At 55.8% G+C, this 69,945-nt stretch overlaps 1 protein-coding gene across 1 annotated transcript; it reads left to right on the top strand.

Annotated features, from left to right (window-relative positions):
* The first annotated feature begins 34,708 nt into the window (after positions 1–34,708).
* Positions 34,709–61,928, top strand: ccdc22 (CCC complex scaffolding subunit CCDC22). Its single transcript, XM_072488990.1, has 8 exons — positions 34,709–34,838; positions 37,528–37,705; positions 38,375–38,507; positions 46,833–46,939; positions 51,091–51,172; positions 54,881–55,050; positions 61,287–61,493; positions 61,818–61,928. The coding sequence occupies exons 1-8, from the start codon at positions 34,789–34,791 to the stop codon at positions 61,926–61,928; spliced, it is 1,038 nt and encodes a 345-aa protein (XP_072345091.1). The 5' UTR covers positions 34,709–34,788.
* The last annotated feature ends 8,017 nt before the right edge of the window (positions 61,929–69,945 follow it).

Genomic DNA, 69,945 nt, shown 5'->3' with positions numbered 1-69,945 from the left:
TCTCCCGGAGGCAGAGAGTGTGCAGGCACTCTCCCACGAGGCAGAGAGTGTGCAGGCCGTCTCCCACGAGGCAGAGAGTGTGCAGGCCCTCTCCCGGAGGCAGAGAGTGTGCAGGCCGTCTCCCACGAGGCAGAGAGTGTGCACGCCGTCTCCCGGAGGCAGAGAGTGTGCAGGCCGTCTGCCGGAGGCAGAGAGTGTGCAGGCCGTCTCCCACGAGGCAGAGAGTGTGCAGGCCCTCTCCCGGAGGCAGAGAGTGTGCAGGCCGTCTCCCACGAGGCAGAGAGTGTGCACGCCGTCTCCCGGAGGCAGAGAGTGTGCAGGCCGTCTCCCGGAGGCAGAGAGTGTACAGGCCGTCTCCCGGAGGCAGAGAGTGTGCAGGCCATCTCCCACGAGGCAGAGAGTGTACAGGCCGTCTCCCGGAGGCAGAGAGTGTACAGGCCATCTCCCGGAGGCAGAGAGTGTGCAGGCCATCTCCCACGAGGCAGAGAGTGTGCAGGCCGTCTCCCGGAGGCAGAGAGTGTGCAGGCCGTCTCCCGGAGGCAGAGAGTGTACAGGCCCTCTCCCGGATGCAGAGAGTGTGCAGGCCCTCTCCCATGAGGCAGAGGGTGTGCAGGCCGTCTCCCGGAGGCAGAGAGTGTGCAGGCCGTCTCCCGGAGGCAGAGAGTGTGCAGGCCGTCTCCCGGAGGCAGAGAGTGTGCAGGCCCTCTCCCGGAGGCAGAGAGTGTGCAGGCCGTCTCCCGGAGGCAGAGAGTGTGCAGGCCGTCTCCCGGAGGCAGAGAGTGTGCAGGCCGTCTCCCGGAGGCAGAGAGTGTACAGGCCGTCTCCCACGAGGCAGAGAGTGTGCAGGCCGTCTCCCACGAGGCAGAGAGTGTGCAGGCCGTCTCCCACGAGGCAGAGAGTGTACAGGCCCTCTCCCGGAGGCAGAGAGTGTGCAGGCCCTCTCCCGGAGGCAGAGAGTGTGCAGGCCCTCTCCCACGAGGCAGAGAGTGTACAGGCCGTCTCCCGGAGGCAGAGAGTGTGCAGGCCCTCTCCCGGATGCAGAGAGTGTGCAGGCCCTCTCCCGGAGGCAGAGAGTGTGCACGCCGTCTCCCGGAGGCAGAGAGTGTGCAGGCCGTCTCCCGGATGCAGAGAGTGTGCAGGCCCTCTCCCACGAGGCAGAGAGTGTGCAGGCCGTCTCCCACGAGGCAGAGAGTGTGCACGCCGTCTCCCGGAGGCAGAGAGTGTGCAGGCCGTCTCCCGGATGCAGAGAGTGTACAGGCCATCTCCCATGAGGCAGACAGTGTGCAGGCCGTCTCCCGGAGGCAGAGAGTGTACAGGCCGTCTCCCATGAGGCAGAGAGTGTGCAGGCCATCTCCCACGAGGCAGAGAGTGTGCAGGCCGTCTCCCGGAGGCAGAGAGTGTGCAGGCCGTCTCCCGGATGCAGAGAGTGTGCAGGCCGTCTCCCACGAGGCAGAGAGTGTGCAGGCCGTCTCCCGGAGGCAGAGAGTGTGCAGGCCGTCTCCCGGATGCAGAGAGTGTGCAGGCCGTCTCCCATGAGGCAGAGAGTGTGCAGGCCCTCTCCCATGAGGCAGAGAGTGTGCAGGCCGTCTCCCGGAGGCAGAGAGTGTGCAGGCCGTCTCCCAGAGGCAGAGAGTGTGCAGGCCGTCTCCCGGAGACAGAGAGTGTGCAGGCCATCTCCCGGAGGCAGAGAGTGTACAGGCCGTCTCCCACGATGCAGAGAGTGTGCAGGCCCTCTCGCGGAGGCAGAGAGTGTGCAGGCCCTCTCCCATGAAGCAGAGAGTGTGCAGGCCGTCTCCCGGAGGCAGAGAGTGTGCAGGCCGTCTCCCGGAGGCAGAGAGTGTACAGGCCGTCTCCTGGAGGCAGAGAGTGTGCAGGCCGTCTCCCACGAGGCAGAGAGTGTGCAGGCCCTCTCCCACGAGGCAGAGAGTGTGCAGGCCGTCTCCCGGAGGCAGAGAGTGTACAGGCCCTCTCCCGGAGGCAGCGAGTGTACAGGACCTCTCCCGGAGGCAGAGAGTGTGCAGGCCCTCTCCCATGAGGCAGAGAGTGTGCAGGCCGTCTCCCGGATGCAGAGAGTGTGCAGGCCCTCTCCCGGAGGCAGAGAGTGTGCAGGCCGTCTCCCGGATGCAGAGAGTGTGCAGGCCGTCTCCCGGAGGCAGAGAGCGTGCTGGCCCTCTCCCACAAGGCAGAGAGTGTGCAGGCCGTCTCCCGGAGGCAGAGAGTGTGCAGGCCGTCTCCCGGAGGCAGAGAGTGTACAGGCCGTCTCCTGGAGGAAGAGAGTGTACAGGCCCTCTCCCACGAGGCAGAGAGTGTGCAGGCCGTCTCCCATGAGGCAGAGAGTGTGCAGGCCCTCTCCCATGAGTCAGAGAGTGTGCAGGCCGTCTCCCGGAGGCAGAGAGTGTGCAGGCCCTCTCCCACGAGGCAGAGAGTGTGCAGGCCATCTCCCATGAGGCAGAGAGTGTGCAGGCCGTCTCCCATGAGGCAGAGAGTGTGCAGGCCCTCTCCCATGAGGCAGAGAGTGTGCAGGCCGTCTCCCGGAGGCAGACAGTGTGCAGGCCCTCTCCCATGAGGCAGAGAGTGTGCAGGCCATCTCCCGGATGCAGAGAGTGTGCAGGCCCTCTCCCACGAGGCAGAGAGTGTGCAGGCCGTCTCCCGGAGGCAGAGAGTGTACAGGCCGTCTCCCGGAGGCAGAGAGTGTGCAGGCCGTCTCCCGGATGCAGAGAGTGTGCAGGCCGTCTCCCACGAGGCAGAGAGTGTGCAGGCCCTCTCCCGGAGGCAGAGAGTGTGCAGGCCGTCTCCCGGATGCAGAGAGTGTGCAGGCCGTCTCCCGGAGGCAGAGAGTGTGCAGGCCGTCTCCCGGATGCAGAGATTGTGCAGGCGGTCTCCCACGAGGCAGAGAGTGTGCAGGCCCTCTCCCGGAGTCAGAGAGTGTGCAGGCCGTCTCCCGGATGCAGAGAGTGTGCAGGCCCTCTCCCGGAGGCAGAGAGTGTGCAGGCCGTCTCCCGGATGCAGAGAGTGTGCAGGCCGTCTCCCGGAGGCAAAGAGCGTGCTGGCCCTCTCCCACAAGGCAGAGAGTGTGCAGGCCGTCTCCCGGAGGCAGAGAGTGTGCAGGCCGTCTCCCATGAGGCAGAGAGTGTGCAGGCCGTCTCCCATGAGGCAGAGAGTGTGCAGGCCGTCTCCCATGAGGCAGAGAGTGTGCAGGCCGTCTCCCGGAGGCAGAGAGTGTGCAGGCCGCCTCCCACAAGGCAGAGAGTGTGCAGGCCGTCTCCCGGAGGCAGAGAGTGTGCAGGCCGTCTCCCGGATGCAGAGAGTGTGCAGGCCCTCTCCCACGAGGCAGAGAGTGTGCAGGCCGTCTCCCATGAGGCAGAGAGTGTGCAGGCCGTCTCCCGGAGGCAGAGCGTGAGCAGGCCATCTCCCGGATGCAGAGAGTGTGCAGGCCCTCTCCCACGAGGCAGAGAGTGTGCAGGCCGTCTCCCATGAGGCAGAGAGTGTGCAGGCCGTCTCCCATGAGGCAGAGAGTGTGCAGGCCGTCTCCCACGTGGCAGAGAGTGTGCAGGCCGTCTCCCGGATGCAGAGAGTGTGCAGGCCGTCTCCCACGAGGCAGAGAGTGTGCAGGCCGTCTCCCGGAGGCAGAGAGTGTACAGGCCCTCTACCATGAGGCAGAGAGTGTGCAGGCCGTCTCCCGGAGGCAGAGAGTGTGCAGGCCGTCTCCCGGATGCAGAGAGTGTGCAGGCCGTCTCCCATGAGGCAGAGAGTGTGCAGGCCCTCTCCCATGAGGCAGATAGTGTGCAGGCCGTCTCCCGGAGGCAGAGAGTGTGCAGGCCGTCTCCCAGAGGCAGAGAGTGTGCAGGCCGTCTCCCGGATGCAGAGAGTGTACAGGCCATCTCCCATGAGGCAGACAGTGTGCAGGCCGTCTCCCGGAGGCAGAGAGTGTACAGGCCGTCTCCCATGAGGCAGAGAGTGTGCAGGCCATCTCCCACGAGGCAGAGAGTGTGCAGGCCGTCTCCCGGAGGCAGAGAGTGTGCAGGCCGTCTCCCGGATGCAGAGAGTGTGCAGGCCGTCTCCCACGAGGCAGAGAGTGTGCAGGCCGTCTCCCGGAGGCAGAGAGTGTGCAGGCCGTCTCCCGGATGCAGAGAGTGTGCAGGCCGTCTCCCATGAGGCAGAGAGTGTGCAGGCCCTCTCCCATGAGGCAGAGAGTGTGCAGGCCGTCTCCCGGAGGCAGAGAGTGTGCAGGCCGTCTCCCAGAGGCAGAGAGTGTGCAGGCCGTCTCCCGGAGACAGAGAGTGTGCAGGCCATCTCCCGGAGGCAGAGAGTGTACAGGCCGTCTCCCACGATGCAGAGAGTGTGCAGGCCCTCTCGCGGAGGCAGAGAGTGTGCAGGCCCTCTCCCATGAAGCAGAGAGTGTGCAGGCCGTCTCCCGGAGGCAGAGAGTGTGCAGGCCGTCTCCCGGAGGCAGAGAGTGTACAGGCCGTCTCCTGGAGGCAGAGAGTGTGCAGGCCGTCTCCCACGAGGCAGAGAGTGTGCAGGCCCTCTCCCACGAGGCAGAGAGTGTGCAGGCCGTCTCCCGGAGGCAGAGAGTGTACAGGCCCTCTCCCGGAGGCAGCGAGTGTACAGGACCTCTCCCGGAGGCAGAGTGTGTGCAGGCCCTCTCCCATGAGGCAGAGAGTGTGCAGGCCGTCTCCCGGATGCAGAGAGTGTGCAGGCCCTCTCCCGGAGGCAGAGAGTGTGCAGGCCGTCTCCCGGATGCAGAGAGTGTGCAGGCCGTCTCCCGGAGGCAGAGAGCGTGCTGGCCCTCTCCCACAAGGCAGAGAGTGTGCAGGCCGTCTCCCGGAGGCAGAGAGTGTGCAGGCCGTCTCCCGGATGCAGAGAGTGTGCAGGCCCTCTCCCACGAGGCAGAGAGTGTGCAGGCCGTCTCCCGGAGGCAGAGAGTGTACAGGCCGTCTCCCGGAGGCAGAGAGTGTGCAGGCCCTCTCCAACGAGGCAGAGAGTGTGCAGGCCGTCTCCCACGAGGCAGAGAGTGTGCACGCCGTCTCCCGGAGGCAGAGAGTGTACAGGCCCTCTCCCGGAGGCAGAGAGTGTACAGGCCGTCTCCTGGAGGAAGAGAGTGTACAGGCCCTCTCCCACGAGGCAGAGAGTGTGCAGGCCGTCTCCCATGAGGCAGAGAGTGTGCAGGCCCTCTCCCATGAGTCAGAGAGTGTGCAGGCCGTCTCCCGGAGGCAGAGAGTGTGCAGGCCATCTCCCATGAGGCAGAGAGTGTGCAGGCCCTCTCCCATGAGGCAGAGAGTGTGCAGGCCGTCTCCCGGAGGCAGACAGTGTGCAGGCCCTCTCCCATGAGGCAGAGAGTGTGCAGGCCATCTCCCGGATGCAGAGAGTGTGCAGGCCCTCTCCCACGAGGCAGAGAGTGTGCAGGCCGTCTCCCGGAGGCAGAGAGTGTACAGGCCGTCTCCCGGAGGCAGAGAGTGTGCAGGCCGTCTCCCGGATGCAGAGAGTGTGCAGGCCGTCTCCCACGAGGCAGAGAGTGTGCAGGCCCTCTCCCGGAGGCAGAGAGTGTGCAGGCCGTCTCCCGGATGCAGAGAGTGTGCAGGCCGTCTCCCGGAGGCAGAGAGTGTGCAGGCCGTCTCCCGGATGCAGAGATTGTGCAGGCCGTCTCCCACGAGGCAGAGAGTGTGCAGGCCCTCTCCCGGAGTCAGAGAGTGTGCAGGCCGTCTCCCGGATGCAGAGAGTGTGCAGGCCCTCTCCCGGAGGCAGAGAGTGTGCAGGCCGTCTCCCGGATGCAGAGAGTGTGCAGGCCGTCTCCCGGAGGCAAAGAGCGTGCTGGCCCTCTCCCACAAGGCAGAGAGTGTGCAGGCCGTCTCCCGGAGGCAGAGAGTGTGCAGGCCGTCTCCCATGAGGCAGAGAGTGTGCAGGCCGTCTCCCATGAGGCAGAGAGTGTGCAGGCCGTCTCCCATGAGGCAGAGAGTGTGCAGGCCGTCTCCCGGAGGCAGAGAGTGTGCAGGCCGTCTCCCACAAGGCAGAGAGTGTGCAGGCCGTCTCCCGGAGGCAGAGAGTGTGCAGGCCGTCTCCCGGATGCAGAGAGTGTGCAGGCCCTCTCCCACGAGGCAGAGAGTGTGCAGGCCGTCTCCCATGAGGCAGAGAGTGTGCAGGCCGTCTCCCGGAGGCAGAGCGTGAGCAGGCCATCTCCCGGATGCAGAGAGTGTGCAGGCCCTCTCCCACGAGGCAGAGAGTGTGCAGGCCGTCTCCCATGAGGCAGAGAGTGTGCAGGCCGTCTCCCATGAGGCAGAGAGTGTGCAGGCCGTCTCCCACGTGGCAGAGAGTGTGCAGGCCGTCTCCCGGATGCAGAGAGTGTGCAGGCCGTCTCCCACGAGGCAGAGAGTGTGCAGGCCGTCTCCCGGAGGCAGAGAGTGTACAGGCCCTCTACCATGAGGCAGAGAGTGTGCAGGCCGTCTCCCGGAGGCAGAGAGTGTGCAGGCCGTCTCCCGGATGCAGAGAGTGTGCAGGCCGTCTCCCATGAGGCAGAGAGTGTGCAGGCCCTCTCCCATGAGGCAGATAGTGTGCAGGCCGTCTCCCGGAGGCAGAGAGTGTGCAGGCCGTCTCCCAGAGGCAGAGAGTGTGCAGGCCGTCTCCCGGAGGCAGAGAGTGTACAGGCCGTCTCCCGGAGGCAGAGAGTGTGCAGGCCGTCTCCCACGAGGCAGAGTGTGCAGGCCGTCTCCCGGAGGCAGAGAGTGTGCAGGCCGTCTCCCGGAGGCAGAGAGTGTACAGGCCGTCTCCCGGAGGCAGAGAGTCTGCAGGCCGTCTCCCGGATGCAGAGAGTGTGCAGGCCGTCTCCCATGAGGCAGAGAGTGTGCAGGCCGTCTCCCGGAGGCAGAGAGTGTGCAGGCCGTCTCCCGGAGGCAGAGAGTGTGCAGGCCGTCTCCCGGAGGCAGAGAGTGTGCAGGCCCTCTCCCGGAGGCAGAGAGTGTGCAGGCCGTCTCCCGGAGGCAGAGAGTGTGCAGGCCGTCTCCCGGAGGCAGAGAGTGTGCAGGCCGTCTCCCACGAGGCAGAGAGTGTGCAGGCCGTCTCCCACGAGGCAGAGAGTGTACAGGCCCTCTCCCGGAGGCAGAGAGTGTGCAGGCCCTCTCCCGGAGGCAGAGAGTGTGCAGGCCCTCTCCCACGAGCCAGAGAGTGTACAGGCCGTCTCCCGGAGGCAGAGAGTGTGCAGGCCCTCTCCCGTATGCAGAGAGTGTGTAGGCCCTCTCCCGGAGGCAGAGAGTGTGCACGCCGTCTCCCGGAGGCAGAGAGTGTGCAGGCCGTCTCCCACGAGGCAGAGAGTGTGCAGGCCGTCTCCCACGAGGCAGAGAGTGTGCAGGCCGTCTCATGGAGGCAGAGAGTGTGCTGGCCGTCTCCCGGAGGCAGAGAGTGTGCAGGCCGTCTCCCGGATGCAGAGAGTGTGCAGGCCGTCTCCCACGAGGCAGAGAGTGTGCAGGCCCTCTCCCGGAGGCAGAGAGTGTGCAGGCCGTCTCCCGGATGCAGAGAGTGTGCAGGCCCTCTCCCACGAGGCAGAGAGTGTGCAGGCCGTATCCCGGAGGAAGAGAGTGTGCAGGCCGTCTCCCGGATGCAGAGAGTGTGCAGGCCGTCTCCCATGAGGCAGAGAGTGTGCAGGCCGTCTCCCACGTGGCAGAGAGTGTGCAGGCCGTCTCCCGGATGCAGAGAGTGTGCAGGCCGTCTCTTACGAGGCAGAGAGTGTGCAGGCCGTCTCCCGGAGGCAGAGAGTGTACAGGCCCTCTACCATGAGGCAGAGAGTGTGCAGGCCGTCTCCCGGAGGCAGAGAGTGTGCAGGCCGTCTCCCGGATGCAGAGAGTGTGCAGGCCGTCTCCCACGAGGCAGAGAGTGTGCACGCCGTCTCCCGGAGGCAGAGAGTGTACAGGCCCTCTCCCGGAGGCAGAGAGTGTACAGGCCGTCTCCTGGAGGAAGAGAGTGTACAGGCCCTCTCCCACGAGGCAGAGAGTGTGCAGGCCGTCTCCCATGAGGCAGAGAGTGTGCAGGCCCTCTCCCATGAGGCAGAGAGTGTGCAGGCCGTCTCCCGGAGGCAGAGAGTGTGCAGGCCCTCTCCCACGAGGCAGAGAGTGTGCAGGCCATCTCCCATGAGGCAGAGAGTGTGCAGGCCGTCTCCCATGAGGCAGAGAGTGTGCAGGCCCTCTCCCATGAGGCAGAGAGTGTGCAGGCCGTCTCCCGGAGGCAGAGAGTGTGCAGGCCCTCTCCCATGAGGCAGAGAGTGTGCAGGCCATCTCCCGGATGCAGAGAGTGTGCAGGCCCTCTCCCACGAGGCAGAGAGTGTGCAGGCCGTCTCCCGGAGGCAGAGAGTGTACAGGCCGTCTCCCGGAGGCAGAGAGTGTGCAGGCCCTCTCCAACGAGGCAGAGAGTGTGCAGGCCGTCTCCCGGAGGCAGAGAGTGTGCAGGCAGTCTCCCGGATGCAGAGAGTGTGCAGGCCGTCTCCCACGAGGCAGAGAGTGTGCAGGCCCTCTCCCGGAGGCAGAGAGTGTGCAGGCCGTCTCCCGGATGCAGAGAGTGTGCAGGCCGTCTCCCGGAGGCAGAGAGTGTGCAGGCCGTCTCCCGGATGCAGAGATTGTGCAGGCCGTCTCCCACGAGGCAGAGAGTGTGCAGGCCCTCTCCCATGAGGCAGAGAGTGTGCAGGCCGTCTCCCGGATGCAGAGAGTGTGCAGGCCGTCTCCCGGAGGCAAAGAGCGTGCTGGCCCTCTCCCACAAGGCAGAGAGTGTGCAGGCCGTCTCCCGGAGGCAGAGAGTGTGCAGGCCGTCTCCCATGAGGCAGAGAGTGTGCAGGCCGTCTCCCATGAGGCAGAGAGTGTGCAGGCCGTCTCCCATGAGGCAGAGAGTGTGCAGGCCGTCTCCCGGAGGCAGAGAGTGTGCAGGCCGTCTACCGGATGCAGAGAGTGTGCAGGCCGTCTCCCACGAGGCAGAGAGTGTGCAGGCCGTCTCCCATGAGGCAGAGAGTGTGCAGGCCGTCTCCCATGAGGCAGAGAGTGTGCAGGCCGTCTCCCGGAGGCAGAGAGTGTGCAGGCCCTCTCCCACGAGGCAGAGAGTGTGCAGGCCCTCTCCCATGAGGCAGAGAGTGTGCAGGCCGTCTCCCATGAGGCAGAGAGTGTGCAGGCCGTCTCCCATGAGGCAGAGAGTGTGCAGGCCGTCTCCCGGAGGCAGAGAGTGTGCAGGCCGTCTCCCGGATGCAGAGAGTGTGCAGGCCGTCTCCCACGAGGCAGAGAGTGTGCAGGCCGTCTCCCGGAGGCAGAGAGTGTACAGGCCCTCTACCATGAGGCAGAGAGTGTGCAGGCCGTCTCCCGGAGGCAGAGAGTGTGCAGGCCGTCTCCCGGATGCAGAGAGTGTGCAGGCCGTCTCCCATGAGGCAGAGAGTGTGCAGGCCCTCTCCCATGAGGCAGATAGTGTGCAGGCCGTCTCCCGGAGGCAGAGAGTGTGCAGGCCGTCTCCCAGAGGCAGAGAGTGTGCAGGCCGTCTCCCGGAGGCAGAGAGTGTACAGGCCCTCTCCCGGATGCAGAGAGTGTGCAGGCCGTCTCCCATGAGGCAGAGAGTGTGCAGGCCGTCTCCCGGAGGCAGAGAGTGTGCAGGCCGTCTCCCGGAGGCAGAGAGTGTGCAGGCCGTCTCCCGGAGGCAGAGAGTGTGCAGGCCCTCTCCCGGAGGCAGAGAGTGTGCAGGCCGTCTCCCGGAGGCAGAGAGTGTGCAGGCCGTCTCCCGGAGGCAGAGAGTGTGCAGGCCGTCTCCCACGAGGCAGAGAGTGTGCAGGCCGTCTCCCACGAGGCAGAGAGTGTACAGGCCCTCTCCCGGAGGCAGAGAGTGTGCAGGCCCTCTCCCGGAGGCAGAGAGTGTGCAGGCCCTCTCCCACGAGGCAGAGAGTGTACAGGCCGTCTCCCGGAGGCAGAGAGTGTGCAGGCCGTCTCCCGGAGGCAGAGAGTGTGCACGCCGTCTCCCGGAGGCAGAGAGTGTGCAGGCCGTCTCCCACGAGGCAGAGAGTGTGCAGGCCGTCTCCCACGAGGCAGAGAGTGTGCAGGCCGTCTCCCGGAGGCAGAGAGTGTGCTGGCCGTCTCCCGGAGGCAGAGAGTGTACAGGCCCTCTACCATGAGGCAGAGAGTGTGCAGGCCGTCTTCCGGAGGCAGAGAGTGTGCAGGCCGTCTCCCGGATGCAGAGAGTGTGCAGGCCGTCTCCCATGAGGCAGAGAGTGTGCAGGCCCTCTCCCATGAGGCAGATAGTGTGCAGGCCGTCTCCCGGAGGCAGAGAGTGTGCAGGCCGTCTCCCAGAGGCAGAGAGTGTGCAGGCCGTCTCCCGGAGGCAGAGAGTGTACAGGCCCTCTCCCGGATGCAGAGAGTGTGCAGGCCGTCTCCCATGAGGCAGAGAGTGTGCAGGCCGTCTCCCGGAGGCAGAGAGTGTGCAGGCCGTCTCCCGGAGGCAGAGAGTGTGCAGGCCGTCTCCCGGATGCAGAGAGTGTGCACGCCGTCTCCCGGAGGCAGAGAGTGTGCACGCCGTCTCCCGGAGGCAGAGAGTGTGCAGGCCGTCTCCCACGAGGCAGAGAGTGTGCAGGCCGTCTCCCACGAGGCAGAGAGTGTGCAGGCCGTCTCCCGGAGGCAGAGAGTGTGCTGGCCGTCTCCCGGAGGCAGAGAGTGTACAGGCCCTCTACCATGAGGCAGAGAGTGTGCAGGCCGTCTCCCGGAGGCAGAGAGTGTGCAGGCCGTCTCCCGGATGCAGAGAGTGTGCAGGCCGTCTCCCATGAGGCAGAGAGTGTGCAGGCCCTCTCCCATGAGGCAGATAGTGTGCAGGCCGTCTCCCGGAGGCAGAGAGTGTGCAGGCCGTCTCCCAGAGGCAGAGAGTGTGCAGGCCGTCTCCCGGAGGCAGAGAGTGTACAGGCCCTCTCCCGGATGCAGAGAGTGTGCAGGCCGTCTCCCATGAGGCAGAGAGTGTGCAGGCCGTCTCCCGGAGGCAGAGAGTGTGCAGGCCGTCTCCCGGAGGCAGAGAGTGTGCAGGCCGTCTACCGGATGCAGAGAGTGTGCAGGCCGTCTCCCACGAGGCAGAGAGTGTGCAGGCCGTCTCCCATGAGGCAGAGAGTGTGCAGGCCGTCTCCCATGAGGCAGAGAGTGTGCAGGCCGTCTCCCGGAGGCAGAGAGTGTGCAGGCCCTCTCCCACGAGGCAGAGAGTGTGCAGGCCCTCTCCCATGAGGCAGAGAGTGTGCAGGCCGTCTCCCATGAGGCAGAGAGTGTGCAGGCCGTCTCCCATGAGGCAGAGAGTGTGCAGGCCGTCTCCCGGAGGCAGAGAGTGTGCAGGCCGTCTCCCGGATGCAGAGAGTGTGCAGGCCGTCTCCCACGAGGCAGAGAGTGTGCAGGCCGTCTCCCGGAGGCAGAGAGTGTACAGGCCCTCTACCATGAGGCAGAGAGTGTGCAGGCCGTCTCCCGGAGGCAGAGAGTGTGCAGGCCGTCTCCCGGATGCAGAGAGTGTGCAGGCCGTCTCCCATGAGGCAGAGAGTGTGCAGGCCCTCTCCCATGAGGCAGATAGTGTGCAGGCCGTCTCCCGGAGGCAGAGAGTGTGCAGGCCGTCTCCCAGAGGCAGAGAGTGTGCAGGCCGTCTCCCGGAGGCAGAGAGTGTACAGGCCCTCTCCCGGATGCAGAGAGTGTGCAGGCCGTCTCCCATGAGGCAGAGAGTGTGCAGGCCGTCTCCCGGAGGCAGAGAGTGTGCAGGCCGTCTCCCGGAGGCAGAGAGTGTGCAGGCCGTCTCCCGGAGGCAGAGAGTGTGCAGGCCCTCTCCCGGAGGCAGAGAGTGTGCAGGCCGTCTCCCGGAGGCAGAGAGTGTGCAGGCCGTCTCCCGGAGGCAGAGAGTGTGCAGGCCGTCTCCCACGAGGCAGAGAGTGTGCAGGCCGTCTCCCACGAGGCAGAGAGTGTACAGGCCCTCTCCCGGAGGCAGAGAGTGTGCAGGCCCTCTCCCGGAGGCAGAGAGTGTGCAGGCCCTCTCCCACGAGGCAGAGAGTGTACAGGCCGTCTCCCGGAGGCAGAGAGTGTGCAGGCCGTCTCCCGGAGGCAGAGAGTGTGCACGCCGTCTCCCGGAGGCAGAGAGTGTGCAGGCCGTCTCCCACGAGGCAGAGAGTGTGCAGGCCGTCTCCCACGAGGCAGAGAGTGTGCAGGCCGTCTCCCGGAGGCAGAGAGTGTGCTGGCCGTCTCCCGGAGGCAGAGAGTGTACAGGCCCTCTACCATGAGGCAGAGAGTGTGCAGGCCGTCTCCCGGAGGCAGAGAGTGTGCAGGCCGTCTCCCGGATGCAGAGAGTGTGCAGGCCGTCTCCCATGAGGCAGAGAGTGTGCAGGCCCTCTCCCATGAGGCAGATAGTGTGCAGGCCGTCTCCCGGAGGCAGAGAGTGTGCAGGCCGTCTCCCAGAGGCAGAGAGTGTGCAGGCCGTCTCCCGGAGGCAGAGAGTGTACAGGCCCTCTCCCGGATGCAGAGAGTGTGCAGGCCGTCTCCCATGAGGCAGAGAGTGTGCAGGCCGTCTCCCGGAGGCAGAGAGTGTGCAGGCCGTCTCCCGGAGGCAGAGAGTGTGCAGGCCGTCTCCCGGAGGCAGAGAGTGTGCAGGCCCTCTCCCGGAGGCAGAGAGTGTGCAGGCCGTCTCCCGGAGGCAGAGAGTGTGCAGGCCGTCTCCCGGAGGCAGAGAGTGTGCAGGCCGTCTCCCACGAGGCAGAGAGTGTGCAGGCCGTCTCCCACGAGGCAGAGAGTGTACAGGCCCTCTCCCGGAGGCAGAGAGTGTGCAGGCCCTCTCCCGGAGGCAGAGAGTGTGCAGGCCCTCTCCCACGAGGCAGAGAGTGTACAGGCCGTCTCCCGGAGGCAGAGAGTGTGCAGGCCCTCTCCCGGATGCAGAGAGTGTGTAGGCCCTCTCCCGGAGGCAGAGAGTGTGCACGCCGTCTCCCGGAGGCAGAGAGTGTGCAGGCCGTCTCCCACGAGGCAGAGAGTGTGCAGGCCGTCTCCCACGAGGCAGAGAGTGTGCAGGCCGTCTCCCGGAGGCAGAGAGTGTGCTGGCCGTCTCCCGGAGGCAGAGAGTGTGCAGGCCGTCTCCCGGATGCAGAGAGTGTGCAGGCCGTCTCCCACGAGGCAGAGAGTGTGCAGGCCCTCTCCCGGAGGCAGAGAGTGTGCAGGCCGTCTCCCGGATGCAGAGAGTGTGCAGGCCCTCTCCCACGAGGCAGAGAGTGTGCAGGCCGTATCCCGGAGGAAGAGAGTGTGCAGGCCGTCTCCCGGATGCAGAGAGTGTGCAGGCCGTCTCCCACGAGGCAGAGAGTGTGCAGGCCCTCTCCCGGAGGCAGAGAGTGTGCTGGCCGTCTCCCGGAGGCAGAGAGTGTGCAGGCCGTCTCCCGGAGGCAGAGAGTGTGCAGGCCCTCTCCCACGAGGCAGAGAGTGTGCAGGCCGTCTCCCATGAGGCAGAGAGTGTGCAGGCCGTCTCCCGGAGGCAGAGAGTGTACAGGCCGTCTCCTGGTGGCAGAGAGTGTGCAGGCCGTCTCCCACGAGGCAGAGAGTGTACAGGCCCTCTCCCACGAGGCAGAGAGTGTTCAGGCCGTCTCCCGGAGGCAGAGAGTGTACAGGCCCTCTCCCGGAGGCCGAGAGTGTACAGGACCTCTCCCGGAGGCAGAGAGTGTGCAGGCCCTCTCCCATGAGGCAGAGAGTGTGCAGGCCGTCTCCCGGATGCAGAGAGTGTGCAGGCCCTCTCCCGGAGGCACAGAGTGTGCAGGCCGTCTCCCGGATGCAGAGAGTGTGCAGGCCGTCTCCCGGATGCAGAGAGTGTGCAGGCCCTCTCCCGGAGGCAGAGAGTGTACAGGCCGTCTCCCGGAGGCAGAGAGTGTGCAGGCCCTCTCCAACGAGGCAGAGAGTGTGCAGGCCGTCTCCCACGAGGCAGAGAGTGTTCACGCCGTCTCCCGGAGGCAGAGAGTGTACAGGCCCTCTCCCGGAGGCAGAGAGTGTACAGGCCGTCTCCCGGAGGCAGAGAGTGTACAGGCCCTCTCCCACGAGGCAGAGAGTGTGCAGGCCGTCTCCCGGAGGCAGAGAGTGTGCAGGCCGTCTCCCACGAGGCAGAGAGTGTGCAGGCCGTCTCCCACGAGGCAGAGAGTGTGCAGGCCGTCTCCCGGAGGCAGAGAGTGTGCAGGCCGTCTCCCGGAGGCAGAGAGTGTACAGGCCCTCTCCCACGAGGCAGAGAGTGTGCAGGCCGTCTCCCGGAGACAGAGAGTGTACAGGCCGTCTCCCGGAGGCAGAGAGTGTACAGGCCCTCTCCCACGAGGCAGAGAGTGTGCAGGCCGTCTCCCGGAGACAGAGAGTGTGCAGGCCGTCTCCCACGAGGCAGAGAGTGTGCAGGCCGTCTCCCACAAGGCAGAGAGTGTGCAGGCCGTCTCCCGGAGGCAGAGAGTGTGCAGGCCCTCTCCAACGAGGCAGAGAGTGTGCAGGCCGTCTCCCACGAGGCAGAGAGTGTGCAGGCCGTCTCCCGGAGGCAGAGAGTGTGCTGGCCGTCTCCCGGAGGCAGAGAGTGTGCAGGCCGTCTCCCGGATGCAGAGAGTGTGCAGGCCGTCTCCCACGAGGCAGAGAGTGTGCAGGCCCTCTCCCGGAGGCAGAGAGTGTGCAGGCCGTCTCCCGGATGCAGAGAGTGTGCAGGCCGTCTCCCGGAGGCAGAGAGTGTGCAGGCCGTCTCCCGGATGCAGAGAGTGTGCAGGCCGTCTCCCACGAGGCAGAGAGTGTGCAGGCCGTCTCCCGGATGCAGAGAGTGTGCAGGCCGTCTCCCACGAGGCAGAGAGTGCGCAGGCCGTCTCCCATGAGGCAGAGAGTGTGCAGGCCGTCTCCGGGAGGCAGAGAGTGTACAGGCCGTCTCCCGGAGGCAGAGAGTGTGCAGGCCCTCTCCAACGAGGCAGAGAGTGTGCAGGCCGTCTCCCGGAGGCAGAGAGTTTGCTGGCCGTCTCCCGGAGGCAGAGAGTGTGCTGGCCGTCTCCCGGAGGCAGAGAGTGTGCAGGCCGTCTCCCGGATGCAGAGAGTGTGCAGGCCGTCTCCCACGAGGCAGAGAGTGTGCAGGCCCTCTCCCGGAGGCAGAGAGTGTGCCGGCCGTCTCCCGGATGCAGAGAGTGTGCAGGCCGTCTCCCGGAGGCAGAGAGTGTGCAGGCCCTCTCCCGGATGCAGAGAGTGTGCAGGCCGTCTCCCACGAGGCAGAGAGTGTGCAGGCCCTCTCCCGGAGTCAGAGAGTGTGCTGGCCGTCTCCCGGAGGCAGAGAGTGTGCAGGCCGTCTCCCGGATGCAGAGAGTGTGCAGGCCGTCTCCCATGAGGCAGAGAGTGTGCAGGCCGTCTCCCATGAGGCAGAGAGTGTGCAGGCCGTCTCCCGGATGCAGAGAGTGTGCAGGCCGTCTCCCACGTGGCAGAGAGTGTGCAGGCCGTCTCCCGGATGCAGAGAGTGTGCAGGCCGTCTCCCACGAGGCAGAGAGTGTGCAGGCCGTCTCCCGGAGGCAGAGAGTGTACAGGCCCTCTACCATGAGGCAGAGAGTGTGCAGGCCGTCTCCCGGAGGCAGAGAGTGTGCAGGCCGTCTCCCGGGTGCAGAGAGTGTGCAGGCCGTCTCCCATGAGGCAGAGAGTGTGCAGGCCCTCTCCCATGAGGCAGAGAGTGTGCAGGCCGTCTCCCATGAGGCAGAGAGTGTGCAGGCCGTCTCCCGGAGGCAGAGAGTGTACAGGCCGTCTCCTGGAGGCAGAGAGTGTGCAGGCCATCTCCCGGATGCAGAGAGTGTGCAGGCCGTCTCCCACGAGGCAGAGAGTGTGCAGGCCGTCTCCAGGAGGCAGAGAGTGTACAGGCCCTCTACCATGAGGCAGAGAGTGTGCAGGCCGTCTCCCGGAGGCAGAGAGTGTGCAGGCCGTCTCCCGGGTGCAGAGAGTGTGCAGGCCGTCTCCCATGAGGCAGAGAGTGTGCAGGCCCTCTCCCACGAGGCAGAGAGTGTGCAGGCCGTCTCCCGGAGACAGAGAGTGTACAGGCCCTCTCCCGGAGGCAGAGAGTGTACAGGACCTCTCCCGGAGGCAGAGAGTGTGCAGGCCGTCTCCCGGAGGCAGAGAGTGTGCAGGCCCTCTCCCGGAGGCAGAGAGTGTGCAGGCCCTCTCCCATGAAGCAGAGAGTGTGCAGGCCGTCTCCCGGATGCAGAGAGTGTGCAGGCCGTCTCCCACGAGGCAGAGAGTGTGCAGGCCCTCTCCCGGAGTCAGAGAGTGTGCTGGCCGTCTCCCGGAGGCAGAGAGTGTGCAGGCCGTCTCCCGGATGCAGAGAGTGTGCAGGCCGTCTCCCATGAGGCAGAGAGTGTGCAGGCCGTCTCCCATGAGGCAGAGAGTGTGCAGGCCGTCTCCCACGTGGCAGAGAGTGTGCAGGCCGTCTCCCGGATGCAGAGAGTGTGCAGGCCGTCTCCCACGAGGCAGAGAGTGTGCAGGCCGTCTCCCGGAGGCAGAGAGTGTACAGGCCCTCTACCATGAGGCAGAGAGTGTGCAGGCCGTCTCCCGGAGGCAGAGAGTGTGCAGGCCGTCTCCCGGGTGCAGAGAGTGTGCAGGCCGTCTCCCATGAGGCAGAGAGTGTGCAGGCCCTCTCCCATGAGGCAGAGAGTGTGCAGGCCGTCTCCCACGAGGCAGAGAGTGTGCAGGCCCTCTCCCACGAGGCAGAGAGTGTGCAGGCCGTCTCCCGGAGGCAGAGAGTGTACAGGCCCTCTCCCGGAGGCAGAGAGTGTACAGGACCTCTCCCGGAGGCAGAGAGTGTGCAGGCCGTCTCCCGGAGGCAGAGAGTGTGCAGGCCGTCTCCCGGATGCAGAGAGTGTGCAGGCCCTCTCCCACGAGGCAGAGAGTGTGCAGGCCGTCTCCCGGAGGCAGAGAGTGTGCAGGCCGTCTCCCGGAGGCAGAGAGTGTGCAGGCCCTCTCCCATGAGGCAGAGAGTGTGCAGGCCCTCTCCCATGAGGCAGAGAGTGTGCAGGCCCTCTCCCACGAGGCAGAGAGTGTGCACGCCGTCTCCCGGAGGCAGAGAGTGTGCAGGCCGTCTCCCGGAGGCAGTGGGTGTGCAGGCCCTCTCCCATGAGGCAGAGAGTGTGCAGGCCCTCTCCCACGAGGCAGAGAGTGTGCACGCCGTCTCCCGGAGGCAGAGAGTGTACAGGCCCTCTCCCAGAGGCAGAGAGTGTACAGGCCATCTCCCGGAGGAAGAGAGTGTACACGCCCTCTCCAACGAGGCAGAGAGTGTGCAGGCCGTCTCCCATGAGGCAGAGAGTGTGCAGGCCCTCTCCCATGAGGCAGAGAGTGTGCAGGCCCTCTCCCATGAGGCAGAGAGTGTGCAGGCCGTCTCCCATGAGGCAGAGAGTGTGCACGCCGTCTCCCGGAGGCAGAGAGTGTACAGGCCCTCTCCCAGAGGCAGAGAGTGTACAGGCCATCTCCCGGAGGAAGAGAGTGTACACGCCCTCTCCAACGAGGCAGAGAGTGTGCAGGCCGTCTCCCATGAGGCAGAGAGTGTGCAGGCCCTCTCCCATGAGGCAGAGAGTGTGCAGGCCCTCTCCCATGAGGCAGAGAGTGTGCAGGCCGTCTCCCACGAGGCAGAGAGTGTGCACGCCGTCTCCCGGAGGCAGAGAGTGTGCAGGCCGTCTCCCGGAGGAAGAGATTGTACAGGCCGTCTCCCAGAGGCAGAGAGTGTACAGGCCGTCTCCCGGAGGAAGAGAGTGTACAGGCCCTCTCCCACGAGGCAGAGAGTGTGCAGGCCGTCTCCCGGAGGCAGAGAGTGTGCAGGCCGTCTCCCATGAGGCAGAGAGTGTGCAGGCCCTCTCCCATGAGGCAGAGAGTGTGCAGGCCGTCTCCCGGAGGCAGAGAGTGTGCAGGCCGTCTCCCGGATGCAGAGAGTGTGCAGGCCGTCTCCCGGATGCAGAGAGTGTGCAGGCCGTCTCCCGGATGCAGAGAGTGTGCAGGCCGTCTCCCACGAGGCAGAGAGTGTGCAGGCCGTCTCCCGGAGGCAGAGAGTGTACAGGCCGTCTCCCGGAGGCAGAGAGTGTACAGGCCGTCTCCCGGAGGAAGAGAGTGTACAGGCCCTCTCCCAGAGGCAGAGAGTGTACAGGCCGTCTCCCGGAGGAAGAGAGTGTACAGGCCCTCTCCCACGAGGCAGAGAGTGTGCAGGCCGTCTCCCATGAGGCAGAGAGTGTGCAGGCCCTCTCCCATGAGGCAGAGAGTGTGCAGGCCGTCTCCCGGAGGCAGAGAGTGTGCAGGCCGTCTCCCGGAGGCAGAGAGTGTGCATGCCGTCTCCCGGATGCAGAGTGTGTGCAGGCCCTCTCCCACGAGGCAGAGAGTGTGCAGGCCGTCTCCCGGAGGCAGAGAGTGTACAGGCCGTCTCCCGGAGGCAGAGAGTGTGCAGGCCCTCTCCAACGAGGCAGAGAGTGTGCAGGCCGTCTCCCACGAGGCAGAGAGTGTGCAGGCCGTCTCCCGGAGGCAGAGAGTGTACAGGCCCTCTCCCAGAGGCAGAGAGTGTACAGGCCGTCTCCCGGAGGAAGAGAGTGTACAGGCCCTCTCCCACGAGGCAGAGAGTGTGCAGGCCGTCTCCCATGAGGCAGAGAGTGTGCAGGCCGTCTCCCATGAGGCAGAGAGTGTGCAGGCCGTCTCCCGGAGGCAGAGAGTGTACCGGCCCTCTCCCATGAGGCAGAGAGTGTGCAGGCCCTCTCCCACGAGGCAGAGAGTGTGCAGGCCGTCTCCAACGAGGCAGAGAGTGTGCAGGCCGTCTCCCGGAGGCAGAGAGTGTACAGGCCGTCTCCCGGATGCAGAGAGTGTGCAGGCCCTCTCCCGGAGGCAGAGAGTGTGCAGGCCGTCTCCCATGGGGCAGAGAGTGTGCAGGGCCTCTCCCATGAGGCAGAGAGTGTGCAGGCCGTCTCCCGGAGGCAGAGAGTGTGCAGGCCGTCTCCCGGAGGCAGAGAGTGTGCAGGCCGTCTCCCGGAAGCAGAGAGTGTGCAAGCCGTCTCCCGGAGGCAGAGAGTGTGCAGGCCGTCTCCCGGAGGCAGAGAGTGTGCGGGCCGTCTCCCGGAGGCAGAGAGTGTGCAGGCCCTCTCCCACGAGGCAGAGAGTGTGCAGGCCGTCTCCCGGAGGCAGAGAGTGTGCAGCTCGATCGTATGTGTTAGAAAGCCTTCGGGAGACCTGCGCATTGGCATTGAACCCAAGGATCGCAATAAGAATATAATGCGTGAACACTACCTCATCCCGAAGCGGGAGGAACTCACCAGTGAGATGACACACGCACGTTTTTTCACCAAGTTAGATGCGTCACATGGATTTTGGCAAATCCAGCTGGATGAGTCCAGCAGAAGGCTCTGCATTTCATCCTGGGCACCGGTAGCCTCCGCATCGAGGGCCATGACGCCCACTGAAACAAGGTGAGGAGGAATGCCTGGGTCTTCTCACTGGAATTCCCAAGTTTCACGACTATGTCTACGGCCTGCCGACATTCACTGTCGGGACGGATCACAGGCCCCTGGTCCACATTATCCACAAGGACCTGAACGACATGACGCATCCTCCTCAAACTCAGAAGGTACGACTTTGGCTTCGTGTACACGCCTGGCGAGGAGCTCATTACGCTGATGCATTGTCAGCTCCATCACCTTGCCTAGAGAACCGCTGGAAATCATCCAGCAGATTGAGTCACAGGTGCAGCTGTGTGCTGGCCCCCTCCCGGCGTCTGATGAGAAGGTGGTTCGTAACCGCGAGGAGACAGCCAAAGACCCCTCTTGCAGCGTGCCATGCACCACCTCGCCAATGGCTGGCAGAAAGGGCAGTGCCCTCAATTTTACAATGTAAAGGACGACCTGACGGTGATTGATGGTATCCTCCTCAAGCTGGACCGGATTGTCATTCCACTCAGTCTCCAGAGCTTGGTGCTCCCCCAAATCCATGAGGGACACCTGGGCGTCGAGAAGTGCAGACGCAGAGCCAGGAAGGCTGTCTACTGGCCCGGGATTAGCCAGGACATCTCGAACATGGTCCTCAACTGTGCGACCTGTCAACGCTTCCAGCCAGCGCAGAGCAAGGAGACGCTCCAGCAGCATGAAATCGAGACCTCCCCGTGGTCCAAGGTTGGCATCGACCTCTTTCGTGCGAATGGTCGTGACTACGTGTTGATTATTGACTATTTCTCCAATTACCCTGAAGACGTGAAGCTCTCAGACCTCACAGACCTCACATCTCGGACCGTCATCAAGGCCTGTCAGGAGACGTTCTCCAGGCATGGTATCCCACTCACTGTCATGAGTGACAATGGCCCGTGCATCAGCAGCCACGAGTGGTCTGTTTGCCAAGTCATACCATTTTAAACACGTCATTTCCAGCCCACACTATCCGCAGTCCAATGGGAAGGTTGAAAAAGGGGTGAACATTGTGAAGCAGCTCATCTGCAAGGCCGCGGATTCTGCTTCTGACATCTACCTCGCGCTGCTCGCGTACAGGGCGGCCCCACTGTCCACTGGCATGTCGCCGGCTCAACTCCTGATGAACAGGGACCTGCGGGCGACACTTCCAGCCATACACTTGCCCAACCTGGATCACCTCCCGGTGCTGCAGAAGGTGCAGCAGCTCCGAAGCCAGCAAAAGCAGGGCTATGATACTCATGCCACCGATTTGCCCGTGTTATCCCCGGCAGACACTGTCAGGATCAAGATACCGGATGGTGGCTGGTCTGCTCCAGCTGTCGTTGTTCGACAGGCTGCGCCCCGCTCGTATGTTGTACGTATCGCTGATGGTTCTGTTGTGCGACGAAACAGACGGGCACTGTGCAAAGTTGCCTGCCCGCAACTGCTTTCTTCTCCGTTTCCCTCCGCTGTTTTGCCACCTCCTGATACCTCGAACTACGAGGCCACCAGTCAGGCTTCCGTCCCGCCTGTCAAGGCGCCATCGTCCCCACCACCACCTCTCTGGCGGTCGACAAGGATCAGACGCAAACCCCAGAGACTGGACTTGGGAACATTTGTTTTGTTTGCTATGTTCTGTTTTCTCACATTAGACAGCTGTCTTCACATGTAAATACGTTCACATACGCCACCACTAGTAAATATGTTAATATATGCCACCACATGTAAGTATGTTCCCATGTGCCAAAAAAACATTAAAAAACATGGGAGATGTCATGATATGCAGACATGCAGATAATGATATCCAGACAGGCACAGACAGGCAGCTAATGAACACAGAGAACAGGACATGACCAATGAGTAGGTAGAACACTGAGGGGTGGTATCTCACTATAAAAGGCACGAGGCACTCACACTCTGCCTCTTCCCACTGATGAACATCTACAGAGTGAGTCAGGGTGTATGTACAGTATCACACCTCCAGCATGTGGCTAAGAGCTAATTTGGTTCAGTCAGACAGAGTAACCACACTTAGGTTAGCAGAGAGTCAAACTCATAGAGAACTGCGCTAACTGTGCTACTGGTTCAATAAATCAGATTGAACTAACTTCAAGGTCTGGAGTATCTTTTGGTTAAAGCTGCATCCAGTTGCAGCCTGCGTTATCCCAGAGTACATAACACGACACGTGTGACCATTTGACCCTGTTCGATTGTGTGGCCAAGGAAAGTGACTTGGGCTTTTCCAAATTCACTTTGGCTAGGTTTATCACCAAACCCGCCTCCTGAAGTCGATTGAATAACTCCATCAGATGTTTCAAATGTTCTGTCCATGTCTGGCTGAAGATTACCAGATCGTCGATGTATACCGCACAATTGGGTAATCCTGAAACAACTTTGTTAGTTAAACGTTGAAATGTGGCTGGGGCGTTTTTCGTGCCAAATGGCATAACTTTGGTATATACCATCTGGAGTCACAAAAGCTGAAATCTCCTTCACCCTTTCGGATTAAGGTACCTGCCAGTAACCTTTAAGTAAATCCAGTTTGGAAATAAAAACTGATTGTCCCACTTTCTCAATGCAATCCTCCAAACGTGGGATAGGATAAGAGTCCGTTCTTGTAACTGCATTCACCTTTCTAAAGTCCACACGCAACCGTTGGGTACCGTCTGGTTTAGGTACCATCACTATGGGTGAGCTCCATTGGCTGCAACTCACTTCAATTATGCCATTCTTCAGCATACTCTCAATCTCTCTGTTAACCTGTGCCAATTTTAAAGGGTTAAGTCTATATGGATGTTGTTTAATTGGAACAGCATTTCCCACATCTACATCATGTACAGCCATTTTAGTACTTCCCAATTTATCTCTACAAACTTGCCCATGTGATATCAATAACTCTTTCAGGTCAGTTCGTTTTTCCTCTGGAAGGTAACTCAACAATTTATCCCAATTTTTAAGAACATCCTCATTTTCCAATTTAATTTGAGGTATGTCAAACTCACAGTCATCTGGATTTGGTTCTTCGCTTTGAGTTAGAATCATTAAAACCTCCTTTTTCTCTCCTTCCCTTTCAAAGTACCTTTTAAGCATATTCACATGACACACTCGGTGAGTCTTCCTTCTATCTGGTGTTTTTACCACATAATTCACCTCACTTAATTTCCTTTCAATCTGATATGGTCCACAAAACCTAGCTTTTAAAGGTTCACCTACCCCTGGTAACAACACTAAAACTTTATCCCCACTGGCAAAACTACGAACTTTGGATTTCTTGTCCGCTACCCATTTCATCACATTTTGTGCAACTTTTAAATGTTGTCTAGCCAATTCACCTGCTCTATTTAATCGTTCCCTAAAATTTGACACGTAATCCAATAGTGTAAGTTCCGATTTCTCACTCACCAATTTTTCCTCAATCAATTTAAGTGGTCCTCTTACCTCATGACCAAAAATTTGTTCAAAAGGACTGAATTTGGTAGACTCATTAGGTGCTTCCCTAATTGCAAACAATACGAATGGAATTCCTTTATCCCAATCCCCTGGATAATCTTGACAATAAGCCCTCAACATTGTCTTAATGTCTGATGCAACCTTTCTAATGCTCCCTGCGATTCTGGATGGTACGCAGTTGATTTAAATAGTTTTATCCCTAAACTATCCATAACTTCTTTGAATAACTTTGAGGTAAAATTTGATCCTTGATCCGATTGAATTTCTGTGGGTAGTCCATATCTAGTAAATAATTTAAGTAACTCCTCCACAATCCTTTTAGCTGTAATATTACGTACTGGAAAGGCCTCTGGAAACCTAGTAGACACATCCATTACAGTCAAAAGATATTGATTCCCACTTTTTGTTTTAGGAAGCGGTCCTACACAATCGATTAGGACCCTTGTAAAAGGTTCCTCAAATGCTGGAATGGGTATTAAGGGCGCTGGTTTTATCACTGTTTAAGGTTTCCCTATCATTTGACATGTGTGACATGATTGACAAAATTTAACTACATCTTTATGTAGTCCAGGCCAATAAAAATATTTCTGGATTTTAGCTTGAGTTTTCCTTATTCCCAAATGACCTCCCACTGGCACCTCATGTGCCACTCGCAACACCTCCTTTCTATACCCTACCGGCAATACTACTTGATGAACTTCTGCCCACTTTTCATCCGCCAGCATATGTAAAGGTCTCCATTTTCTCATCAAGACATCACTTTTACGGTAATAACACTCTGGGATATTCTCAGATTCCTCTTCCGTATATGCTTTCTGATACATCCGTTTTATTTCTATATCTTTTTGTTGTAACTCCGTCAATTTTCCTGAACTAAAAATATCCGCCTCATCCTCCACCTGTTCTTGTTCTTTTTCAACCATCTGATCAAAAATAGTTTCTGATAATTGCACTTCAACTTCATCTTCACTCTTTGATTTCTCCTCTTGTCTTAACCTGTGACTTTGCGACCTTGTTACTACATAATCTGGATAAATCCCAGGATATTCGTCCTTCAACACTTCAGTTGTCTGATTTCCCACTGGCTTATCAACCAAAGTAGGCATCACTCCCACCTGCGATCCAGCTATATCATTACCCAAGATAAACTGTATTCCTGGACAAGATAGTTTATCTATTACTCCTACTACCACTTCACCACTCTTCACTGGACTTTCCAACCTTACCTTATATAATGGAACGCTACTCCTCTCACCCTGAATTCCACATATTACCACCTTTTCTGGCAACATTCTACCCAAACTACATAACTCCTCATCTCTTACTATTAAAGATTGACTAGCCCCTGTATCTCTTAAAATTGTGACTTCTTTACCTGCTCCTCCGGATACACATGAGTAAACTTTACCCACACAAGTAAATTGTTTAAAGACATCTGGCACCTTCTTAACAATTACTTCTTGATCAGGCTGTACAATCGTTTGCACCTCCTTCGCTTCCCTTGGGCTTTCCTTTACCACTTTAACAAACCCCACTGTCTTATCCTGTTTTACCACATCAGCCTTCCCAGTGCTTTTCTTCAACCTCCAACACTGTGACTTTACATGGCCTAGTTTATTGCAGTGAAAACATTTGAAACTTTTCATTTCTTTTCCACCCTCCTGGATTTCTTTTTTAATCTGAGGTACACTCTCTTTATTGTCTCCCATCAGATCACCTTTACCTTTACCACTTGAGTATTTCTCATGTCCCCAGTTTCTATCCCTCACAGGCTGAAACTGATGTCGGAAACCAAGCTTTGATTTATGAACTAATTCATAATCATCTGCCATTTCTGCTGCTAATCTCACAGTTTTAACCCTCTGTTCTTCCACATGAGTTCTCACTACATCAGGAATTGAATTTTTAAACTCCTCCAAAAGCATAATTTCTCTGAGAGCTTCATATGTTTGGCCAAAGCCCTTATCCAATTATCAAAATTACTCTGTTTGGTCCTTTCAAACTCCATGTATGTTTGACCAAATACTTTCCTTAAATTTCTAAACCTTTGTCTGTAGGCTTCAGGCACTAATTCATACGCACCTAAGATGGATTTTTTAACCCCCTCATACGTTCCAGATACCTCCTCCGGTAGTGATGCAAACACTTCACTAGCTCTACCTACCAGCTTTGTTTGAATCAGTAATACCCACATGTCCTGTGGCCATTTCATTTGTTTAGCTACCTTCTCAAATGAAATGAAAAAGGCATCTACCTCCTTCTCATCAAACCTTGGCAATGCTTGGACATACTTAAATAGATTCCCACCAAATCCTTTGACTATGACGCTCTTTCTCACTATCCTCATCACTATCCACCAACTGTACGTTTCCCTTTACGTCTGCCAATTTTAACTGACTGCCATGTTTCATGGCCATTTTCAGAAGTTCAAACTCTCTCTCTTTATCTTTTTCCCTGATCTGTATCTCCCTTTCTCTTTCTTTTTTTTCTGCCAGGGCTATTCTTTCTGTTTTCCTTTCTTCTCTCTCTTTTTCCTCTCTCTCTCTTCCTTTTTCCTCTCTCTCTCTTTTTCTCTTTATTTTTCCTCTGTCTCTCTTTTGTATTTAAGCTGCTTTAATTATTTTGTTTAATTTGCAACTGAATTTTTGCTATTTCCAATGAGTCAAACTCTATCTCAGGCAACTTTAAATGCCTAACCACTGCCATAATTACCTCACCTTTTCGCATTTTGTCAGGTAATGTTGGAATGAAAATGAAATGAAAATCGCTTATTGTCACAAGTATGCTTCAAATGAAGTTACTGTGAAAAGCCCCTAGTCGCCACATTCTGGCGCCTGGCCGGGGAGGCTGTTACGGGAATCGAACCGTGCTGGTGGCTTGTCTTGATCTGCTTTCAAAGCCAGCGATTTAGCCCAGTGTGCTAAACAGCCCCTAGCATGTTAACTGCAATGTTTTCGCCAAATCTAACAGTCTGCTTTTAGTCTCCGCCCGTAAGGTACTGCGTGTGACCGTCTCCACCCCCAAAAACATCAGAGCCTCTGAGAGAGCCATTGTCCACAACACACTCCCTACTTAAACTGAAATACCACATCTGAAAAGCAACCACAATATGCTCACCCCTCACTGTCTTTAAGTTCACTAAGCCAATCCAATAGATAGACTGGACGAGCCCCCAATTTGTTATGAGCCAGGGTTTAGAGAACCCCAAAGTGTATCATGGAGTTCACCTGACCCACAACTTTTACTAGATTGTGGTATGGGGAGCACACGGCCCACTCTACAGGTGTGGTACAGCAGAAATGGAAAAGTATTTTTTAAAGCAAAACAATGTTTATTCTATGAACTCAAGTTAACCTTTTTAAAACATACAGTGAACATCTTAGCGACCATCAATTCAAATACAACCCCCAAAGACTACAACACTAAGTAAACCTTTAAGCTTTCCTTTTTAACATCCATACAACTTAAAAACAAAACCTTTATCAGAAGCACATCAGGTTAAAGTCACTACTGAAAACATTTATAATTCTGAATTCACCAAATGATCAAGAGATAGTCTTTTGATGGCAGAGAGAACAGCAGTACACCTGCTCTGTCTGGCTTCAGCTCCAACACTGAAAACAAAACTAAAACACACCCTGCAGCCTGCTCATAAACGAAAGTAAAAAGCTGACAGACAGCCCAGCTCCACCCACTCTCTGACATCATTGCAGTAGTAAACACCCATTTCTTAAAGGTACTCGCACTACAGATATTTATATACACACCCATTTATAAACACCCATTTCTTAAAGGTACTCCCACATGACATCAGGAACAGGAGGAGGCCCATTCAGCCCCTCTCGAGCCTGTTACACAGGAACAGGAGGTGGCCCATTCATCCGCTCGAGACTGTTACTCAGGAACAGGAGGAGGCCCATTCAGTCCCTCTCGAGCCTGTTGCACAGGAACAGGAGGAGGCCCATTCAGCCCCTCGAGACTGTTACTCAGGAACAGGAGGAGGCTATTCAGCCCCTCTCGAGCCTGTTACACAGGAACAGGAGGTGGCCCATTCATCCGCTCGAGACTGTTACTCAGGAACAGGAGGAGGCCCAGTCAGCCCCTCTCGAGCCTGTTACACAGGAACAGGAGGTGGCCCATTCATCCGCTCGAGACTGTTACTCAGGGACAGGAGGAGGCCCATTCAGCCCCCCTCGAGCCTGTTGCACAGGAACAGGAGGAGGCCCATTCAGCCCCTTTCGAGCATGTTACACAGGAACAGGAGGAGGCCCATTCAGCCCCTCGAGACTGTTACTCAGGAACAGGAGGAGGCTATTCAGCCCCTCTCCAGCCTGTTACACAGGAACTGGAGGAGGCTCATTCAGCCCCTCGAGCCTGTTACACAGGAACAGGAGGAGGCCCATTCAGCCCCTCGAGCCTGTTACACAGGAACTGGAGGAGGCCCATTCAGGCCCATTTCTTCTAATCCAAACCCTAACGATCAGCCTTTCCTTTGAAGACATTTATTATCCAATATCTTGCTTTACAGTTGGTTGGAAAATCAAAGGCATTTGTGGTAAATCACAACGTCACAACCTAAAGTATTTTGTTCTGCTGGCCAGATTCTTGAAGTTAAAATCTCCCAGTGAGCCACATTTTTCATCAGGCCAGAGCAGTATCCTTCCTTTGCGATGTCCATTTTGTATCAGGCTGTAAATGGCCAGCGATAAATATCAGCAGTCCTGTGCTAGAGACTCTATAAATGGAACAGTCTGTACTGACGAAAGGGAAATGTGCCTCTTAGCCCATCTTGTATAAAGTGTCATAAAAGAACTTTTGATGTAACCAGCCTGAATCAGACTAGAATTACTCATGTACAGAGGTGAATCTTCCCAGTATAGGCTTAGCGTTGATCCTGACGATACATGGTGGCAGCGGAGATGATGCCAATGTAGCAACGATGTACTGCCATTGACGGAACGTACACAGCGAGGAAGTGGAAGACAGTTTACAATGAGAATCTGTAAACCTACCTTCGTGGGAAGCACATGGAGAATCGATAACCATGCCATCATCAGTCAAGCAGTTCCTGCCTCTTCTGTGACCACTCAGAGAGGTCTACATTGGAGGTTGTGATTACAGGTGCAGGGTCACATTCAGGATCCTCACACGGACAGGGTCTCTTTAACACCGATCAGGGATAGGGTCCCTTTAAGACTGATCACGAGACAGGGTTCCTTTATGACTGATCACAGAGACAGGGTCCCTTTAAGACTGATCACAGAGACAGGGTCCCTTTAAGAGTGATCACAGAGATAGGGTCTCTTTCAGAATGATCACAGAGACAGGGTCCCTTTAAGAGTGATCACAGAGACAGGGTCTCTTTCAGAATGATCACAGAGACAGGGTCCCTTTAAGAGTGATCACAGAGACAGGGTCCCTTTAAGAGTGATCACAGAGACAGGGTCCCTTTAAGACTGATCACAGAGACAGGGTCCCTTTAAGAGTGATCACAGAGACAGGGTCTCTTTCAGAATGATCACAGAGAAAGGGTCCCTTTAAGACTGATCACAGAGACAGGGTCCCTTTAAGAGTGATCACAGAGACAGGGTCCCTTTAAGAGTGATCACAGAGCCAGGGTCCCTTTAAGAGTGATCACAGAGACAGGGTCCCTTTAAGAGTGATCACAGAGACAGGGTCTCTTTCAGAATGATCACAGAGACAGGGTCCCTTTCAGACTGATCACAGAGACAGGGTCCCTTTAAGAGGGATCACAGAGACAGGGTCCCTTTCAGAGTGATCACAGAGACAGGGTCCCTTTAAGACTGATCACAGAGACAGGGTCCCTTTAAGAGTGATCACAGAGTCAGGGTCTCTTTCAGAATGATCACAGAGACAGGGTCCCTTTAAGAGTGATCACAGAGACAGGGTCTCTTTCAGAATGATCACAGAGACAGGGTCCCTTTAAGAGTGATCACAGAGACAGGGTCCCTTTAAGAGTGATCACAGAGACAGGGTCCCTTTAAGAGTGATCACAGAGACAGGGTCCCTTTAAGACTGATCACAGAGACAGGGTCCCTTTAAGAGTGATCACAGAGCCAGGGTCCCTTTAAGACTGATCACAGAGACAGGGTCCCTTTAAGAGGGATCACAGAGACAGGGTCCCTTTCAGAGTGATCACAGAGACAGGGTCCCTTTAAGACTGATCACAGAGACAGGGTCCCTTTAAGAGTGATCACAGAGTCAGGGTCTCTTTCAGAATGATCACAGAGACAGGGTCCCTTTAAGAGTGATCACAGAGGCAGGGTCTCTTTCAGAATGATCACAGAGACAGGGTCCCTTTAAGAGTGATCACAGAGACAGGGTCCCTTTAAGAGTGATCACAGAGACACGGTCCCTTTAAGAGTGATCACAGAGACAGGGTCCCTTTAAGACTGATCACAGAGACAGGGTCCCTTTAAGAGTGATCACAGAGACAGGGTCCCTTTCAGACTGATCACAGAGACAGGGTCCCTTTAAGAGTGATCACAGAGACAGGGTCCCTTTAAGAGTGATCACAGAGACAATGTCCTTTTAAGACTGATCACAAGGACAGAGTCCCTTTAAGAGTGATCAGAGCGACAGGGTCTCTTTAAGAGTGATCACAGAGACAATGTCCTTTTAAGACTGATCACAGAGACAGGGTCCCTTTAAGAGTGATCACAGAGACAGGGTCCCTTTAAGACTGATCACAGAGACAGGGTCCCTTTAAGAGTGATTACAGAGACAGGGTCCCTTTAAGACTGATCACAGAGACAGGGTCCCTTTAAGAGTGATCACAGAGACAGGGTCCCTTTCAGGCTGATCACAGAGACAGGGTCCCTTTAAGAGTGATCACAGAGACAGGGTCCCTTTAAGAGTGATTACAGAGACAGGGTCCCTTTAAGACTGATCACAGAGACAGGGTCCCTTTAAGAGTGATCACAGAGACAGGGTCCCTTTCAGACTGATCACAGAGACAGGGTCCCTTTAAGAGTGATCAGAGCAACAGGGTCCCTTTAAGAGTGATCAGAGCGACAGGGTCCCTTTAAGAGTGATCAGAGCGACAGGGTCTCTTTAAGAGTGATCACAGAGACAATGTCCTTTTAAGAGTGATCACAGAGACAGGGTCCCTTTAAGAGTGATCAGAGCGACAGGGTCCCTTTAAGAGTGATCAGAGCGACAGGGTCCCTTTAAGAGTGATCAGAGCGACAGGGTCCCTTTAAGAGTGATCACAGAGACAATGTCCTTTTAAGAGTGATCACAGAGACAGGGTCCCTTTAAGAGTGATTACAGAGACAGGGTCCCTTTAAGACTGATCACAGAGACAGGGTCCCTTTAAGAGTGATCACAGAGACAGGGTCCCTTTCAGACTGATCACAGAGACAGGGTCCCTTTAAGAGTGATCAGAGCGACAGGGTCCCTTTAAGAGTGATCAGAGCGACAGGGTCCCTTTAAGAGTGATCAGAGCGACAGGGTCTCTTTAAGAGTGATCACAGAGACAATGTCCTTTTAAGAGTGATCACAGAGACAGGGTCCCTTTAAGAGTGATCAGAGCGACAGGGTCCCTTTAAGAGTGATCAGAGCGACAGGGTCCCTTTAAGAGTGATCAGAGCGACAGGGTCCCTTTAAGAGTGATCAGAGCGACAGGGTCTCTTTAAGAGTGATCACAGAGACAATGTCCTTTTAAGACTGATCACAGAGACAGGGTCCCTTTAAGAGTGATCACAGAGACAGGGTCCCTTTAAGACTGATCACAGAGACAGGGTCCCTTTAAGAGTGATTACAGAGACAGGGTCCCTTTAAGACTGATCACAGAGACAGGGTCCCTTTAAGAGTGATCACAGAGACAGGGTCCCTTTCAGACTGATCACAGAGACAGGGTCCCTTTAAGAGTGATCACAGAGACAGGGTCCCTTTAAGAGTGATTACAGAGACAGGGTCCCTTTAAGACTGATCACAGAGACAGGGTCCCTTTAAGAGTGATCACAGAGACAGGGTCCCTTTCAGACTGATCACAGAGACAGGGTCCCTTTAAGAGTGATCAGAGCGACAGGGTCCCTTTAAGAGTGATCAGAGCGACAGGGTCCCTTTAAGAGTGATCAGAGCGACAGGGTCTCTTTAAGAGTGATCACAGAGACAATGTCCTTTTAAGAGTAATCACAGAGACAGGGTCCCTTTAAGAGTGATCAGAGCGACAGGGTCCCTTTAAGAGTGATCAGAGCGACAGGGTCCCTTTAAGAGTGATCAGAGCGACAGGGTCCCTTTAAGAGTGATCACAGAGACAATGTCCTTTTAAGAGTGATCACAGAGACAGGGTCCCTTTAAGAGTGATTACAGAGACAGGGTCCCTTTAAGACTGATCACAGAGACAGGGTCCCTTTAAGAGTGATCACAGAGACAGGGTCCCTTTCAGACTGATCACAGAGACAGGGTCCCTTTAAGAGTGATCAGAGCGACAGGGTCCCTTTAAGAGTGATCAGAGCGACAGGGTCCCTTTAAGACTGATCACAGAGACAGGGTCCCTTTAAGAGTGATCACAGAGACAGGGTCCCTTTCAGACTGATCACAGAGACAGGGTCCCTTTAAGAGTGATCACAGAGACAGGGTCCCTTTAAGAGTGATCACAGAGACAGGGTCCCTTTAAGAGTGATCACAGAGACAGGGTCCCTTTAAGACTGATCACAGAGACAGGGTCCCTTTAAGAGTGATCACAGAGCCAGGGTCCCTTTAAGACTGATCACAGAGACAGGGTCCCTTTAAGAGGGATCACAGAGACAGGGTCCCTTTCAGAGTGATCACAGAGACAGGGTCCCTTTAAGACTGATCACAGAGACAGGGTCCCTTTAAGAGTGATCACAGAGTCAGGGTCTCTTTCAGAATGATCACAGAGACAGGGTCCCTTTAAGAGTGATCACAGAGGCAGGGTCTCTTTCAGAATGATCACAGAGACAGGGTCCCTTTAAGAGTGATCACAGAGACAGGGTCCCTTTAAGAGTGATCACAGAGACACGGTCCCTTTAAGAGTGATCACAGAGACAGGGTCCCTTTAAGACTGATCACAGAGACAGGGTCCCTTTAAGAGTGATCACAGAGACAGGGTCCCTTTCAGACTGATCACAGAGACAGGGTCCCTTTAAGAGTGATCACAGAGACAGGGTCCCTTTAAGAGTGATCACAGAGACAATGTCCTTTTAAGACTGATCACAAGGACAGAGTCCCTTTAAGAGTGATCAGAGCGACAGGGTCTCTTTAAGAGTGATCACAGAGACAATGTCCTTTTAAGACTGATCACAGAGACAGGGTCCCTTTAAGAGTGATCACAGAGACAGGGTCCCTTTAAGACTGATCACAGAGACAGGGTCCCTTTAAGAGTGATTACAGAGACAGGGTCCCTTTAAGACTGATCACAGAGACAGGGTCCCTTTAAGAGTGATCACAGAGACAGGGTCCCTTTCAGACTGATCACAGAGACAGGGTCCCTTTAAGAGTGATCACAGAGACAGGGTCCCTTTAAGAGTGATTACAGAGACAGGGTCCCTTTAAGACTGATCACAGAGACAGGGTCCCTTTAAGAGTGATCACAGAGACAGGGTCCCTTTCAGACTGATCACAGAGACAGGGTCCCTTTAAGAGTGATCAGAGCGACAGGGTCCCTTTAAGAGTGATCAGAGCGACAGGGTCCCTTTAAGAGTGATCAGAGCGACAGGGTCTCTTTAAGAGTGATCACAGAGACAATGTCCTTTTAAGAGTGATCACAGAGACAGGGTCCCTTTAAGAGTGATCAGAGCGACAGGGTCCCTTTAAGAGTGATCAGAGCGACAGGGTCCCTTTAAGAGTGATCAGAGCGACAGGGTCCCTTTAAGAGTGATCACAGAGACAATGTCCTTTTAAGAGTGATCACAGAGACAGGGTCCCTTTAAGAGTGATTACAGAGACAGGGTCCCTTTAAGACTGATCACAGAGACAGGGTCCCTTTAAGAGTGATCACAGAGACAGGGTCCCTTTCAGACTGATCACAGAGACAGGGTCCCTTTAAGAGTGATCAGAGCGACAGGGTCCCTTTAAGAGTGATCAGAGCGACAGGGTCCCTTTAAGAGTGATCAGAGCGACAGGGTCTCTTTAAGAGTGATCACAGAGACAATGTCCTTTTAAGAGTGATCACAGAGACAGGGTCCCTTTAAGAGTGATCAGAGCGACAGGGTCCCTTTAAGAGTGATCAGAGCGACAGGGTCCCTTTAAGAGTGATCAGAGCGACAGGGTCCCTTTAAGAGTGATCAGAGCGACAGGGTCTCTTTAAGAGTGATCACAGAGACAATGTCCTTTTAAGACTGATCACAGAGACAGGGTCCCTTTAAGAGTGATCACAGAGACAGGGTCCCTTTAAGACTGATCACAGAGACAGGGTCCCTTTAAGAGTGATTACAGAGACAGGGTCCCTTTAAGACTGATCACAGAGACAGGGTCCCTTTAAGAGTGATCACAGAGACAGGGTCCCTTTCAGACTGATCACAGAGACAGGGTCCCTTTAAGAGTGATCACAGAGACAGGGTCCCTTTAAGAGTGATTACAGAGACAGGGTCCCTTTAAGACTGATCACAGAGACAGGGTCCCTTTAAGAGTGATCACAGAGACAGGGTCCCTTTCAGACTGATCACAGAGACAGGGTCCCTTTAAGAGTGATCAGAGCGACAGGGTCCCTTTAAGAGTGATCAGAGCGACAGGGTCCCTTTAAGAGTGATCAGAGCGACAGGGTCTCTTTAAGAGTGATCACAGAGACAATGTCCTTTTAAGAGTAATCACAGAGACAGGGTCCCTTTAAGAGTGATCAGAGCGACAGGGTCCCTTTAAGAGTGATCAGAGCGACAGGGTCCCTTTAAGAGTGATCAGAGCGACAGGGTCCCTTTAAGAGTGATCACAGAGACAATGTCCTTTTAAGAGTGATCACAGAGACAGGGTCCCTTTAAGAGTGATTACAGAGACAGGGTCCCTTTAAGACTGATCACAGAGACAGGGTCCCTTTAAGAGTGATCACAGAGACAGGGTCCCTTTCAGACTGATCACAGAGACAGGGTCCCTTTAAGAGTGATCAGAGCGACAGGGTCCCTTTAAGAGTGATCAGAGCGACAGGGTCCCTTTAAGACTGATCACAGAGACAGGGTCCCTTTAAGAGTGATCACAGAGACAGGGTCCCTTTCAGACTGATCACAGAGACAGGGTCCCTTTAAGAGTGATCAGAGCGACAGGGTCCCTTTAAGAGTGATCAGAGCGACAGGGTCCCTTTAAGAGTGATCAGAGCGACAGGGTCTCTTTAAGAGTGATCACAGAGACAATGTCCTTTTAAGAGTGATCACAGAGACAGGGTCCCTTTAAGAGTGATCAGAGCGACAGGGTCCCTTTAAGAGTGATCAGAGCGACAGGGTCCCTTTAAGAGTGATCAGAGCGACAGGGTCCCTTTAAGAGTGATCACAGAGACAATGTCCTTTTAAGAGTGATCACAGAGACAGGGTCCCTTTAAGAGTGATTACAGAGACAGGGTCCGTTTAAGACTGATCACAGAGACAGGGTCCCTTTAAGAGTGATCACAGAGACAGGGTCCCTTTAAGAGTGATCACAGAGACAGGGTCCGTTTAAGACTGATCACAGAGACAGGGTCCCTTTAAGAGTGATCAGAGCGACAGGGTCTCTTTAAGAGTGATCACAGAGACAATGTCCTTTTAAGAGTGATCACAGAGACAGGGTCCCTTTAAGAGTGATCAGAGCGACAGGGTCCCTTTAAGAGTGATCAGAGCGACAGGGTCCCTTTAAGAGTGATCATAGAGACAATGTCCTTTTAAGACTGGAAGTAGGGGCTGGGACTACATTTCCCGGCTGTCCCGGTGGCGGATTGGCTTCCGGTCTTGGGGTTTCTGGGAGGAAGCGGAGCGAGACACAGACCCGCCGACAGGGTCAGAGGTCCCGGCGCGGGGATGGAGGAGGCGGATCGCATCCTGATCCGGGCCCTGAGCCAGAGCGGCAGGTACCCCCCCCCCCCCCCGGTACACCCCCCCCCCCGGTACACCCCCCCCCCCGGTACCCCCTGCACAGACACCCCCCCCCTGCACAGACACCCCCCCCCTGCACAGACACCCCCCCCCCCCCCGGTACCCCCCCCCCGGTACCCCCCCCCCCGGTACCCCCCCCCCCGGTACCCCCCCCCCCCCCGGTACCCCCCCCCCCCGGTACCCCCCCCCCCCGGTACACCCCCCCCCCCCCCCGGCCCCCCCCCCCCGGTACCCCCCCCCCCGGTACCCCCCCCCCCCCCCGGTACCCCCCCCCCCCCCCCCCCCCGGTACCCCCCCCCCCCCCCCCCCGGTACCCCCCCCCCCCCCCCCCCGGTACCCCCCCCCCCCGGTACCCCCCCCCCCCCCGGTACCCCCCCCCCCCCCCTGCACGGACACCCCCCCCCTGCACAGACACCCCCCCCCCCCCTGCACAGACACCCCCCCCTGCACAGACACCCCCCCCCCTGCACAGACACCCCCCCCCCTGCACAGACACCCCCCCCCCCCCTGCACAGACACCCCCCCCTGCACAGACACCCCCCCCCCTGCACAGACACCCCCCCCCCTGCACAGACACCCCCCCCCCCCCTGCACAGACACCCCCCCCCCTGCACAGACACCCCCCCCCCTGCACAGACACCCCCCCCCCTGCACAGACACCCCCCCCCCCCTGCACAGACACCCCCCCCCCTGCACAGACACCCCCCCCCCCTGCACAGACACCCCCCCCCCCTGCACAGACACCCCCCCCCCTGCACAGACACCCCCCCCCCTGCACAGACACCCCCCCCCCCCCTGCACAGACACCCCCCCCCCTGCACAGACACCCCCCCCCCTGCACAGACACCCCCCCCCCCTGCACAGACACCCCCCCCCCCCTGCACAGACACCCCCCCCCCTGCACAGACACCCCCCCCCCTGCACAGACACCCCCCCCCCTGCACAGACACCCCCCCCCCCCTGCACAGACACCCCCCCCCCCCCTGCACAGACACCCCCCCCCCCCTGCACAGACACCCCCCCCCTGCACAGACACCCCCCCCCTGCACAGACACCCCCCCCCCTGCACAGACACCCCCCCCCCCTGCACAGACACCCCCCCCCCCCTGCACAGACACCCCCCCCCCCCCTGCACAGACACCCCCCCCCCTGCACAGACACCCCCCCCCCCCCTGCACAGACACCCCCCCCCCCTGCACAGACACCCCCCCCCTGCACAGACACCCCCCCCCTGCACAGACACCCCCCCGCACAGACCCCCCCCGACCCCGCACAGACCCCCCCCGACCTGCGGACAGGCTATCAAACCCGTATCAATGTTCAGGGTTATGGGGATAGTGGGTGTGAAAGGCATCCATGTGTCCGATCAGCTGTCACTGCCGAGTAGCAGAGGAAACTCGATGGGCTGAAGGGCCTAATCCTGTCCCTATTCCTTCCTCTGTTCATCCCACACAGTGCTGGGCAATGAACATTTCCCAAGAGCAGAGGATCACGGGGCAGCACGGTAGCACAGTGGTTAGCACAGTTGCTTCACAGCTCCAGGGTCCCAGGTTCGATTCCGGCTTGGGTCACTGTCTGTGCGGAGTCTGCACGTCCTCCCCGTGTGTGCGTGGGTTTCCTCCGGGTGCTCCGGTTTCCCTCCACAGTCCAAAGATCTGAAGGTTAGGTGGATTGGCCGTGATAAATTGCCCTTAGTGTTGGGTGGGGTTACTGGGTTATGGGGATAGGGTGGAGGTGTTGACCTTGGGTAGGGTGCTCTTTCCAAGAGCCGGTGCAGACTCGATGGGCCGAATGGCCTCCTGCACTGTAAATTCTATGATAATCTTGCCACCGCCCCTTGGCATTCAAAGTCTTTACCATCACTGAACTCCCCACAATCAACATCCTGGGGGTCACCATCGAGCAGAAACTGAACTGGACCCAGACACATTAATACTGTGGCTACCGGGGCAGGTCAGAGGCTGGGAATCCTGCGGAGAGTAACTCACCTCCTGACCCCCACCAAAGCCTGTCCACCATCTCCAAGGCACAAGTCAGGAGTGGGATGGAAACTCTCCACTTGCCTGGATGAGAGCGGCTCCAACACTCGAGAAGCTCGACACCATCCAGGACAAAGCAGCCCCGCTTGATCGACACCCCATCCAGACACATTCACTCCCTCCCCCACCGACGCACAGAGGCAGCCGTGTGTACCGTCTACAAGATGCGCTGCAGGAACTCACCAAGGCCCCTTAGGCAGCACCTCCCAAACCCACGCCCTCTACCATCTAGAAGGACAAGAGCAGCAGATACCCGGGAACCCCACCACCTGGAGGCTCCCCTCCGAGACCCTCACCATCCCCACTGGGAAATATATCGGCCGTTCCTTCGCTGTCGCTGGGACAAAATCCCGGAACTCCCTCCCGAACAGCACAGTGGGTGTACCTACACCACACGGACTGCAGCGGGTTCAAGAAGGCGGCTCACCCACCCCCTTCCGAAGGGCCTGTTAGGGGTTGGCAATAAATGGCCAGTGATGGCCACGTTCTTGGAACAGAGGGAGTGCTGTAGACTTCGCCCTGAGGCTCCTGTGCTGTATTTGCTGTGTGTCTAACTCTGGGTTCCTGACGTGGGGGCGAGGGGCTGATTGATTTGATTGATGTTAACCAGTCTCTCTTTGCACAGTGCTATCCCAGAGGATGTGGAAAGCATCAAACAGTTTTCCACAGAGCTGATCGTGGAGGCAGTCGTACGTTGCTTGCGAATAATTGAGCCCTCCGTCGGAAGTGGCATCAGTCACTTGCTTCCGCCAGGAATGTCAGCAAGGTTCCGGATTGGGATGAGCCTGGCACAGGCGTGTCAGGTACGTCCAGCACAGCTGTTTCTGTGTCTTACAGAGAGGGTCTCAGATAGTTGGGAAGTGCTGGACCCCCCCCCCCCCCCCACCTCACTCGGCTCGAGCGCACCCCTCGCCTGAACCCCTCCGTCCTGTACGCTCCCACCTCCCATCACTGTCTCTCCAAACGAGCATCGTGACTTGGGGCCATTCCCGTAACCGTGCACGTTGTCTAACGCCCTCTCGATTGAACCTCCATCCTCCACACGCCCAGGCCGTGCATCCCAGACCCCAAACACTCGCGGTGTGGGAGTTCTTTCCCACATATTTGCCTCTTTTGTGAAGCCTGTGCCCCTCTCGTTCCCGATCCTTTTCCGAACAGGAACAGTTGCTCCTCGTCGGCTCTGTCCAACCTCCTCGTGATTTTGAACATCTTTATCAGATCTCCTCTCGGTCGCCAGCTTCCCAAGGAGAACAGTCTCAACCTCGCCAATCCTCCTCCGTAACTGAAACTGTGATCCACCCTAACCCTAACCCTAACCCTAACCCTAACCCTAACCCTAACCCTAACCCTAACCCTAACCCTAACACTTGTCTTGGGGCCTTGAGCATTTGCTCAGTAATTGCTGTCCGAGACTGTGGACCAGGGGTTTGCTGTTGAGGCTGAAAATGACCCGGCTGTTTGTTTGGCTTTAGGATCTGGGATACCAAGGGGACATTGGCTACCAGACATTCCTGTACAGCAATGAGCCGGAGATTCGCCGCCTCCTCATGTTCCTGGTGGAGAAGCTGCCTCGAGACAGCGTCGATTCAGTAAATCAGTCAGCAGGTTTGATCTGGAATGGATTCCTCTGCTTGTGTTTGATGGAGGTGGTCAGAATGATGAGGGGTCTGATCTGGGTAGATGGGGAGAGACTGGTGAAGGGATCGAGAACGAGAGGGGCACAGATTTAAGGCAAATGTCAATAGAAGCGCTGGAGAAGTGAAGAGAAACTTCCTCACACGGCGAATGGTTAAGGTGTAGATCACCGTTTAAACATTTCTGTCATGAGATGTTGGCGTCCCTGGCTGGGCCAGCATTTATTGCCCATCCCTAATTACCCTTGAACTGACTCGCTCGGCCATTGTAGAGGGGCAGTTATGAGTCATAGATAATCATAGAATTTCTACAGTTCCGAGGGAGGCCATTCGGCCCATTGAGTCTGCACCTACGTTTTGAAAGAGCACCCTATCTAGGCCCAATCCCCTGCCCTCGCCCTGCAATCCACCTAACGTTTGGGCACTAAGGGCAATTTACAAAGAAAAGTACAGCACAGGAACAGGCCCTTCGGCCCTCCAAGCCTGTGTCGACCATGATGCCCTAACTAAAAAAGAAACCTTCTGCCCTCACTCGGTCCGTGTCCCTCTACTTCCTCCCTATTCATGGACCCACCCAGATGCCTCTTAAATGTTGCTGATGTGCTGCTTCCACCACATTCTCTGGCAGCGCGTTCCAGACACCCACCCACTCTGTGTGGAAAAACCTACCCTGCACATCTCCCTTAAACTTTCCCCCTCTCACCCTGAACCTGTGCCCCTTGTAATTGACACTTCCACCCTTGGAAAAAGCCTCTGACTATCCACCCTGTCGATGCCCCTCATAATTTTGGAGACCTCTATCAGGTCTTCCATCAGCCTCCGTCTTTCCAGTGAAAACAGTCCTAGTTTATTTAACCTGTCCTCATAGCCAACACCCTCGAGACCAGGCCAGATGGTCTACACCCCAGGGGTCTAAAAGAGATAGCTGAGGAGATTGTGGGGGCATTGGTGATGATCTTTCAGGAATCACTGGAGGCAGGAAGGGTCCCAGAGGACTGGAAGGCGGCTAATGTAACACCCCTGTTTAAGAAGGGAGGGAGGCAGAAGACGGGAAATTATCGGCCGGTTAGCCTGACTTCGGCCATTGGTAAGATTTTAGAGTCCGTTATTAAAGATGCGATCGCGGAGTACTTGGCAGTGCAAAAATAGGACTGAGTCAGCACGGCTTCCTCAAGGGGAGGTCGTGTCTGACAAATCTGTTAGAGTTCTTTGAGGAAGTAACAAGGAAGTTAGACAAAGGAGAACCAGGGGACGCGATTTATTTAGATTTCCAGAAGGCCTTTGACAAGGTGCCGCATCGGAGACTGTTAAATAAGTTAAGAACCCATGGGGTTCAGGGTAAGATCCTGGCATGGATAGAGGATTGGCTGACTGGCAGAGAGTGGGGATAAAGGGGTCTTTTTCAGGATGGCAGCCGATGACCAGTAGTGTGCCTCAGGTGGGACCACAGCTTTTTACAATATACATTAATGGAGGAAGGAATTGACTGTTGCTAAGTTTGCAGATGATACAAAGATCTGTAGAGGGACAGGTAGTATTGAGGAAGCAGGGGGGCTGCAGAAGGACTTGGACAGGTTAGGAGAGTGGGTAATGAAGTGGCAGATGGAATACAATGTGGAAAAGTGAGAGGTTATGCACTTTGGGAGGAGGAATTTAGGCATAGACTATTTTCTAAATGGGGAAATGCTTAGGAAATCAGAAGCACAAAGGGACTCGGGAGTCCTTGTTCACGATTCTCTTAAGGTTAACGTACAGGTTCAGTCGGCAGTTAGGAAGGCAAATGCAATGTTCGCATTCACATCGAGAGGGCTGGAATACAAGACCAGGGATGTACTTCTGAGGCTGTATAAGACTCTGGTCAGACCCCATTTGGAGTATTGTGAGCAGTTTTGGGCCCCGTATCGAAGGAAGGATGTGCTGGCCTTGGAAAGGGTCCAGAGGAGGTTCACAAGAATGATCTCTGGAATGAAGAACTTGTCGTATGAGGAACGGTTGAGGACTCTGAGTCTGTACTCGTTGGAGTTTAGAAGGATAGGGGGGAGCTTATTGAAACTTACAGGATACTGCGAGGCCTGGATAGAGTGGACGTGGAGAGGATGTTTCCACTTGTAGGAAAAACTAGAACCAGAGGACACCATCTCAGACTAAAGGGACGATCCTTTAAAACCGAGATGAGGAGGAATTTTTTCAGCCAGAGGTGAATCTGTGGAACTCTTTGCCGCAGAAGGCTGTGGAGGCCAAATCACTGAGTGTCTTTAAGACAGAGATAGATAGGTTCTTGATTAATAAGGGGGTCAGGGGTTATGGGGAGAAGGCAGGAGAATGGGGATGAGAAAATATCAGCCATGATTGACTGGCGGAGCAGACTCGATGGGCCGAGTGGCCGAATTCTGTTCCTATATCTTATGGTCTTACCGATATGACAAGTGATACACACCTAAAACACGGACTTGCAAAGTGTGGCCAATTGCAGTATTGACTGGGAGAGCTGTGTCCATAAATAGTGGTTTTGTTTTTGCCATTTTGAAGTTGATAGTTCTATTAATATAGAAATGATTAAGCATTTTCTATAACTCCGTTTGGAATATTTGCTGTGTGTCAACTGCATTCTATAGGCACGTGAAGAGAACATGATTGGTGAAAACAGATGTAGGTCCCTTACTTATAGATGTAGATCCCGTACCGGCCTCCCCGAACAGGCGCCGCAATGTGGCGACTAGGGGATTTTCACAGTAACTTCATTGAAGCCGACTTGTGACAATAAGCGATTATTATTATTACCGTCAGAAACAGGAGAATGCATAATGAGGGAGAAAGAAATGGCTGATCGACTAAACACATACTTTGGTTCTGTCTTCACAAATAAGGACACAAATCAGATCCCAGAAATGCTGGGGAACGCAGCATTTAGTGAGGGAGGAACTGAAGGTGATCAATATCAGTAGAGAAATGGTGGTGGGGAAATTGATGGGATTGAAGGCGAATCAATCCCCAGGGCTGGAGAATCTACATCCCAGAGTGCTGAAGGAGGTGGCTCGAGAAATAGTGAACGCATTGGTGGTCATCTTCCAGGATTGTATAGACTCTGGAACAGTCCCTGCAGATTGGAGGGTGGCGAATGTAACTCCACTATTTAAAAAGGGAGGTCGAGAGAAAGCAGCGAATTAGAGACCAGTCAGGCTGACGTCAGTAGTGGGGAAAATTCCCGAATCCATTATCAAATATTTTATAGCGGAGCACTTGGAAAACAGTGTCAGGATCGGACAGAGTCAGCCTGGATTTATGAAGGGAAATCATGCTTGACAAATCTCCTGCAATTCTTCGAGGATGTAACCAGTCGAGTTGATGAGGGGGAGCCAGTCGATGTGGTGTATTTGGACTTTCAGAAGGCTTTTGACAAAGTCCCACATAACAGATTAGCGTGTAAAATTAAAGCGCATGGGACTGGGGGTCGTGTATTGATGTAGATTGAAAACTGGTTGACAGACAGGAAACAAATTGACAGCAGTGACTAGTGGGGTGCGGCAGGGATCGGTGTTGGCACCCCAGCTATTCCCAATATATATTAATGATTTAGATGAGGGAACAAAATGTCATATCTCCAGATTTGCAGCTGACACCAAGTTGGGTGGGAGGGTGAGCTGTGAGGACGATGCAGAGATCCTGCAGTGTGATTTGGACAAGTTGAGTGAGTGGGAAAATGAATGGCAGATGCGGTATAATTTTAATAAATGCGAGGTTATCCACTTTGGCAGCAAAAATCAGATGGCAGACTGTTATCTGAATGGCCATAAATTGGGAGAGGGGAGTGTGCAGCGGGACCTGGGTGTCCTTGTGCACCATTCGCTGAAGGTAAGCTGCAGGTACAGCAGGTGGTAAAGAAGGCTAATGGTATGTTGGCCTTCATTGCGAGAGGTTTCGAGTACAGGAGCAGGGATGTGTTGCTGCAATTGTACAGGGTCTTGGTGAGGCCAAACCTGGAGTATTGTGGGCAGTTTTTGTCGTCTAGTTGTTCTTTAGAGGGATACGGCACTGGGAAGTGCTTTGACCAAGGGCGGTATCATGACCGGTACAGGCTTGGAGGGCCGAATGGCCTGTTCCTGTGCTGTATTGTTCTTTGTACTTTCTCTGAGGAAGGATGTTGTTGCTCTGGAGGGAGTGCCGCCCAGGTTCACCAGGCTGGTTCTCTGATGGTGCAGCTGACGCACGAGGAGAGATTGAGTCGGTTGGGATTGTTCTCGCTGGAGTTCAGAAGAATGAGGGGGGATCTCATTGAAATCTATTAAATTCTAACTGGACTGGACAGGGTGGATGCAGGAAGGATGTTCCCGATGGTGGGGGGGACTGGACAGGGTCGATGCAGGAAGGATGTTCCCGATGGTGGGGGGGACTGGACAGGGTCGATGCAGGAAGGATGTTCCCGATGGTGGGGGGGGGACTGGACAGGGTAGATGCAGGAAGGATGTTCTCGATGGTGGGGGGGACTGGACAGGGTCGATGCAGGAAGGATGTTCCCGATGGTGGGGGGGGGACTGGACAGGGTTGATGCAGGAAGGATGTTCCCGATCGTGGGGGGGACTGGACAGGGTCGATGCAGGAAGGATGTTCCCGATGGTGGGGGGGACTGGACAGGGTAGATGCAGGAAGGATGTTCCCGATGGTGGGGGGGACTGGACAGGGTTGATGCAGGAAGGATGTTCCCGATGGTGGGGGGGGGACTGGACAAGGTCGATGCAGGAAGGATGTTCCCGATGGTGGGGGGGACTGGACAGGGTGGATGCAGGAAGGATGTTCCCGATGGTGGGGGGGACTGGACAGGGTAGATGCAGGAAGGATGTTCCCGATGGTGGGGGGGACTGGACAGGGTCGATGCAGGAAGGATGTTCCCGATGGTGGGGGGGACTGGACAGGGTGGATGCAGGAAGGATGTTCCCGATGGTGGGGGGGACTGGACAGGGTCGATGCAGGAAGGATGTTCCCGATGGTGGGGGGGACTGGACAGGGTGGATGCAGGAAGGATGTTCCCGATGGTGGGGGGGACTGGACAGGGTGGATGCAGGAAGGATGTTCCCGATGGTGGGGGGGACTGGACAGGGTCGATGCAGGAAGGATGTTCCCGATGGTGGGGGGGGACTGGACAGGGTGGATGCAGGAAGGATGTTCCCGATGGTGGGGGGGACTGGACAGGGTGGATGCAGGAAGGATGTTCCCGATGGTGGGGGGGACTGGACAGGGTCGATGCAGGAAGGATGTTCCCGATGGTGGGGGGGACTGGACAGGGTAGATGCAGGAAGGATGTTCCCGATGGTGGGGGGGAACTGGACAGGGTCGATGCAGGAAGGATGTTCCTGATGGTGGGGGGGACTGGACAGGGTCGATACAGGAAGGATGTTCCCGATGGTGGGGGGGGGACTGGACAGGGTGGATGCAGGAAGGATGTTCCCGATGGTGGGGGGGGACTGGACAGGGTCGATGCAGGAAGGATGTTCCCGATGGGGGGAGTGTCCAGAACCAAGGGTCACAGTCTGAGGATACGGGGGAGACCATTGAGGACAGAGAGGAGGAGACGTTTCTTCACCCAGAGAGCGGTCGGCCGGTGGAATTCATTACCACAGGAGGTAGTTGAGGTTAAAACATTGTCTGTATTCAAGAAGCAGTTAGATATCGCACTGAGGGCGAAGGGGATCAGAGGACATTGGGGGGTGGGAAAGCGGGATTAGGATATTGAGTTGGATGATCAGCCATGATTGTAATGAGATTGTAAACACATTTACATCTTTATTAAATAAGGAGACTGATACTGTGCACTGTCGATTGGATAGACTGGGGTTGTTTTCCTTGGAGCGGAGGAGACTGAGGAGGGACATGATTAAAGTTGTATAAAGCTATGAGGGGCATAGATCGAGTAGACCGGATGAAACATTTCCCCTTGGTTGGAGGGATCAGTGACCAGGGGGATAGATTTAAGGTGAGGGGCAGGAGGTTTAGAGGGGATGTGAGGAAAAACCTTTTCACCCAGAGGATGGTGGGTGTCTGGAACTCGCTGCCTGAAAGGGTGGAGGAGGCAGAGACCCTCATAAACATTTCAGAAGTATTTAGATGTGCACTTGGATCCCAGGGCAGACAAGGCTATCGGCCAAGTGCTGGGAATAGATTTGAATAAAGAACAACATAGCACAGGAACAGGCCCTTCGGCCCTCCAAGCCTGTACCGATCACGTGTCCTATCCAGACCAACCGCCTGTATCCTTCTATACCCCGCCTGTTCATGTGCCTGTCCAGATAAGTCCTAAAGGTCGCTAACGTATCTGCCTCACCCACCTCACTTGGCCGTGCATTCCAGGCCACCACCACCCTCTGTGTAAAAACCGTCCCCCGCACATCTCCACTGAACCTTTCCCCCCTCACCTTGAACCTGTGCCCCCTTGTAATTGTCATTTCCGCCCTGGGGAAAAAGGCTCCAACTGTTCACCCTATCTACACCCTTAATAATTTTATAAACTTCTGTCAGGTCGCCCCTTAGCCTCCGTCTCTCCAGGGAGAACAATCCCAGTTTATTCAATCTCTCCTCATAGCTAATACCCTCCATACCAGGCAACATCCTGGTAAACCTTTTCTGCACTCTCTCCAAAACCTCCACGTCCTTCTGGTAGTGCGGTGACCAGAATTGTACACCGTATTCCAAATGTGGCCTGACCAACGTTCTATATAACTGTAACTCAATTTGCAAGCTTTTATACCGTCCGATGAAGGCAAGCAAATCATCTGCTTTCGGGGCAGCATGGTGACACAGTGGTTAGCACTGCTGCCTCGCAGCTCTAGGGTCCCAGGTTCAATAATTAGGTGATTGTTTTTGACGGATGCGGACGCGATGGACCAAAGTGCCGTTTCTGTGCTGTCGTCCTCCATGTCTCTGACGATAATGCAGATGTGTTTTATTCGTGCTCTGTGCATCTGTACACGTAGCCCCCCCATATTCTGTATTCAATTCCCCTCACAATAAACGATAATCTTATATTCGCCTCTCTAATTACTGGCTGTGTCGTCTTCTCGCTTTTTGTGATTCCACTCCTTCAGTCGAGGACTGTGAGGATGTGATTCCAAAAACGAATGGAAAAGGTTTTGTTACAGTCCGGCTAACGGGGATCAATGGGCTCCTCTTTTTGTCCCACTCCCGAGTTGGATTTAACGGTGTTTGAATTTAACAGGGAGGTGATACTGTCAATTTCAAGTACGGTTAACCGTGTGTAACCCCGTGCAAGAAATAAACCCATAGCTAAAGAGTTAGATATCTGCTAAACCTCACTCTGGTAAAGATGCAAACATGGGTTCAGGTCCCACCACTGTCTGCAATTCAATTAAATCTGGAATTGTAAAGATGGTCTTAGTTTCATGCTCAGCATCACTATCATCGATTGTCAGAAAAACCCACCTGGTCACTCATGTTCTTTATAGAAATCTGCTGTCCTTACCCAGCCTGGCCTATATCTGACTCCAGAGCCACAGTAATGTGGTTGATTCCTAGCCATCCACTGAAATGGCCCAGCAAGCCACTCAGTTCAAGGGCAAATTAGGATTGGGCAACAAATGCTGTCCTTGCCCAGCAATGCCCATATCCCAATGAACAATAAAGGAAAGACAGAAAATACTCAACGGATTGTCCAGAGTCTTGTTTTGCAGCTGAAGGACCCCTTTTCGCAGTGGAGCAGTTCCCTATAATTGTTCCTGGTCGTTTTCATTTAGAAAATCTTGGTTTGCAGCAATGAGGTCTTCAGGTGGGTTTTTCAAATCGCAGACAGCTTTGATGAGAGGTCTCCGGGAAGGAGATGGAATAAGGCCATTACCCCATTGGCAGCTTCTATTGAAAAGTCAGTGTCTTACCTCGAGCTGGGTCATGTGGCCTCTTTCTCCAAGCTCTGTAGACTATGGGGTCACCATCGGGCAGCTTGGGTCCTTCACAGGTGCAGGGTAACTATTGTAAACTAGTGTCTTTTCCATATGAGCTTTGGAAAACGTTCAGTACGTCTGTATTTTCCAGCCAATAATTAATGTTTTGCACAACGGGCCTTTGTAACAATGGACAGGAGTTTCCAGTCGCCAGAGTCCCCGATGGAATGTGCTGGGGGCACTTTGAGTGGGAGAAGGGGCTTGAGGGCAGAAACATGAGGAGATTTGGAGATGTGAGCAGGGACAGGATCTGCTCTGTTTGGGTGATGGGAGCAGACCGGCAGGGCAGTGACTGAGAGCACGGACAGGTTGCTGCTTCGGTATCTAACATGCGTGTGCTCCTGTGACAGGGAAATCGGTGGTGTTACATCGCTCCATTGCATCGCAAATCAAACAGCAGCTGTCTGTCCCGTGGATTCCACCTTCTCTCCGGACTCCTTCTCTGCTTTGGACTCAGGTCAGTCTTTTTGCTTTGTCGCTGCACTGTTCTGTCTGCAGGTCTTTGTGGTGTCTGAGCGTGCCTTCTCCAGGAGAGCTTCATAGCTCTGCTCCCACATGTGCCGGAGTTCAATACATTTCACAGGAGACCATTGGGACCATGTTTGTGCCGGAGTTACAACATCCCGTCTTCGCTTCACCCCCCTGCCCTCTCCTCGAGCTGCCCCGTCTCCAACCCTCCCCCTGTCCCCATCTCTTCCCCCCCCCCCCCCCTCTCCTCGAGCTGCCCCGTCTCCAATCCTCCCCCCCCCCCCCCATCTCCCCCCCCCCCCCCCCCGCCCTCTCCTCGAGCTGCCCCGTCTCCAATCCTCCCCCTGTCCCCATCTCTTTCCCCCCCCCCGCCCCCTCCTCGAGCTGCCCCGTCTCCAACCCTCCCCCTGTCCCCATCTCTTCCCCCCCCCTCTCCTCGAGCTGTCCCGTCTCCAACCCTCCCCCTGTCCCCATCTCTTTCCCCCGCCCCCGCCCTCTCCTCGAGCTGCCCCGTCTCCAACCCTCCCCTGTCCCCATCTCTTTCCCCCCCCCCGCCCTCTCCTCGAGCTGCCCCGTCTCCAATCCTCCCCCTGTCCCCATCTCCACCGCCGCCGGCCTCGTCTGCGCTCCCCCCCCCCCCCCAACCACCCTCAAGCCCTGCCGCCCCCCCCCCCCCCCCCCCCCCCCCCGGTCTCCACTGCCGTCCCCACCCAGGATGTTCAGACAGCATAGTTAGTCCAGCTCTGACCCTTTAATGCGTCACTTCTGTCCAGTCCAAACAGCACTTGTTGCTGCCTCCTCTCCGGGGTGAACCCCCACATTCCCACTGCCTCCTCTCCGGGGTGAACCCCCACATTCCCGCTGCCTCCTCTCCGGGGTGAACCCCCACATTCCCACTGCCTCCTCTCCGGGGTGAACCCCCCACATTCCCACTGCCTCCACTCCGGGGTGAACCCCCACATTCCCACTGCCTCCTCTCTGGGGTGAACCCCCACATTCCCACTGCCTCCTCTCCGGGGTGAACCCCCCACATTCCCACTGCCTCCTCTCCGGGGTGAACCCCCACATTCCCACTGCCTCCTCTCCACGGTGAACCCCCACATTCCCACTGCCTCCTCTCCGGGGTGAACCCCCACATTCCCACTGCCTCCTCTCCGGGGTGAACCCCCACATTCCCGCTGCCTCCTCTCCACGGTGAACCCCCACATTCCCGCTGCCTCTTCGGGGTGAACCCCCCACATTCCCGCTGCTCCTCTCCACAGTGAACCCCCACATTCCCGCTGCCTCCTCTCCACGGTGAACCCCCACATTCCCACTGCCTCCTCTCCGGGGTGAACCCCCACATTCCCACTGCCTCCTCTCCGGGGTGAACCCCCACATTCCCGCTGCCTCCTCTCCACGGTGAACCCCCACATTCCCGCTGCCTCTTCGGGGTGAACCCCCCACATTCCCGCTGCTCCTCTCCACAGTGAACCCCCACATTCCCGCTGCCTCCTCTCCACGGTGAACCCCCACATTCCCACTGCCTCCTCTCCGGGGTGAACCCCCACATTCCCGCTGCCTCCTCTCCGGGGTGAACCTCCACATTCCCGCTGCCTCCTCTCCGGGATGAACCCCCACATTCCCACTGCCTCTTCTCCGGGGTGAACCCCCACATTCCCACTGCCTCCTCTCTGTGGTGAACCCCCCACATTCCCACTGCCTCCTCTCCGGGGTGAACCCCCACATTCCCACTGCCTCCTCTCCGGGGTGAACCCCCCACATTCCCGCTGCTCCTCTCCACAGTGAACCCCCACATTCCCACTGCCTCCTCTCCGGGGTGAACCCCCACATTCCCGCTGCCTCCTCTCTGGGGTGAACCCCCACATTCCCGCTGCCTCCTCTCCGGGGTGAACCCCCACATTCTCGCTGCCTCCTCTCCGGGGTGAACCCCCACATTCCCACTGCCTCCTCTCCGGGGTGAACCCCCACATTCCCACTGCCTCCTCTCCGGGGTGAACCCCCACATTCCCACTGCCTCTTCTCCGGGGTGAACACCCACATTCCCACTGCCTCCTCTGGGGTGAACCCCCACATTCCCACTGCCTCCTCTCCGGGGTGAACCTCCACATTCCCGCTGCCTCCTCTCCGGGGTGAACCCCCCACATTCCCGCTGCCTCTTCTCCGGGGTGAACCCCCACATTCCCACTGCCTCCTCTCCGGGGTGAACCCCCACATTCCCGCTGCCTCCTCTAGGGGTGAACCCCCACATTCCTGCTTCCTCCTCTCCGGGGTGAACCCCCACATTCCCGCTGCCTCCGCTCCGGGGAGTACACCCACATTCCCACTGCCTCCTCTCCGGGGTGAACCCCCACATTCCCGCTGCCTCCTCTCCGGGGTGAACCCCCACATTCCCACTGCCTCCTCTCCGGGGTGAACCCCCACATTCCCGCTGCCTCCCCTCCGGGGTGAACCCCCACATTCCCGCTGCCTCCTCTCCGGGGTGAACCCCCCACATTCCCTCTGCCACCTCCACGGTGAACCCCCACATTCCCACTGCCTCCTCTCTGGGGTGAACCCCCCACATTCCCGCTGCCTCCTCTCCGGGGTGAACCCCCCACATTCCCGCTACTCTTCTCCACAGTGAACCCCCACATTCCCGCTGCCTCCTCTCTGGGGTGAACCCCCACATTCCCACTGCTCCTCTCCACAGTGAACCCCCACATTCCCACTGCCTCCTCTCCGGGGTGAACCCCCACATTCCCGCTGCCTCCTCTCCGGGTGAACCCCCACATTCCCGCTGCCTCCTCTCCGGTGAACCCCCCACATTCCCGCTGCTCCTCTCCACAGTGAACCCCCACATTCCCACTGCCTCCTCTCCGGGGTGAACCCCCACATTCCCGCTGCCTCCTCTCCACCGTGAACCCCCACATTCCCACTGCCTCCTCTCTGCGGTGAACCCCCCACATTCCCGCTGCTCCTCTCCACAGTGAACCCCCACATTCCCACTGCCTCCTCTGCACGGTGAACCCCCACATTCCCGCTGCCTCCTCTCCGGGGTGAACCCCCACATTCCCTCTGCCACCTCCACGGTGAACCCCCACATTCCCGCTGCTTCCTCTCCGGGGTGAACCCCCACATTCCCGCTGCCTCCTTCACGGTGAACCCCCACATTCCCACTGCCTCCTCTCTGGGGTGAACCCCCCACATTCCCGCTGCCTCCTCTCCGGGGTGAACCCCCCACATTCCCGCTACTCTTCTCCACAGTGAACCCCCACATTCCCGCTGCCTCCTCTCTGGGGTGAACCCCCACATTCCCACTGCTCCTCTCCACAGTGAACCCCCACATTCCCACTGCCTCCTCTCCGGGGTGAACCCCCACATTCCCGCTGCCTCCTCTCCGGGGTGAACCCCCACATTCCCGCTGCCTCCTCTCCGGGGTGAACCCCCCACATTCCCGCTGCTCCTCTCCACAGTGAACCCCCACATTCCCGCTGCCTCCTCTCCGGGGTGAACCCCCACATTCCCGCTGCCTCCTCTCCGGGGTGAACCCCCCACATTCCCGCTGCCTCCTCTCCACCGTGAACCCCCACATTCCCGCTGCTCCTCTCCACAGTGAACCCCCACATTCCCACTGCCTCCTCTGCACGGTGAACCCCCACATTCCCGCTGCCTCCTCTCCAGGGTGAACCCCCACATTCCCACTGCCTCCTCTCCGGGGTGAACCCCCACATTCCCTCTGCCACCTCCACGGTGAACCCCCACATTCCCGCTGCTTCCTCTCCGGGGTGAACCCCCACATTCCCGCTGCCTCCTTCACGGTGAACCCCCACATTCCCGCTGCCTCCTCTTCGGGGTGAACCCCCACATTACCGCTGCCTCCTCTCCACGGTGAACCCTCCACATTCCCGCTGCTCCTCTCCACGGTGAACCCTCCACATTCCCGCTGCCTCCTTCACGGTGAACCCCCACATTCCCGCTGCCTCCTCTCCACGGTGAACCCTCACATGTCCTCTGCCTCCTCTCTGTCTCCCCTGTACTGAATGTGTAACTCGCTAATTCGAGACTGGTCGCTCTGAACTCGTGGAAACCGTCATCAGAAGTTACAGAAGCCACATTGCGAAGTAGAGGGCGTTATAACTTCCTTTTCACTTGTTACAGAGCTCCCGTCTGATGCAGCGGTTCGAAGCTCAGCCCCTCAGTTTAGCTGAAAACGATTACGTTGGGAAGAAAATTCCAAAAGGTGGAGTATGTTCATCGACAGCCCTGGTGACATCCCTCCCGCAACAGTGAAATGCATTGGTGCGGCTTAGATAGACTTTAGACAGAGTATTCATCATCTTTCGAGAAGCCTGTACTGCGATATTTAAACAGACTAGGCTGTAGTGCGGTATTTAAACAGACTCTGTAGACTGTCGGGAATGTGGTGCGGTATTTACACAGACACTGATGTGGGCAGCACGGTGGCGCAGTGGTTAGCACTGCTGCCTCACGGCACAGGTCCCAGGTTCGATCCTGGCCCTGGGTCATTGTCCGAGTGAAGTTTCACGTTCTCCCTGTGTTTGCGTTGGTTTCGCCCCCACAACCCAAAGATGTGCAGAGTAGATGGATTGGCCACGCTAAATTGCCCCTTAATTGGAAAGAATCAATTGGTTACTTTAAATTTAAAAACAAAATAAATAAACTCTGTAGACTGCCAGGCTGCAGTGCGGTATTTAAACCGACTCTGTCGACTGTCGGGCTGCAGTGCGGTATTCAAACAGACTCTGTCGACTGTCGGGCTGCAGTGCGGTATTCAAACAGACTCTGTAGACTGTCGGGCTGCAGTGCGGTATTTTAACCGACTCTGTCGACTGTCGGGCTGCAGTGCGGTATTCAAACAGACTCTGTAGACTGTCGGGCTGCAGTGCGGTATTCAAACAGACTCTGTAGACTGTCGGGCTGCAGTGCGGTATTTAAACCGACTCTGTCGACTGCCAGGCTGCAGTGCGGTATTCAAACAGACTCTGTCGACTGTCGGGCTGCAGTGCAGTATTCAAACAGACTCTGTAGACTGTCGGGCTGCAGTGCGGTATTTAAACCGACTCTGTAGACTGTCGGGCTGCAGTGCGGTATTCAAACCGACTCTGTCGACTGTCGGGCTGCAGTGCGGTATTTAAACCGACTCTGTCGACTGCCAGGCTGCAGTGCGGTATTCAAACAGACTCTGTCGACTGTCGGGCTGCAGTGCAGTATTCAAACAGACTCTAGACTGTCGGGCTGCAGTGCGGTATTTAAACCGACTCTGTAGACTGTCGGGCTGCAGTGCGGTATTCAAACCGACTCTGTCGACTGTCGGGCTGCAGTGCGGTATTTAAACCGACTCTGTCGACTGCCAGGCTGCAGTGCGGTATTCAAACAGACTCTGTCGACTGTCGGGCTGCAGTGCGGTATTCAAACAGACTCTGTAGACTGTCGGGCTGCAGTGCGGTATTTGAATAGACTCTGTCGACTGTCGGGCTGCAGTGCGGTATTCAAACCGACTCTGTCGACTGTCGGGCTGCAGTGCGGTATTTAAACCGACTCTGTCGACTGCCAGGCTGCAGTGCGGTATTTGAATAGACTCTGTAGACTGTCGGGCTGCAGTGCGGTATTTAAACCGACTCTGTCGACTGTCAGGCTGCAGTACAGTACTTGCTGAAGTCTGGGTCTGAGGCGTTCAAGTCAGGCGATCCTGACCTCTACAAGAAAGCCAGATATGATCTAACGAAATCCTTCAAAGATGCCAAAAGACAGTCCCGGACCAAGCTCGAGTCCCAGGCTAGCCACACGGGTCCCCGCCGTCTATGGCAAGGTCTGCAAGATATAACGGGCTACAAGATGAAGGCATGTAAAATCGTAGGCTCCAACGCACCCCTCCCTGATGAGCTCAACGCATTCTATGCCCGCTTTGAGCAAGAGGTCAGCGAGAGCGAGCCCTCCACCCCAGAAGCCGCGGATTAACTTGTATCTGAGATCACCACTGCAGACGTCAGAGCAGCCTCCTCGAAGGTCAACCCACGGAAAGCCACTGGCTCGGATGGGGTACCCGGACGGGCACTCAGGTCTTGCGCGGAGCAGCTGGCGGGGGTATTCGCAGACATCTTCAACCTCTCTTTACAACAATCTGAGGTCCCTATCTGCTTCAAGAAGACGACCATCATCCCTGTACCAAAAAAAAGTCAAGCAGCGTGGCCTTAATGACTATCGTCCAGTGGCTCTGACATCCATCATCATGAAGTACTTCGAAAGGTTAGTCATGGCACGAATCAACTCCAGCTGCCGGATTGCCTTGATCCATTACAGTTCGCCTACCGCTGCAACAGGTCCACAGCAGACGCCATCCCCATGGCCCTGCACTCTATCCTGGAACACCTAGATAACAAAGACACCTGTGTCAGACTCCTATTTATCGACTACAGCTCAGCCTTCAACACCATAATTCCTACAAAACTCATCTCCAAACTCCGTGGCCTTGGCCTCGGCTACTCCCTCTGCGACTGGATCCTGAACTTTCTAACCCACAGGCCACAATCAGTAAGGATAGGCAACAACACCTCCTCCACGATCATCCTCAACACCGGTGTCCCACAAGGCTGTGTCCTCAGCCCCCTACTATACTCCTTATACACCTATAACTGTGTGGCCAAATTCCCCTCCAACTCGATTCTCAAATTTGCTGATGACACCACCGTAGTGGGTGGGATTTCAAACAATGACGAGACACAGTACAGGAATGAGATAGAGAATCTGGTGAACTGGTGCGACGACAATAATCTCTCCCTCAATGTCCACAAAACGAAGGAGATTATCATCGACCTCAGGAAGCGTAGTGGAGAACATGCCCCTTTCGACATCAATGGGAATGAAGTAGAAAGGGTCGAGAGCTTCAAGTTTTTAGGTGTCCAGATCACCAACAACCTGTCCTGGTCCCCCCCGTGCCGACACTATGGTTAAGAAAGCCCACCAACGACTCTACTTTCTCAGAAGACTGAGGAAATTTGGCATGTCGGCTACGACCCTCACCAACTTTTACAGATGCACCATAGAAAGCATTCTTTCTGGTTGTATCACAGCTTGGTATGGATCCTGCTCTGCCCAAGACCGCAGGAAACTACAAAAGACCGTGAATGTAGCCCAGTCCATCCGCAAACCAGCCTCCCGTCCATTGACTCTGTCTACAATTCCCGCTGCCTCGGAAAGGCCGCCAGCGTAATTAAGGACCCCACGCACCCCGGACATTCTCTCTTCCACCTTCTTCCCGATACCAAAGTTTGAGGTCACGTACCAACCGACTCAAGAACAGCTTCTTCCCGACTGCCATCAGACTTTTGAATGGACCGACCTCGTATTAAGTTGATCTTTTCTCTACACCTTGCTGTAACTGTAACAATATATTCTGCAGTCTCTCCTTCCTTCCCTGTGTACGGTCTGCATTGTTTGTACAGCAGGCAGGAAACAACACTTTTCACTGGATACTAATACATGTGACAATAATAAATCACATCAACTGTGTTCAATAAACAGCTGCCAAATAGATATTTTTGTGAATTGCATCCTAACTCCACCTCGGTAAAGACCAATGTGGCTCTCGGTGCCATGGTAACACCTTGGCCTCCTGTGCGCCTCGGTGCCATGGTAACCCCGTGGCCTCCTGTGTGTGTCGGTGCCATGGTAACCCCTTGGCCTCCTGTGTGTCTCGGTACCATGGTAACCCCATGGCCTCCTGTGCCTCTCGGTGCCATGGTAACCCCGTGGCCTCCTGTGCGCCTCGGTGCCATGGTAACCCCTTGGCCTCCTGTGTGTCTCGGTGCCATGGCAACCCCTTGGCCTCGTGTGCCTCTCGGTGCGATGTGTTAATTATTTCCACTCACCATCACATTCTGAGTTGCATGGTGCTGACAGCAGATTATATCTTTGTCTTACTCTGCAGAAGTGAAGCAATATTCTGATCACGACCTGCCTCCTGTCACTGCCCAGCTCTGTCACCGGTACGTCACCGCTGCCTCACTGCTGGAACGAGCAGCCACTGATGTAAGTGCTGTTCAGGAGTGGGAGATGGAGTGGAACAGCCAAGGCCTGATGTCTCGTCTTTCCTCCGCGGTATGTCCAAGTGGAAATGTTCCACACACTCTTTGTAATTAAAATGCGATGCGTGGTTTCAGCAGTCCGTGGATGGCAGAGTCCAGCTCTATATAAAGAAAGACTTGTATTTACATAGCGTTTTTCACCATCACCAAGGCACTTTGCAACCAATGTTGGGCATGCGTAGAAAATAGAAGCAAGAGGAGGCCATTCGGCCCTTCGAGCCTGCTCCGCCATGATGATGGCTGATTACCAAGTTCAATACCCTGATCTCTTCCTTTTCTCCCCCCCCCCCCCCCCCCCCCCCCCATATCCATTGATCCCTTCAGCCCCAAGAGCTGTCTCTAATTCCTTCTTGGGGAGGAGACCCACAACCTAATTTAACCAGATTAACCGTAACACACCAATCTCACAGTTAACCGTACAACGCCAACCTCGCCAGTTAACCGTACAACACCAACCTCGCCAGTTAATCGTACAACACCAACCTCGCCAGTTAACCGTGCAACGCCAACCTCGCCAGTTAACCGTACAACGCCAACCTCGCCAGTTAATCGTACAACACCAACCTCGCCAGTTAATCGTACAACACCAACCTCGCCAGTTAACCGTGCAACGCCAACCTCGCCAGTTAACCGTACATCGGCAACCTCGCCAGTTAACCGTACATCGGCAACCTCGCCAGTTAACCGTGCAACGCCAACCTCGCCAGTTAATCGTACAACGCCAACCTCGCCAGTTAACCGTACAATTCCAATCTCGCCAGTTAACCGTACAATTCCAACCTCGCCAGTTAACCGTGCAACGCCAACCTCGCCAGTTAACCGTGCAACGCCAATCTCGCCAGTTAACTGTATAACAACCTCGCCAGTTAACCGTGCAACAACCTCGCCAGTTAACCGTGCAACGCCAATCTCGCCAGTTAACCGTGCAACGCCAACCTCGCCAGTTAACCGTGCAACGCCAACCTCGCCAGTTAACCGTGCAACGCCAATCTCGCCAGTTAACTGTATAACAACCTCGCCAGTTAACCGTGCAACAACCTCGCCAGTTAACCGTGCAACAACCTCGCCAGTTAACCGTGCAACGCCAATCTCGCCAGTTAACCGTGCAACGCCAACCTCGCCAGTTAACCGTGCAACGCCAACCTCGCCAGTTAACCGTGCAACGCCAACCTCGCCAGTTAACCGTACAACACCAACCTCGCCAGTTAACCGTGCAACGCCAACCTCGCCAGTTAACCGTGCAACGCCAACCTCGCCAGTTAACCGTGCAACGCCAATCTCGCCAGTTAACCGTGCAACGCCAACCTCGCCAGTTAACCGTGCAACGCCAATCTCGCCAGTTAACCGTGCAACAACCTCGCCAGTTAACCGTGCAACGCCAATCTCGCCAGTTAACCGTGCAACGCCAACCTCGCCAGTTAACCGTACAACGCCAATCTCGCCAGTTAACCGTAAAACGCCAATCTCTCCAGTTAACCGTACAACGCCAACCTCGCCAGTTAACCGTAAAACGCCAATCTCTCCAGTTAACCGTGCAACGCCAATCTCGCCAGTTAACCGTGCAACGCCAATCTCGCCAGTTAACCGTACAACAACCTCGCCAGTTAACCGTGCAACAACCTCGCCAGTTAACCGTGCAACGCCAACCTCGCCAGTTAACCGTGCAACGCCAACCTCGCCAGTTAACCGTGCAACGCCAATCTCGCCAGTTAACCGTGCAACGCCAATCTCGCCAGTTAACCGTACAACGCCAACCTCGCCAGTTAACCGTGCAACAACCTCGCCAGTTAACCGTGCAACAACCTCGCCAGTTAACCGTGCAACGCCAACCTCGCCAGTTAACCGTGCAACGCCAACCTCGCCAGTTAACCGTGCAACGCCAACCTCTCCAGTTAACCGTGCAACGCCAATCTCGCCAGTTAACCGTGCAACGCCAATCTCGCCAGTTAACCGTGCAACGCCAACCTCGCCAGTTAACCGTGCAACGCCAATCTCGCCAGTTAACCGTGCAACGCCAAACTCGCCAGTTAACCGTGCAACGCCAACCTCGCCAGTTAACCGTGCAACGCCAACCTCGCCAGTTAACCGTGCAACGCCAACCTCTCCAGTTAACCGTGCAACGCCAATCTCGCCAGTTAACCGTACAACGCCAATCTCGCCAGTTAACCGTGCAACGCCAATCTCGCCAGTTAACCGTGCAACGCCAACCTCGCCAGTTAACCGTGCAACGCCAACCTCGCCAGTTAACCGTGCAACGCCAATCTCGCCAGTTAACCGTGCAACGCCAACCTCGCCAGTTAACCGTACAACGCCAATCTCGCCAGTTAACCGTAAAACGCCAATCTCTCCAGTTAACCGTACAACGCCAACCTCGCCAGTTAACCGTAAAACGCCAATCTCTCCAGTTAACCGTGCAACGCCAATCTCGCCAGTTAACCGTGCAACAACCTCGCCAGTTAACCGTGCAACGCCAATCTCGCCAGTTAACCGTGCAACGCCAATCTCGCCAGTTAACCGTGCAACAACCTCGCCAGTTAACCATATAACAACCTCGCCAGTTAACCGTACATCGGCAACCTCGCCAGTTAACCGTGCAACGCCAACCTCGCCAGTTAACCGTGCAACGCCAACCTCGCCAGTTAACCGTGCAACAACCTCGCCAGTTAACCGTGCAACGCCAATCTCTCCAGTTAACCGTGCAACGCCAACCTCGCCAGTTAACCGTGCAACAACCTCGCCAGTTAACCGTGCAACGCCAACCTCGCCAGTTAACCGTACAACAATCTCGCCAGTTAACCGTACAACAACCTCGCCAGTTAACCGTGCAACAATCTCGCCAGTTAACCGTGCAACGCCAACCTCGCCAGTTAACCGTGCAACGCCAACCTCGCCAGTTAACCGTGCAACAACCTCGCCAGTTAACCGTGCAACGCCAACCTCGCCAGTTAACCGTGCAACAATCTCGCCAGTTAACCGTGCAACGCCAACCTCGCCAGTTAACCGTACAACAACCTCGCCAGTTAACCGTGCAACGCCAACCTCGCCAGTTAACCGTGCAACAACCTCGCCAGTTAACCGTACAACAACCTCGCCAGTTAACCGTACAACAATCTCGCCAGTTAACCGTGCAACAATCTCGCCAGTTAACCGTACAACAATCTCGCCAGTTAACCGTACAACAATCTCGCCAGTTAACCGTGCAACAATCTCGCCAGTTAACCGTACAACAATCTCGCCAGTTAACCGTACAACAATCTCGCCAGTTAACCGTAAAACACCAACCTCGCCAGTTAACCGTACAACAATCTCGCCAGTTAACCGTACAACAACCTCGCCAGTTAACCGTGCAACGCCAACCTCGCCAGTTAACCGTGCAACAACCTCGCCAGTTAACCGTACAACAACCTCGCCAGTTAACCGTACAACAATCTCGCCAGTTAACCGTACAACAATCTCGCCAGTTAACCGTACAACAATCTCGCCAGTTAACCGTACAACAATCTCGCCAGTTAACCGTACAACAACCTCGCCAGTTAACCGTAAAACACCAATCTCGCCAGTTAACCGTACAACAACCTCGCCAGTTAACCGTACAACAACCTCGCCAGTTAACCGTGCAACACCAACCTCGCCAGTTAACCGTACAACAACCTCGCCAGTTAACCGTGCAACGCCAACCTCGCCAGTTAACCGTACAACAACCTCGCCAGTTAACCGTAAAACACCAATCTCGCCAGTTAACCGTACAACAACCTCGCCAGTTAACCGTACAACAACCTCGCCAGTTAACCGTGCAACGCCAACCTCGCCAGTTAACCGTGCAACGCCAACCTCGCCAGTTAACCGTACAACACCAATCTCTCCAGTTAACCGTACAACGCCAACCTCGCCAGTTAACCGTACAACGCCAACCTCGCCAGTTAACCGTACATCGGCAACCTCGCCAGTTAACCGTGCAACGCCAACCTCGCCAGTTAACCGTACATCGGCAACCTCGCCAGTTAACCGTACAACGCCAACCTCGCCAGTTAACCGTACAACGCCAACCTCGCCAGTTAACCGTACATCGGCAACCTCGCCAGTTAACCGTACAACGCCAACCTCGCCAGTTAACCGTACATCGGCAACCTCGCCAGTTAACCGTGCAACGCCAACCTCGCCAGTTAACCGTGCAACGCCAATCTCGCCAGTTAACCGTGCAACGCCAATCTCGCCAGTTAACCGTACATCGGCAACCTCGCCAGTTAACCGTACAACGCCAACCTCGCCAGTTAACCGTACATCGGCAACCTCGCCAGTTAACCGTGCAACGCCAACCTCGCCAGTTAACCGTACAACAATCTCGCCAGTTAACCGTACAACGCCAACCTCGCCAGTTAACCGTACATCGGCAACCTCGCCAGTTAACCGTGCAACGCCAACCTCGCCAGTTAACCGTGCAACGCCAATCTCGCCAGTTAACCGTGCAACGCCAACCTCGCCAGTTAACCGTACAACGCCAACCTCGCCAGTTAACCGTACATCGGCAACCTCGCCAGTTAACCGTGCAACGCCAACCTCGCCAGTTAACCGTACAACAATCTCGCCAGTTAACCGTGCATCGGCAACCTCGCCAGTTCAAACTATTTCCACTTGTCTTGATAACAAAATGCTTGACGCTGGGAATTCTGGATAATTTCCAGTCATCCGTATACTGGGCATTAGTCCGGGTGACTCTCCTCTGACCCCTTTCCGAAACCTCACTAATACCCACCTTGTGAAGTGGCCAAAACTGGACACCCAATTCCAAGTGAGGTTTGGCCAGGATGGAGTCCAGGCTCCGTCTTGTCCTGAGAACGTTCCAGTCATCCTGGTTCTTTAGTTGGATACACAATTGGCTGAATAATAGGAAGCAGAGAGTACATAGAACATAGAAAATACAGCACAGAACAGGCCCTTCGGCCCACGATGTTGTGCCGAACCTTTGTCCTAGATTTATCTTAGTAAGGGTCAATGGATATTTTTCGTGCTGGAGGAAGGTTTGTCGTGATGTTCCCCAGGGTTCGGTATTGGGATCATGCTTTTCCTGATCTTTAGTGATGATCTAGTGTGCAGGGGACAATTTCAAAGTTTGCAGATGACCCAAAACTTGGCAGTGTCGTGATGTGTGAAGAGGACTGTGTAGAACTTCAAAAGAACACCGACCAGTTAGTGGGGTGAGCAGCCAGGGGGCAGATGGAAGTTCAATGTGAAGTGTGAATGTGCATTTTGGTCAGAAAAACATGGAGAGACAATATAAAATGAGGAGTAAAATTCTTCAGGGTGTGCAGGAGCAGAGGGAGCTGGTGTATCTGTGCAGAGATCACTGAAGGTGGCAGGACAGGTAGCGAGAGCAGTTAATAAAGTATAGAGTATTAACAGGGACACAGAGTGCAGGAGCAAGGAGGTCAGGCTAAACTTATGCAGACACTAGTTAGCCCTGAGCTGGAATATTGTGCATAGTTCTAGGCGCCACACTATAGGAAGGATGTGAACACAGTCGAGAGAGTGCAGAAGAGGTTTACAGGAATGGGAGTAAATCTCCTGTAAAGATGAGGATAGATTGGAGAGGTTGGGACTGTTGCCTTTGGAGAGAAGGAGATTTAATGAGAGGAGGTTTTTAAAATCATGAGGGGGCTGGACAGAGTAGACAGGAGAAACTGTTCCCGCTCGTAAAAGGATCGAGAGGGAGAGGGCACAGATTCAAGGTGATGTCAGAGGAAACTTCCTCGCCCAGCGAGTGGTTGGGGGTCTGGGTCGCGCAGCCTGGAGGTGTGGTGGAGGTCGAGGTGTTCGAGAGGGTGCTCGATGACTGTTTGAACGTTCAAGCTGTGTTCGGGGGAGCGGAGAAAGGCAGGGGAATGACAGAGTCACCATGCCCGTTCGGAGGGCTGGTGCAGACACGAGGGGCCGATTGGCTGCCTGCGCCGTACTATAACACCCCAAATCTCATAGCCCACCACCTTTAACACTGGTCCTAGATCTGGAGAAGCTTCCTGTACCATTGAGTAGAATCTTAAAAGGAATCTGTGGTGTTGGATTGAGTTGGGACCTTTGCGTTGACGAGCAGCACCCGGCCGTCCTCGATGCCAGTTCCTCCTCCTCTGCCTGCCTCGGGTTAGAATTCCTCCTTCTGCTTTCGTGTTTCTGGTTTGAGTGCTTCATGCATATTGTAAACTGTTCCTTCCTTCAAAAAGCTTTTCAGCTTTTTCCCCCTTTTTCCCCCCCCAGGAATATAAAGCAAGAAAAATCCAGCGACTCCAGAAACGGATTCAGGAGCATTTACAACAGAATGTCCAACTCAGCCACGGGGCACCGAATTCGCTGTCTGCGGACCCTGATCTGACGCACATCCTCCAATCCTACAGCACTGGGAAGGCGGCCCCTAGCCCCAAAGGGTCCCGCTTCACCCACACTGAGAAGTTCACCTTCACAGAGGTAAGGACGGGGTTTCCCCCACGGGTTACTTGCACCGTAGACTGGGCGAGGGGAGTTGGATTTTCTGCAGCTGATTCACCAGGGGCGGCGTGTGCGGAAGGTCCAGTCGGTGACCGCCCATCACAAGCTGACCTGACTTGCTCTGTGCTGACACCTGCTCTTCCCTCAGACTGATTTGTAAAGAATAATCGCGACACGGGAGTCTGAGGGGACTGAACGTTCTTCATGCTGCAACATGTTGGTTGTCCCACACTCGCCCGTAACTCTTCACTGGTTTGAGTTCCTTGTGTCCCATTCTGTGTCCCTCTGCTTGTTTTTTCCCAGGAGGCCGAGCAGATGGTGCGCCAGCTGGCGGTTGCTGGGAACACTCTATCATCGCGGGAATCTGAGGAGGTGAGCAGCCGGTTGTCTACAGCTTGTGCAGATACAGTTTGATAACAATGTACTCATTGGTGTAACGGGCTGGCAAATTCAACAGCACTGCTACATTTGTGTGGAATATGAGGGAATTTTCCCCAAGGCTCCACGGGATGTGGGCGTTGAGCCTTCTGTTGTGGGCAAAATCTTGGAAAGGTTTATAAGAGATAGGATGTATAATCATCTGGAAAGGAATAATTTGATTAGACATAGTCAACACGGTTTTGTGAAGAGTAGGTCGTGCATCACAAACCTTATTGAGTTCTTTGAGAAGGTGACCAAACAGGTGGATGAGGGTAAAGAAGTTGATGTGGTGTATATGGATTTCAGTAAAGCGTTTGATAAGGTTCCCCACGGTAGGCTACTGCAGAAAATACGGAAGCATGGGATTCAGGGTGATTTAGCAGTTTGGGTCAGAGATTGGCTAGCTGGAAGAAGACAAAGGGTGGTGGTTGATGGGAAGTGTTCAGACTGGAGTCCAGTTACTAGTGGTGTACCACAAGGATCTGTTTTGGGGCCACTGCTGTTTGTCATTTTTATAAATGACCTGGAGGAGGGCGTAGAAGGATGGGTGAGTAAATTTGCAGATGACACTAACGTCGGTGGAGTTGTGGACAGTGCGGAAGGATGTTACAAGTTACAGAAGGACAAAGATAAGCTGCAGCGCTGGGCTGAGAGGTGGCAAATGGAGTTTAATGCAGAAAAGTGTGAGGTGATTCATTTTGGAAGGAATAACAGGAGAACAGAGTACTGGGCTAATGGTAAGATTCTTGGCAGTGTGGATGAGCAGAGGGATCTCGGTGTCCATGTACATAGATCCCTGAAAGTTGCCACCCAGGTTGAGAGGGTTGTTAAGAAGGCGTACGGTGTGTTAGCTTTTATTGGTAGAGGGATTGAGTTTCGGAGCCATGAGGTCATGTTGCAGCTGTACAAAACTCTGGTACGGCCGCATTTGGAGTATTGCGTGCAATTCTGGTCGCTGCATTATAGGAAGGATGTGGAAGCATTGGAAAGGGTGCAGAGGAGATTTACCAGAATGTTGCCTGGTATGGAGGGAAGATCTTATGAGGAAAGGCTGAGGGACTTGAGGCTGTTTTCGTTAGAGAGAAGAAGGTTAAGAGGTGACTTAATTGAGGCATACAAGATGATCAGAGGATTGGATAGGGTGGACAGTGAGAGCCTTTTTCCTCGGATGGTGATGTCTAGCACGAGGGGACATAGCTTTAAATTGAGGGGAGATAGATATAAGACAGACGTCAGAGGTAGGTTCTTTACTCAGAGAGTAGTAAGGGCGTGGAATGCCCTGCCTGCAACAGTAGTGGACTCGCCAACACTAAGGGCATTCAAATGGTCATTGGATAGACATATGGATGATAAGGGAATAGTGTAGATGGGCTTTAGAGTGGTTTCACAGGTCGGTGCAACATCGAGGGCCGAAGGGCCTGTACTGCGCTGTAATGTTCTATGTTCAAGTTAACCTTTTTAAAACATACAGTGAACATCTTAGCAACCATTAATTCAAATACAAACCCCAAAGAATACAACACTTAGTAAACCTTTAAACTTTCCTTTTTAACATCCATACAACTTAAAAACAAAACCTTTGCCAAAAGCACATCAGGTTAAAGTCACTACTAAAAACATTTATAATTCTGAATTCACCAAATGATCAAGAGATAGTCTTTTGATAGCAGAGAGAACAGCAGTGCACCTGCTCTGTCTGGCTTCAGCTCCAACACTGAAAACAAAACTAAAACACACCCTGCAGCAAACAGCCTAAAACGAAAGTAAAAAGCCGACACAGCCCAGTTCCACCCGCTCTCTGACATCACTGCAGTAGTAAACACCCATTTCTTAAAGGTACTCTTACATGACACACTGTTCTTGTGACCTACGCATCTCTCCCAGCTCCCACCTAGCACTGATTTTTACTCTGAAACTGTATCGAATCCATCACCGTTCCTCCCTCTCTTTCGCTCTGTAGAGGAGTCGTACGGACTCGAAACGTTGACTCTCCTTCCCACAGGTCCTGCCTGACTCGCGCGTTTCCCAGTGTTATTCCGTTTTGATGAAAGGCTGGTCCTGGGACAAAAGCAAACTCTCAAATCAACCCCATAATAATGAGGGAAAGAATCACCGAATGACCTTCAGCTCATTGATCGACTTGGGAAATCTTTAACTGAAGGCTGAGAGGAAAGTGACTATTCCCACAGCTGAGGATTATGTATCTCTGGTAAAGGGTGGCCTCCGGTTTCAGGTCGAACTATTTTGTTTAACACACCGAATTAATTAACCAAAATCAAATGAACTGAGGGACAAATTAAAAGGACAGTCCCGTTAAAGTGAAACTGCCTGAAGCAAAAAACAAATCACAGATGAAATTTAGGACATTAAACCAAAATGTGATTGATGAGGAGGCCCATTCAGCCCCTCTCCAGCCTGTTACCCAGGAACAGGAGGGGGCCCATTCAGCCCCTCTCCAGCCTGTTACACAGGAACAGGAGGAGGCTCATTCAGCCCCTCTCCAGCCTGTTACACAGGAACAGGAGGAGGCCCATTCAGCCCCTCTCCAGCCTGTTACACAGGAACAGGAGGAGACCCATTCAGCCCCTCTCCAGCCAGTTACACAGGAACAGGAGGCCCATTCAGCCCCGCTCCAGCCTGTTACACAGGAACAGGAGGACATTCAGCCCCTCTCCAGCCTGTTACACAGGAATAGAAGGCCCATTCAGCCCCTCTCTAGCCTGTTACACAGGAACAGGAGGAGGCCCATTCAGCCCCTCTCCAGCCTGTTACACAGGAACAGGAGGAGGCCCATTCAGCCCCTCTCCAGCCTGTTACACAGGAACAGGAGGAGGCCCATTCAGCCCCCCTCCAGCCTGTTACACAGGAACAGGAGGCCCATTCAGCCCCTCTCCAGCCTGTTACACAGGAACAGGAGCCCCATTCAGCCCCTCTTCAGCCTGTTACACAGGAACAGGAGGAAGCCCATTCAGCCCCCCTCCAGCCTGTTACACCGGAACAGGAGGACGCCCATTCAGCCCCTCTCCAGCCTGTTACACAGGAACAGGAGGAGGCCCATTCAGCCCCCCTCCAGCCTGTTACACAGGAACAGGAGGCCCATTCAGCCCCTCTCCAGCCTGTTACACAGGAACAGGAGCCCCATTCAGCCCCTCTTCAGCCTGTTACACAGGAACAGGAGGAAGCCCATTCAGCCCCCCTCCAGCCTGTTACACAGGAACAGGAGGACGCCCATTCAGCCCCTCTCCAACCTGTTTCACAGGAACAGGAGGACGCCCATTCAGCCCCTCTCCAGCCTGTTACACAGGAACAGGAGGAGGCCCGTTCAGCCCAGCCCAACGGGCACGGAAGGTCTCGAGGGTGCCCTTCCCATATCCCTCGATCCCCTGAAAGACCAAAGATGTAACTACCCCAACCGTAAACACCTTCAGCCCTCTGGGATAGAGCTTTCAAAAGATTCACAACCCTTTTGAGGGACAGAATTTCTCCTCCACGGTCTAAATGATCATCCCCCACCCCACTCCCCTCGCCGTGGTTTAAATTCTGAAGGCATTTCAGAAACTTAAGCTGGAAAGGCTCTGCAGGTCAGACAGTGTCTGGGAGAGAGGGAAAGTTAATGTTTCAGCGCAGGTCACTCAGTGTGTGTGAGAGAGGGAAAGTTAATGTTTCAGCGCAGGTCAGACAGTGTCTGGGAGAGAGAGAAAGTTAATGTTTCAGCGCAGGTCACTCAGTGTCTGAGAGAGAGGGAAAGTTAATGTTTCAGCGCAGGTCAGACAGTGTCAGAGAGAGAGGGAAAGTTAATGTTTCAGCGCAGATCACAGTGTCTGGGAGAGAGAGGGAAAATTAATGTTTCAGCGCAGGTCACTCAGTGTCTGAGAGAGAGGGAAAGTTAATGTTTCAGCGCTGGTCAGACAGTGTCAGAGAGAGAGGGAAAGTTAATGTTTCAGCGCAGGTCACAGTGTCTGGGAGAGAGAGGGAAAATTAATGTTTCAGCGCAGGTCACTCAGTGTCTGGGAGAGAGGGAAAGTTAATGTTTCAGCGCAGGTCACTCAGTGTCTGGGAGAGAGAGAAAGTTAATGTTTCAGCGCAGGTCACTCAGTGTATGGGAGAGAGGGAAAGTTAATGTTTCAGCGCAGGTCACTCAGTGTCTGAGAGAGAGGGAAAATTTATGTTTCAGCGCAGGTCACAGTGTCTGGGAGAGAGAGGGAAAGTTAATGTTTCAGCGCAGGTCAGACAGTGTCAGAGAGAGAGGGAAAGTTAATGTTTCAGCGCAGGTCACAGTGTCAGAGAGAGAGGGAAAGTTAATGTTTCAGCGCAGGTCACAGTGTCTGGGAGAGAGAGGGAAAGTTAATGTTTCAGCGCAGGTCACTCAGTGTATGGAGAGAGGGAAAGTTAATGTTTCAGCGCAGGTCACTCAGTGTCTGGGAGAGAGGGAAAGTGAATGTTTCAGCGCAGGTCACTCAGTGTCTGGGAGAGAGAGAGAAAGTTAATGTTTCAGCGCAGGTCAGACAGTGTCTGGGAGAGAGAGAAAGTTAATGTTTCAGCGCAGGTCAGACAGTGTCTGGGAGAGAGGGAAAGTTAATGTTTCAGCGCAGGTCACTCAGTGTCTGGGAGAGAGGGAAAGTTAATGTTTCAGCGCAGGTCAGACAGTGTCAGAGAGAGAGGGAAAGTTAATGTTTCAGCGCAGGTCAGACAGTGTCTGAGAGAGAGGGAAAGTTAATGTTTCAGCGCAGGTCAGACAGTGTCTGGGAGAGAGGGAAAGTTAATGTTTCAGCGCAGGTCACTCAGTGTCTGGGAGAGAGAGGGAAAGTTAATGTTTCAGCGCAGGTCACTCAGTGACACAGCTCTGTTTCCTGGGGCTGGAACACAGCCTGGGCTCTTCCCGTTGACGCAGCTCTGTTTCCCGGAGCTGGAACACAGCCTGGGCTCTTCCCGGTGACACAGCTCTGTTTCCCGGAGCTGGAACCCGGACGGGGCTCATCCCGGTGACACAGCTCTGTTTCCCGGAGCTGGAACCCGGGGGACTCTTCCCGGAGACACAGCTCTGTTTCCCGGAGCAGGAACACAGCCTGGACTCTTCCCGGTGACACAGCTCTGTTTCCCGGGGCTGGAACACAGCCTGGGCTCTTCCCGGTGACACAGCTCTGTTTCCTGGGGCTGGAACACAGCCTGGGCTCTTCCCGGTGACACAGCTCTGTTTCCCGGAGCTGGAACACAGCCTGGGCTCTTCCCGGTGACACAGCTCTGTTTCCCGGAGCAGGAACACAGCCTGGACTCTTCCCGGTGACACAGCTCTGTTTCCCGGAGCTGGAACCCGGACGGGGCTCATCCCGGTGACACAGCTCTGTTTCCCGGAGCTGGAACACAGCCTGGACTCTTCCCGGTGACACAGCTCTGTTTCCTGGAGCTGGAACCCGGGACCGAGTCTTCCCGGTGACACAGCTCTGTTTCCTGGAGCTGGAACCCGGGACCGAGTCTTCCCGGTGACACAGCTCTGTTTCCCGGAGCTGGAACACAGCCTGGGCTCTTCCCGGTGACACAGCTCTGTTTCCCGGGGCTGGAACACAGCCTGGGCTCTTCCCGGTGACACAGCTCTGTTTCCCGGAGCAGGAACCCGGACGGGGCTCTTCCCGGTGACACAGCTCTGTTTCCCGGAGCTGGAACCCGGGGGACTCTTCCCGGAGACACAGCTCTGTTTCCCGGAGCAGGAACACAGCCTGGGCTCTTCCCGGTGACACAGCTCTGTTTCCTGGGGCTGGAACACAGCCTGGGCTCTTCCCGGTGACACAGCTCTGTTTCCTGGGGCTGGAACCCGGGGGACTCTTCCCGGAGACACAGCTCTGTTTCCCGGAGCAGGAACACAGCCTGGGCTCTTCCCGGTGACACAGCTCTGTTTCCCGGAGCTGGAACACAGCCTGGGCTCTTCCCGGTGACACAGCTCTGTTTCCCGCAGCTGGAACACAGCCTGGGCTCTTCCCGGTGACGCAGCTCTGTTTCCCGGAGCAGGAACCCGGGACCGAGTCTTCCCGGTGACACAGCTCTGTTTCCCGGAGCTGGGACACAGCCTGGGCTCTTCCCGGTGACACAGCTCTGTTTCCCGGAGCTGGAACACAGCCTGGGCTCTTCCCGGTGACACAGCTCTGTTTCCCGGAGCTGGGACCCGGACGGGGCTCTTCCCGGTGACACAGCTCTGTTTCCCGGAGCTGGGACCCGGACGGGGCTCTTCCCGGTGACACAGCTCTGTTTCCCGGAGCTGGAACACAGCCTGGGCTCTTCCCGGTGACACAGCTCTGTTTCCCGGAGCTGGAACACAGCGTGGGCTCTTCCCGGTGACACAGCTCTGTTTCCTGGAACTGGAACACAGCCTGGGCTCTTCCCGGTGAGACAGCTCTGTTTCCCGGAGCTGGAACACAGCCTGGGCTCTTCCCGGTGAGACAGCTCTGTTTCCCGGAGCTGGAACACAGCCTGGGCTCTTCCCGGTGACGCAGCTCTGTTTCCCGGAGCTGGAACCCGGGGGACTCTTCCCGGTGACACAGCTCTGTTTCCCGGAGCTGGAACCCGGGGGACTCTTCCCGGTGACACAGCTCTGTTTCCCGGAGCTGGAACACAGCCTGGGCTCTTCCCGGTGACACAGCTCTGTTTCCGGAGCTGGAACCCGGGGGACTCTTCCCGGTGACACAGCTCTGTTTCCCGGAGCTGGAACACAGCCTGGGCTCTTCCCGGAGACACAGCTCTGTTTCCGGGGCTGGAACACAGCCTGGGCTCTTCCCGGTGACACAGCTCTGTTTCCCGGAGCTGGAACACAGCCTGGGCTCTTCCCGGAGACACAGCTCTGTTTCCCGGAGCTGGAACCCGGGGGACTCTTCCCGGTGACGCAGCTCTGTTTCCCGGTGCTGGAACCCGGGGGACTCTTCCCGGTGACACAGCTCTGTTTCCGGAGCTGGAACCCGGGGGACTCTTCCCGGTGACACAGCTCTGTTTCTCTGACGTGACGGGAGGAGTATATTCGAGGCATTGATTATAAAAGCAGGGAGGTCATCTTGGAGTTGTATAGAACATTGGTGAGGCCACAGCTGGAGCACTGTGTGCAATTCTGGTCGCCACATTATAGGAAGGATGTGATTGCACTGGAGGGGGTGCAGAGGAGATTCACCAGGATGTTGCCTGGAGTTTGGATAAGTTTGGGTTGTTTTTGTTGGAGCAGAGAGGACTGAGGGGCGACCTGATCGAGGTGGACAGGATTATGAGGGGCACGGACAGGGTCGACAGGGAGCAGCTGGTCCCCTTAGTTGAAGGGTCGGTTACGAGAGGACACAAGTTTAAGGTGAGGAGCAGGAGGTTTGGGGGGGATTTGAGGGAAAACTTTTTTACCCAGAGGGTGGTGAGGGTCTGGAATGCGCTGCCTGGGAGGGGGGTACTGGATAAAAAGGTACCTGGATGAGTACTTGCTCGTCAGAACATTCAAGGCTATGGGACAGGCGCTGGCAAATGGGATTAGGTACAGGTCAGCTGTTTTTCATGCGTTGGTGCAGACTCGATGGGCCGAAGGGCTTCCTCTGTGCGGTGAGAATCTGCAAAATCCTTCTTAAAATGGAAACTAAAATTGTGCACACTGTTGTAGGTGTGGTCCCCAGAGAGCTTGGACCGACATGCTAATTGCCTGTGCCCACCTGCTAATTGCCTGTGCCCACCTGCTAATTGCCTGTGCCCACCTGCTAATTGCCTGTGCCCACCTGCTAATTGCCTGTGCCCACCTGCTAATTGCCTGTGCCCACCTGCTAATTGCCTGTGCCCACCTGCTAATTGCCCGTGCCCACCTGCTAATTGCCCGTGCCCACCTGCTAATTGCCCGTGCCCACCTGCTAATTGCCCGTGCCCACCTGCTAATTGCCCGTGCCCACCTGCTAATTGCCCGTGCCCACCTGCTAATTGCCCGTGCCCACCTGCTAATTGCCCGTGCCCACCTGCTAATTGCCCGTGCCCACCTGCTAATTGCCCGTGCCCACCTGCTAAT

The sequence above is a fragment of the Scyliorhinus torazame genome, chromosome 22, assembly GCF_047496885.1.
Source record: "Scyliorhinus torazame isolate Kashiwa2021f chromosome 22, sScyTor2.1, whole genome shotgun sequence".
Taxonomy (NCBI): Eukaryota; Metazoa; Chordata; class Chondrichthyes; order Carcharhiniformes; family Scyliorhinidae; genus Scyliorhinus; species Scyliorhinus torazame.
Note: the sequence above shows the minus strand (reverse complement) of the source record. Positions and strands in the feature narration are given on the sequence as shown.

Excerpts from the sequence above, each read along its gene's own strand:
- ccdc22 (XM_072488990.1), top strand. The coding sequence starts at position 34,789 with ATGGAGGAGGCGGATCGCATCCTGATCCGGGCCCTGAGCCAGAGCGGC. Across the intron at positions 34,839-37,527 it reads GCCCTGAGCCAGAGCGGCAG|TGCTATCCCAGAGGATGTGG; the intron begins GTACCCCCCCCC and ends CTCTTTGCACAG. Across the intron at positions 38,508-46,832 it reads TTCAGTAAATCAGTCAGCAG|GGAAATCGGTGGTGTTACAT; the intron begins GTTTGATCTGGA and ends CTCCTGTGACAG.